The sequence below is a fragment of the Gorilla gorilla genome, chromosome 15 (genome assembly GCF_029281585.2).
Source record: "Gorilla gorilla gorilla isolate KB3781 chromosome 15, NHGRI_mGorGor1-v2.1_pri, whole genome shotgun sequence".
NCBI classification, from domain to species: Eukaryota; Metazoa; Chordata; class Mammalia; order Primates; family Hominidae; genus Gorilla; species Gorilla gorilla.
Window position 1 is genome coordinate 93,728,708 of NC_073239.2, and position 70,421 is coordinate 93,799,128.

A 70,421-nucleotide genomic window follows, 5' to 3' on the forward strand; every position below is an offset into this window, starting at 1 on the left:
GCAGGCAGGAGGACCCCAGCAGCAGCTGCAGCTTTCCCATGGAGGACGAGGCAGAGGTAGAGGGGCCTTGCAGGAGCAGGAGGGGCGTCAAGGTCAAAGATGGCTCAGAGGCGCTGGCCCAGCCTTCAAAGGTGGTCAGGCTGCAACCCAGAGAGACGGCACCCTGTGCTTGCTGTCCTTCCATACCCGACTCAATGCGGCTTCATGCACTCACTCCTAGCATCCTCACAGTTATTCTGCATAGTGAGCACTGTAGAATCCCTACTTTGCAACCAGGGAAACGAGGGCGGGGGTGTGGGGGCATGGAGAAGTTAAGCATTTTGCCCAAGGTGCCCCAGCCAGTAAGTAGCAACGCCAAGATCCAGGCCCTGGCAATACAACTGTGGCTCCCTGAGGGCTTAGCCACGATGCCTCCCCGCCCCTCTGCCAGGCTGGACTGGCTAACGGAAGGGAGCAAAGGCTGAGATGGTGCTCTGTGTGGCCAAATTCTCAAGGGCAAGTTGATGCACTCTCCCCACCAGCTGCATGGCTCAGAAATTGTGCTGGGAGCAGGTGGGAGAAGAGGAGTGTGGATATCTGTGTACTAGAACTATGAAGGGATTAAGCCTGCGAATTCTGGCATTAGACACTCCTGGGTTTGAATTCTGTTTGGCTTCACCAATTACCATCTCTGAGCAATTCATTTATCCTCTCTGAATCTCAGTTTGCTCACCTGTAAACAGGAATGTTAGTGGTACCACCTCCTCTATAGGGTGTGTCCTCTGTGGCTGGAGCAGATGGAAAGAAGGAAAGCATGGTGGAAGTGAGTTCAGAGGGAATGTGTTCAGGTCAGGTGGGGGCTTGAAGGCCATCGGAGAACATGGCTGTGAAGATTTAATGAAATCACACATATGAAACACCAAGCCCAAGGCCTGGCATACAGTAAGTGCCTAATATAAGCATGCCCTCCTTACAGTGGTGTTCCACTCCTAAGAGGGAGAGGTATGGGGAGCTGGAGGACCAGCAGAGCACAGGAGGGACCAAACTGAACAGCTATCTTTGAAACACCCAACTAATAGGTGTTGGAAATACCATGGGGGGTGTTCCAATCTCAGGCCATGGCTTCAGGCTGGCATAAAAACAGAAGAATTTGTCCATGGTCTTGGAGGGTGGGGTGGGAAGACCAGGGGCCAGCAGCACTAGGGGGTGTGGTGTGGGCAGCGCAGGATCATAGGCCTGAAAGAACAGGAGACAGAGAGACATCCGGCATTTTTTTTTTTGGCTTCCCACCTGGGCTGAAAAATGCCCCACCTTACAAGCCTTGGGGAAGGCAGCTGGGACATAGGATCATGCCTACCCAGATAGCCGCTCCAAATACAGGAGCTGGCACCAAAGAACCAAGGGCCACAGAGAATTCCCTGTGGTAGCTGCAACGTTGAAGCTCAGTGGAGTTCCCGGGGCAGCAGTGGTAACGGTGCAGGGTGTCATTCGTGGTCCCGGGCCTGCGGGTTCACGATGCAAACTGCAGCCTCTGGTGTCTGACTATGGTGGCAGCTGTGGTGTCCTCAGGCGACCAGGCCTGCCTTGCCAAGTGGGGGCTTGGGATTTGTTTTGTTTTGTTTTAAACAAAAGAACACAATGACTGGCAAGGCCAGCCTGTGCCCTAAACACGAACTCCTGCCCAGTGGCCTTGAACCATTCTTCAAGAAGCAGGTGTCCTGGAGGGAAGGGAACCCAAGGGCAGCTGGGGTGAGGCTGCCCGAGGCCCGGGAGCTCCTTTTATGGAAGGTCATCCAGGGAACCCTCAGAGGGCTTTGGCTTGTGTTGCCACCACCCTAGGTAGTCTGTGGATGAAACAGAGTGACTGGCTAAATGCTGTGGGGTCCAGGCTACCTGAGACATGACTTGTGCTTGTGTGGATGTGTTATTTGATGATAAAGAATATAATTGGTCTTCTTCCCGGTTCTTGGCACAGAGCTTCAAAACCCTTGTAATTTTCTGAGAGACGAAAATCTTTGTTATGCTAAAGAGGTGGCTCAGGGTGGACCCCTAGATCACTTTAGGCAGGTGCTAGTCACCAGAAAGACCACCCACAGGATTAGAGGTTGGTACTTTTGGCCAACAGACTTCCAGGAAGGAGAGAGGGGGGCTGGAGATTGAGTTTAGTCATGTGGCCAGTGTTCACTCAAGCAAGCCTAGGCAATGAAACCCCAGTAAATACTCTGCACACTGAGGCTCTGCAGAACTCCCTGGTTGGTGAACACATTGAGATGCCAGAGGCTGGCGATCCCTGATTCCATGGGAAGAGAACATGGAAGCTCTGTGCTCCCTCCCAGACCTTGCTGTCTGTCACTGTTTGTGTGCCTGTTCCCGAGCTGTATCTTTGTAATAAAGCTGTGATTTCATAAGCACAGTATCGTGCTTTCAGTGAGCTTTGAGTCATTCCAGCAAATTATCAAAACTGGGGAAGCAGTGGGGATGCTCAAATTTGCAGCTGGCTGGTCAGAAGTGCAGATGGTCTGGGTGCCCAACTTGCAGCTGGTACTGAAACAGAGGCAGTTTTGTGGAGGACTGAGCCGGAAAACTAAAGTCTGCTGCCAACCCTAGGGGGATTAGTGTCAGAACTGAATTGCAGTTACTCCTGTTGGTATTCCTCCAGGTGGGATGGAAATGGAGCACATGTACACAGCAGCATACTCGCATTTGAATTTCAGAGATGGGGTGTGTGTGCTCCAATGTGCCCATGCCCCAAAAGAGGGGCTTGTCTGTGAGCTAAGTCCAAGCCCCTCCTGCTTTCTGACCTGCGTCTAACAACCCTGATTCAGTGCAGCCACTCCCAGCTGTACCTCTGCTTTCCCAGCAGAGGGTGCTCCAACCTCACAAGTACCGCATCTCTGTAGCCTTTCCCAGCTCCCTAAGGCTCAGTTGAGATGCACAGAAGAAAATAGGACCCCCACACTGGCTCAGGGAAATCAAATTCTCATTAGGTGCCCTCAGAAAAGCAGCAATGCAGCCGGCTTCAGTGACATAGATTGCACCGGGGGAGCCTGGGCCATAGCCTTCAACCTCCCTGTGACGTCCAGGTTCTGTGGGAGCTGAGCTTATACAATTTAGGGGCCCTCTTTAAAAAAAAAAAAAAATACAGCCAGGTGCGGTGACTCACGCCTGTAATCCCAGCACTTTGGAAGGCAGAGGCGGGTGGATCACCTGAGGTCAGGAGTTCTAGACCAGCCTGGCCAACATGGTGAAACCCTGTCTCTACTAAAAATACAAAAATTAGCCAGGCATGGTGGCAGGCACCTGTAATCCCAGCTATTCAGGGCTGGGGGGCAGGGGGCACCGAGGCAGGAGAATCACTTGAACCCGGGAGGCAGAGGTTGCAGTGAGCTGAGATGGCACCATTGCACTCCAGCGTGGGGGACAAGAATGAGACTTTGTCTCAAAAAAAAAAAACACAACAAATTCACAAATACAATGTTAGGGATAGAAAGTGTATGTTTAGAATGAGGGGGAAGAATCACAACAAATGACACATTTTCTTAAAGCTGACAAGACCGTAAGCATCAAATCCCCCCAGGGCCTTGGAAGGGGCCTCACTGCAGTGCAGGTCCCTGCAGCTTGAGTTTTCTTAGCTTCTCAGCAACTCTGGCCCACATGCCACATCTAGTAGCTGCAGGAAGGGGAGTCCAGGCAAGCAACCAGACACCTTCTGAATACAACTACAACCTTGCGAGTAGCTTGTCTATTTCTCCACGCCTCTCTCTTCTTCCCCGTCCTTGGAGCAGCCAGCTGTGGTCACATAATAAACATGGGTGAGATGCTATCCCTTCCTTCCCTCTCTGTCAAACCTAGGAGGCTGCCACCCACCCCCTCTGATTTTGAGGAGTGTGAGGCAGTTCTTTGGGCTTCTCTCTCCTTGAGTCCTTGCCCCACAGTGGGTCTTCAGTCTACTAAGTGTTATTTCAAGACTGTAGGCCGGGCGCGGTGCCTCACGCTTAGTAATCCCAGCACTTTGGGAGGCCGACGCGGGCGGATCACGTCAGGAGATCGAGACCACGGTGAAACCTCGTCTCTACTAAAAATACAAAAAATTAGCCGGGCATGGTGGCGGGCGCCTGTAGTCCCAACTACTCGGAGAGGCTGAGGCAGGAGAATGGCGTGAACCTGGGAGGCAGAGCTTGCAGGGAGCCGAGATCGTGCCACTGCACTCCAGCCTGGGCGACAGAGCAAGACTCTGTCTCAAAAAAAAAAAAAGAAAAGAAAAGAAAAAAAAAGACTGTAAAACGCACAGCCCCAAAATGCCTTTCCCAAGTGCACTGTGTTGCAAGAAATAACCCCTTCTAGAAATTAGTAGGGAAAAAACAGAAGGCAAATTATCTGTGGTAAAGGGGGAGAATGCACATTTATTTATACCAAAGTGTAAATGACTTCACTGACATTCAGTAAATACTTATTAAGGGCTCTCTGTGTGTCCTGTGCTGTGTGGGTGTTTGGGATACATCAGTGAATAAAAAAAGACAAAACCTGTCTCTCATGTGAAGTTTGCATTCTAGCAAGAGAAGACTGACAAATAATGTAAGAAATAAGTGAATCATACAGTATATTAGAAGTGCTATGGGGAAAAATAGAGCCAGGAGGCTGGCAGGCTTGCAGGCCGTGTGGGAAGCCACGTGGCATCTGGGGGAAGTGCTTAAGAGGGCACAGCTGAAGAAAAGGCCCCATGCAGGAGCCCTTTGGTGTGTCCCTTGTGGCCAGAGCAGATGGAGGGAAGGAGAGCAAGCGTGGTACAAGCAAGTTCAGAGGGAACATGGCCAGGTTAGGTGGGGCCTTGAGGGCCATCAGGGAACGTGGGTGTCTAAAGGAGACGGCTCTGCAGGGTGAGGGCAGAGTCATAGCATACTCCAAGACCTTTTTAAAATGATAGTGTGCGTCAGGCACAGTGGCTCACACCTGTAATCCCAGCGCTTTGGGAGGCTGAGGCAGGTGGGTCACTTGAGGTCAGGAGTTCGAGGCCAGCCTGGCCAACATGGCGAAACCCCATCTCTACAAAAATACAAAAATTAGCTGGGTGTGGTGGCGGGCACCTGTAATCCCAGCTACTCAGGAGGCTGAAGGAGGAGAATTGCTTGAACCTGGGAGATGGAGGTTGCAGTGAGCTGAGATCACACCACTGCACTCCAGCCTGGGTGACAGAGCAAAACTCTGTCCTTTTTTTAAAAAAAAAAAAAAGGTTACTGTGGGCCAGACACAGTGGTTCATGCCTGTAATCCTAGCACTTTGGGAGGCCAAGGTGAGAAGACTGCTTGGGCCAAGACCAACCTGGCCAACATAGCAAGACCCCATCTCTGTTTTTTTTTTTTTTTTAAGAGAATACCGTGGCTGGTGTGTTGACAACCAACTTTAGGGATCCCAGGGAGAATCAGGAAAATCAACTGAGAAGCCATTGCAATAATGCAGGCAAGAGAAGAAGGTGGAGGCAGTGGAGGTGATGAAATGTGGGCAGAGCCTGGATATATTTTAAAGGTGAAGACAAGATTCCCTCACACATGGGATAGGGACTGTTGGAGAAACATGAGTCAAGAATGCCCCCGAGGCTTGGGGCCTGAGCAATGGGAAGGATGAAGTCTTCATCACCTGAGATGGAGAAGACACTGGTGGAATAGATTTGGGTGCTGGGAGGTATAGAGAAAGAAAATCAGGAATTACTTTGGGGAAGTCTACTAGGTATTGTGGAGAGGAGTCAGGTGGGCATTAGAAATACAAAAATGGGCCAGGTGTGGTGGCCTGTAATCCCAGCACTTTGGGAGACTGAAGTAGGATGATCGCTTGAGCCCAGGAGTTCAAGACCAGTCTGGGCAACAAAGTAAAATCCCGTATCTACAAAAAAATCAAAAAATTAGCTGGGCATGGTAGTGTGTTCCTGTGTTCCCAGCTACTCAGGAGGCTGAGGTGGGAGGATCGCTTAAGCCCAGGAGATCGAGGCTGCCGTAAGCTGAGATCACACCACTGCACTCCAGCCTGGGTGACAGAACAAGACCCTGTCTCAAAAATTAAAAAAAAAAAAAATCCAAAAGTGGGCTTTGGCTGGGGGTGTGAACTAGGGTGCATATTTGGGAGTGCTGTGTGTGTAGATGTTATTTAATGCCATGAAGCCAAATGAGGTCCCGAAGGGTCCGAGTGCAGACAGAGAAGAAAAGGGACCAAGGCCCGAGAAACACCAGCGTGACGAAGACTGCCAAGAGGGAAAGACCCAGCAAAGGGGATTGAGAGGAGAGCCCAGTGAGTGCACAGCCCAGAGTGTGGGGTTCTGGAAAGTGACCAAGCAAAAAGGTGGCCCTGCAAAGTCTTTCCCAAAAACAGTGGGGGTGGGTGGGCAGTGCGAGGACAGCACAGGTGGGCCCCAAGTGTCTGATTGACAACAAAGGAGGGGGGCAGGCACTAAACTCCGACTCTCCCAACAGGACCCCACTCTAGTCTTTGGTTGTCACTGTCACACCAGAACTCAAGGACTCTCTGTCTAGCTGGGAGGAAATCAGAGGTAGGAGACACTGGGCAGAAGTCATCAATCTCATGGTCTCCAAGACTAGGGCAGTTTCTCCTACAACCCCTCCTGCCCACTGGTGTGCCCACATCACCAGGAAAATGGCTCCAGCCGTAGCAGTGGGCATCGGTCATGTAGCAATTCCCTTATCAGTGCTGCCTCATAAGCGTCAGGTATAGTGGATGAAACACTGGGCTTAAAGACCTGGTTCCAGCCTGTGTTCCCCCTTCCCCAGCTCTACAACTCCACGCCCTTCACATCTGAGCTCAGTCAGTACCTCTTCCAGGGAAACCTTCCCTAACTTCTCAGTATGGCTTAGGGAAGACTCTTAGATCAGTGCTTCTCAGTGGAGGGTGGGCTGGGCACCTTGACTCACACCTGTAATCCTAGCACTTTGGGAGGCCATTGTAGGAGGATTGCTTGAGGCCAGGAGTTCAAGACCAACCTGATGAAGGTGATTTCACTTCCCTCCCCAGCAGGACATTTGGCAACGTCTGGAAGTGTTTTGGGCTGTCATAGCTTGGAGGAGAGGTGTAGGGGTGTATCCAGGGGCTAGAGGCCAAGGACGCTGCAAAACTTCCTGCCCTCACAGTAATTTTTTAGGCCAGAATGTTGATCATTCTGTGGTTGAGAGCACCTGTTCTAGATAAAGCAGGGGCAGATAACCTCTTTCCAGCTCCATGCCATTTCCTCTGTCCTGTTTTCTACTGATACAGAACTGAGAATGCAGGCTACTCCATTTCCCAGCCTCCCTTGTAGCTATCCATGCCCATGTGACCTAGCTGAGCCAATTAGATGTAACAGGATGTCTGATGGGAGCTTCTGGGAAAGCTTTTCCTTCTTGATAAAAGGAACAGGTACAGGAGAGCCTGCCCTTCCACTCTGGTTTTCAATAAGCAGATATAATGCTTGGTATTGTGGCATCACCAAAAGCATTGAGGATGGCTGAGCAGAAAGATGGGATGAGGCAGTCTCGCTAGGCAACACTGTCCCAATCCCCTCCCTGTCAAGTGAACCAATAAGCATCCTATGTCACCAAGCAAGGTGGCTCATGCCTGTAATCCCAGCATTTTGGGAGGCTGAAGCAGGAGGATTGCTTGAGCCCAGGAGTTTGAGACCAGCCTGGGCAACATGACAAAACTCCATCTCTACATGAAGTACAAAAATTGGCTGGGCATGGTGGTGAGCACCTGTAGTCCCAGCTACTCAGGAGGCTGAAACGGGAGGATTGCTTGAGCCCAGGAGATCAAAGCTGCAATGAGCCGAGATCACGCCACTGCACTCCAGCCTGGGCCAGAGTGAAACTCTGTCTCAAAAAAACAAACAAACAAACCCACAATCACATCCTATGTCTAGGATGAGTTGATTTCTCTGTTACTTGTAGCCAAAAGCCCCCTAGGACATTCGGGCCCCTCCATGTGTCCCTGCACACTAGCATCCCTCTGTGATTGTTGTCTGGTGGCATGTTTTCCTCCCCTACTGGCCTGGCAGCCCCTTGAGTCCAGGGCTGTGCTTCCCCTGGTGGATCTGCCTACTTAGCCTGGGACAGAGGAGAGGCTCAGAGAGGATTCTAATGAATACATTTAAAGGACAGTGAGACCGCTCTCAGCAGCCCAGCTGTGGGGTTTCCTGAACGCCTCTCTGGCAGACACACCGCCCCAGTAGGCTGGCAGTGCCTGGTGTAAATATGTCTGGGGTGAATGCCCTCAGATGCTTGAGACAACAGAAGTGTTGGCCTGGAGGCTGAGGTTCCAGCAAAACTGTGAAAGCAGATGATCCAGCTGCACCGTGAAAGCCAAGGACTGAATTGCTCCATGGAGCAAGATTGGAAGCACGCTACAAATGTAGATATTTCTTCCAGGAAAGGCCTCCGTATTGAAGCCCTCCCTGCTATCCAGCCCATGCAGGGCTAGACTCCTCCAGCTGCCCATGACCCCTGCCTTACGGGGCTGGGGAGGTAAGAAGCCACCCAGGAACCAGCTGGCCCAGTGAGGTCTTCCATGGAGGAGGGAACTTCCCAAAGCCTCAGGAGTGGGGACTCTTGATAGGGGGCGGAGAGGGGGAGACAGGGCGTCCTTCCCCCTTTCCCTAAGCTCCTTCCATGAAGTCAAGGCCAGTGCTATCTGCTTTCCAGCCTAGACTGGGTGCAGGGCTCTATCTGGGTCTGTTCCCAGGACCTTCACCAGCCTTCTGGAAGTCTGTCAAGAAAGACCTCGGGGCCGGGCGCGGTGGCTCACGCCTGTAATCCCAGCACTTTGGGAGGCCGAGGCGGGTGGATCACGAGGTCAGGAGATCGAGACCATCCTGGCTAACATGGTGAAACCCCGTCTCTACTAAAAATACAAAAAATTAGCCGGGCGTGGTGGCGGGTGCCTGTAGTCCCAGCTACTCGGGAGGCTGAGGCAGGAGAATGGCGTGAACCCGGGAGGCGGAGCTTGCAGTGAGCTGAGATTGCGCCACTGCACTCCAGCCTGGGCGACAGAGCCAGACTCCGTCTCAAAAAAAAAAAAAAAAAAAAGAAAGACCTCGGGTGACAGTGAGGTAGTGTGCACAGTGGTTTAGCGCACAGGCCCAGGATCAAGCTGACCTGTGTTGGGATCCTGACCCAATGGTCTCCTTTCTTCCCGTATTACCTACGGAGGTCCTATTATGTGCCAGGCACTGTGCGTAGCACCAGAGTCACAATGTTGAACATCGCATTGGCCAGACATAAATGCACATGGCAGCTCTGCTCAGTGACACAGAGCTTAGAGCCTTAATCAGGGAGGTGCACATTACACAAGTAGCCCCCAAACATTCCCACTGTGACGACCCCCACATGTGGGCCGACATAGTGGCTCTGTGGGCTGGAAGCAGTGGATCGATTATCTGAATCTCGTTATTATAATAAGAAGACCCACCTCCTTGGCTTTTGTGAGGATAGGTGCAGGAGGTGCCCCGAGACCACTTTGCCCCTCCCCAGGCCCTGACTAAGTGCTCCCTGGTGGGAGGGGTGGTGGGTCTTATGGTCCCTGAAGCTGGTGGCAGACCTGGAAGCCTGGACCATTGGCTGCATCCTGCGGGGCCTGCGAGGGCAGAGTGGTCATTCCACCTTCCCCAGGGCCTGGCCTTTCTCTGCTATTGGAGAGATCATTTCCAGACCCTGTGGACGGCCTGCCTGCTTCTGCTTCCCCTGACTTCAGCCCAGCTGGGGCTGCCAGAGTCAAGCAAATCCTGGATCCCAATCCAAAGCCCTGGCCTCTCCCTCGTTCAGGGAACTGAACCGCCCAAGGGTGGCCATCCTGCCTGGTTGCCGGCGGAGCCAGCTGCTATGCATCGGCTGCAAAGAACAAAGTGCCCCAGCTGTGGCTGCAGGGAGGCCTGGCCTGGAACTGGCAAAGTGCCCCCAAAATCCGCTGGCTCCCTCCCCTCAGGAACGCTGGCGCTAATGGGTAACAGAAGGCCAAGGCAGGGACTTCTCCCTGGCCTACCAGGAACACTGAGACTAACAGATCATGGGCAACACAGGGGAAGCCCTGGACTCAGCCACCACCATCAGCCCTCCCTTGGCCAACTGGGATGGGTGGGACTGCATGGGATCGGGAGGCCCCAGTCCTCCCCGTTGCCTCAGTTTCCCTGGGAAGAAGGTCGAGATGGAGCATTAGACACTTCCACTGAGGACACCGTGAGAAGCGAAGGAGAGGGTAGGGTGGAGGTGCGCTCAGACTTGCCTTCCGGCCAAGGTCTCCACCACATCCATGCTCCAGGAGAGAGATGGCGAGGCCGAGGAGGGCCTAGGGCTTTCCGGGGGCAGGGCCAGTTTTGTGGGTGTTCAACCTGTGTGGTCACACGAGGCTCCGCACATGGAAGGATCGGCCACTCGGCTTCACGCTCTGTTGTCTCCGTCTTGAAATTCTTAACGATTTTTTAACAAATGGCCCACACATTATGTAGCAGGCCCCATCTAGGGTGAGGACATTTATACACAAAGGGCCTTCCTGTCTGGGAAACAGAATCGGAGGGTGTTGGAACAGACAACCCATCCTTCTGCCCCGCCCCAACCCCCACCTCTCCACAGCTGGAAGGAGAAAGATGAAGAACCCGGCAGGGCCTCCTTTTGAGGTTGGCCAGGTGGCACGTGGGTTTCCGGAAGAGAGGAGAGAGAGGAAACAGCCCTGACCTCCACAGCCTGCAGGTGGGGTCAGGAAGAAAGAAGGGCAGGGGCCAGGGGAAGATAGGCCCCTCCCTGCCAAGGCCCTGCATGGGTGGTGGGCAAGCAGGTGAGCCACTTCGGCTAGAACTCGCTGTTGGAGGAGGCTGCAGGTCAGAGGTGGGCACAAGGGGAGTGTGGGGCGGAGGGTGGCGGTGGTGAGGCCTGGAGCCAGGATAAAGCTCTTCAGGGCCTCCGCCAGCAGGGCCAGCCCAGGCCCACTCTGACCTCTGGTCTTATTACAGAAAAGGGGTCCCGATGCAGACCCCAAGAGAGAGTTCTTGGATCTCGCGCAAGAAAGAATTCAGGGGGACTCCGCAGTGCAAAGCAAAAGCAAGTTTATTAAGAAAGTAAAGGAATAAAGAATGGCCACTCCATAGACAGAGCAGCCGTGAGGGCTGCTGATTGCCCATTTTTATGGTTATTTCTTGATACTATGCTAAACAGAAGGTGGATTATTCATGCCTCCCCTTTTTAGACCATATAGGGTAACTTTCTGACGTCGCCATGGCATTTGTACACTGTCATGGAGCTGGTGGGAGTGTAGCAGTGAGGACGATCAGAAGTCACTCTTGTCGCCATTTTAGTTTTGGTGGGTTTTGGCCGGCTTCTCTACTGCAAACTGTTTTATCAGCAAGGTCTTTATGACCTGTATCTTGTGCTGACCTCCTATCTCATCCTGTGACTTAGAATTCCTAACCGTCTGGGAATACAGCCTAGTAGGCCTCAGCCTCATTTTACCCAGCTCCTATTCAATATGGAGTTGCTCTGGTTCACACCCCTTTGACAGTCTCAGCCAGTAGGCAATTCAGAAACTCCCCCAGCAGGCAGCCGGCCGGGTGCCTTGCTCCTCCAGCATGGGCCCGGCTGACTCCTGCTTTCCACCTCCTGGATGCGGCCAGCTGCTCTTGTGGCTCTCCTGTCCCTCACAGTTGGGCCAGGGTCAAGCAGTGCTGGGACATAAGCTGGCAGGAGGGGAGTGGGCCCCGGGTCCCAGACCAGGGCTGGAGAGGATGCGGACTCCACAGAAGAGGGTGAGAAGGGAACCCCACCCTGTGTAGGAGGCAGGGAGAGTGGAAATGCAGCCCAGGGGATCTGCCTGAGGCCCAGCCCAGACACTGGCCCGACTCTCCCCGTCTGCCTTCCCTGGCAGAGCCGGACCAGGCTGGAGCCAGAGTGCCTGGGCAGGGCACACTCAACACCCGCACCCTGGTTCCCTGAGACTGAGGGCTGGGCCAGCCGGACGCCTTCCTTTGCACCTCCCAGGACCAAGGCTGCGAATCCCTTCCATTCAAATGCATATGTTCCCGGGAGGCCGGGAGAGGGTGGGCTCAGGTCAGAATTTCATTCCTCACACTCGTCAGAGGTTTGTGAACAGCCAGCCCAGAGGAAAGCCCAGAGGGCAGGGCGGGGGAGGAGACTGAAGGGACCGGCTGCGGGAGACAGGAAGGGTGGACCAACCCAGCACTTCCACACTGGGCCTGGGCAGGCCTTACCCCCAGCCCCACCTCTGCCCTCTCCTTCCCACTCCCAGCTCAGGCTCCTGGGCCCCTGGCACTTCCACAGCCCCTCCTGGTTTCCGGAGATTTGCCGAGGCTGCTGCTCTGTCGCTGCCGTCCTTCCACGTATCCTCTCATTTTCACAGACAGGGAAACTGAGGCCCGAAATGTCAGTTGAGGCCAACAGCTAAGTGACAGGGCAACAACCCAAATGCCCAAGCCTTCTGCTGCCAGCTTCCCAGAGCCCTCTGGGCTGGGTGGCAGCGGCACAGAGCGATGTGGAACTCTGGAGGCAGATCCCGGCTCTGCCACTCCCTGGCCTCAGGACCCCGGGCAACTCAGGACAGCTTTCTCGCCTGTAAAGGAGGAACTCACGGCCCCCTCCCAGGGTGACTGAGAACACAGGCTTCCGTAAGGATGAGGAGGGGCTGGGCACTCCTGGGTCATAGGAAGTGCTCAGCCAGTGGATACCACCCCTTCCACGGCAGAGACTGCCCATGCCTAACACATTTCCACTGCCATTGGCAATCCCAGGCTCGTTTCTCAGACTCGGGTATTTTCAGGCTAGAAAGGACCTGGAAACGTGTCCTTGGAAGAGCTCTGGACCGGTGTTTTTCCCTAAGCAGCTGGCCCAGCCACCGCAGACACAGATGACAGGTGTGCTGACTCAGTAGGACCCAATTCCAATTGCCTTCCATTGTTGAAAGAATCTAAAAGAACCTTGACTCCCCTCCAGGTCTACCCAATCTACAAACACTGCAGAGCACAAATGAATGAAGATTCATTGTCTCCTTTAAGAACCAGAGGGGTCCCCCTTCCCGTGCAGCAGGAAAAGCTCACATAGAATGAAAGCTATTAGGTTGGTAAATTTCTCCTTCCTCCTGGGGGTGAATTCAATTTCAGACCTGCCTAGGGATGGGGGATGGTGTCTTTCTTGTCCACCCACTCCACCTCCCCACCCATCTTGGGGAGAGAGGACGTGCCACTACTGAGCCCAGGCGTGATGTGTGGACTCTCCAGGGTGACAGGGATTTTTTTTTTTTTTAAAGAGAAAATGCTCTTTTTTTTTTTAGTTCCCAAGTTTTATTCAAGAACTCATACAAAATATTCCAGATAAATGAAATTTAATCCTCTTCTTCATCCTGGTTAATCTAGAAGTAACGTAATTCGTAACTCTCTTTGCTGTTAGCAAGTATGCGCAACCAGTCACATAGATTATTTTTCTTCAAATATTTTTTGGTGAGATATTTCAGATACCTTTTGGAGAAAGTCACCTTGGATGTCACAGTGATCTTGCTCTTGCTCCTTTCGTTGGTCACCACCCCTCCACCAAGGTTCCCAGCTTTTCCATTCACTTTGATCCTTTCTTGCAAAAACTGCTCAAAATTGGCAGCATCCATGATTCCATCTTCTACAGGGTGGGTGCAATCAAGAGTGAACTTCAGAACCTGCTTCATTTTTTTGTCCCCCTTCGCCACAAGCTTTTTCACAGGAGCTATGGTGGCAGCGGAGTTAGAAAGGGAGCGAGAAAATGCTCTTTTTGTCCTTCCATTGAGAAGGCACCTCCCATACTGGTGTATCCAGGGAGTGGAGACCATGACCCTTCAACAGAAGCAATGAACTTTAGTGAACATCATGTTTACATGTGTTTTATGCAAAGCACCATGTTTGGTGGTACCATGGGGAACAAAGAGATAGCTAAGATAAAGTCCTTGCCCTTAAGGGTCTCTTAATATATTTTAGGTCACAGACACTTTTGAGAATCTGAGGAAAGCTATGAACTTGCCCCAGAAAAATGCAACGCACACACACACACACACACACACTCAGTTCTGTATCCATTTCAGAAGGTTTGCTGGCCCTCTGCAGCCAATCTGCAGACCTTCATAGACCCAGGATTAGGAAACCTTCCTTAAAGACGCGCACAATTATCTCTAGAACAACCGATAGGCAATTTCAACAGAACACAGAAATGAAGCCAGGCTATGACAATGAGCCACCAACTGCTCTGGGATTGCAGCAGATGACATCAAGAATCGACATTGTGAATCTCCATCACGATCAGGGAGCCACAACCAGCTGGCCCTGGAGGACCGGCACTGTGAAGGGAAAGGGCCCAGAGCCTGAAGGCAGCACAGTCGAGCATCTGGGATCCACTCCAAGCCGAGAGAAGCAGGAAGTAACAGATCCCGAAGGCTCTAACAGAATTCTAAAGAATTCCAAATTATAGCTGCAAAGAAAGATACTTCTATCTGGATGTCCCTAGGAAGAAGACTGGAAAGCTCATTAGAACACAGGTTAATGTGTTAACTTTAACACAACCTCCTTTTCCTGAAATTCTTTTGCACACTAAAGTTTATGTGCATAAACTGAGACCCATAGAAGACAATGTATCCAAGGTTACACCGCCTGTTGGTGATAGGACTCGAACCCACAACCCCTAATTTCCCCCCAAATGGTCTTTCCTCAACACTGAGGCAATGGGTCTCCCAGAGGTGATATTCACAAATTAATGCACACTAACGTTTATGTGCATGAGAATATCAGGGAAAGGAGGGAGTGTTCAAAGTGCAGACATATGCCCTTCCCCTCTCACTCTAGGGACACAAGAATCTGCCTTTTATAGCATCCCATGTAACGCAGCTAATCCACAGACCACATGTATGTGGCCTTTGAGTGAGGGGGAGCTCTCATGTTCAAGAAGATTCATCTTTGGGGGCTTCCTTTCTGGGTGAAAATCACAGAGCTACTAGCCTGATAGAGCACAGATATAATCATGCCACCTCTCCCTGGAAGACAGCACATCATCTCTAAGCCTGCAGGACTTGGGGCTCCTGATGGGAAGGTGAGGGCAGGAGGACTGAGCTTGCCCTTCACTCAGGGAGCAGGGTAGAAGGCAGAAGTTCCCTCTCTGCCAGCACCCTAGAAGACCCTACTCATTCCCCAGCGCTGGGGGAGGGGCTGCTTCCTACCCCTCAAACCTTTTCCCCGCTAGCTGCGACAGATGCCAGCTCCACCATGTTGGTCATGCCCACTCCGGCCCCACCCTCATCTACGCTTGGACTTTGGGAACATCTAGTACCTGTGCTCACTGGGGGCCTCCCAAGCTGGGGACTGGCAGGGCTGAACCTGGGACTGGGGTTGGGAAGAGGAAGGTAGACAAGGAGGAGCAGGGAGCAGTTCAGAGCCAGAAGCAGTTCTGCACAGCTCTGCACAGCTCGGCGGGAAGAGCTGGCTCGAACAGGGCTCTGGCTAGGTAGACAGAGGGTCTGAGTCTATGCAGCTGTGAACAGTCCAGGGTTGAAGGGGGAAGGGACACAGAAGGGATGAGAGCACAAGCTCCAGGCCCCATGGCTCAGAGACTATCAGGCATTTGCCCTGGGCCAGCCTGAAGGTGTAGGGGACAGCAGGTTTTGTTGCACTTGGAAACGAAGCTCAGTAGCAAGGAAACATGGGAATATACACATGTACGCACATAGGTACACACACAGGTACACACCTGTTTGGAGGATGAGGACAGAATCACAGGATTCTGTCAAAAACTTCAGAGCTCACCTGGCCCAGTGCCCTCATTCTATAGGTAAAGAAACTGAGACCCATAAAGGACAATGTATCCAATGTTACACTGCCTGTTGGTGATAGGACTCGAACCCAGAGCCCCTAATTGCCTCCAAAATGGTCTTTCCTCAACACTGAGGCAGTGGGTCTGGCCAGAGGTGATATTCACAAATTTTAACAACCTGCACAGCAACACAGCCCCAGCAATCAGAATGGACATTCCAACTGCGTTAGGATCCCGGAGGCCCACTGAGATGCTCTTTTGCTTGCTGGATTCAGAAGAAGTCTTGGGGTCCCAAGGAAAGCAGGCTAGGACGATGAAAGAGTATTCAAGGGGCTCAGGGATGGCTGTTTGCTAACTAGAATGAAAGTATTTCAATACATTAACAACACTGTATTGGTTGGCTGTCAGCCCTAGAGCCAGGAATCTCCTCGCCAGGGGAGCCAAAGGAAAGAGACCCATCCTTCTCCTTTATCATTATTATTATTATTATTATTATTATTATTTTGAGACGGAATCTCTCTCTGTCACCCAGGCTGCAGTGGCACAATCTTGGCTCACTGCAAGCTCTGCCTCCTGGGTTCACGCCATTCTCTTGCCCTGTGTGCTAAGCAAAAGAGTTAGGACTTAATCTTCAAAGTCATGGGTAGCCACAGAAGGATTATAGAAGGAAAATTATTTGATCAGGTTTTCATTTTCTCTTTTTCTTTCGTTCTCTCTCTCTCTCTTTCTCTCTCTCTCTCTCTCTCTCTTTCTTTAGCTCACTGTAACCCAGAATTCCTGGGCTCAATTGATCCTCCCACCTCAGCCTCCTGAGTAGCTGGGACCACAGGCACCTTGCTAACAGATTTTTATTTTAGAAAGATTACTTTGGCCAGGCACGGTGGCTCATGCCTGTAATCCCGGGACTTTGGGAGGCCGAGGTGGGCGGATCACCTAAGGTCAGGAGTTTGAGACCAGCCTGACCGACATTGAGAAACCCTGTCTCTACTAAAAATACAAAAAATTAGCCAGGGGTGGTGGCATGTGCCTGTAATCCCAGCTACTCGGGAGGCTGAGGCAGGATAATCGCTTGAACCCAGGAGGTGGAGGTGCAGTGAGCCGAGATTGTGCCACTGCACTCCAGCTTGGGTGACAGAGTGAGACTTTGTCTCAAAAAAAAAAAAAAAGAAAGAAAAGAAAAAGAAAAAGAAAGATTACTTTGGCAGTGATATGAAGGGTAATTTGGAAAGTGGTATATTAGTTATCTATTGCTACATAGCGTATTATCTCAAAGCTTAGCAGCTTAAAACAATGAATATTTACTATTTCACATGGTTTCTGAGAGTCAGGAATCTGGCAGCAGCTTGGTTGTCATTCAGGGCTTCCTACGAGGTTGCAGACAAGCTGTTTAAAGGCTTGACTGGGCTAGAGGATGTGCTTCTAAAATGGCCCACTTCGATCCGGCTATGATATCTGTCACCCCATTGATTGCCAGGGTTGATTCAGCTGATCTGGATGGTGCAGCAGGTGTCCCCTTCCTCTCTCACTGCTCCACATATGTCCTTCCCGAAGCTGTGCGGCAGGTCTCCCCTTCCTCTCTCACTGCTCCACATATGTCCTTCCCGAAGCTGTGCGCTAGGTTGAAGAGGACGACCTTCCCCGATAGAGGGCTGTTCTTTGGTCAAGGGTATATGAGTGGCTGTGCTCCCCTGCTAGAACCTCCAAACAACTTCCCAAAATGGCCCACTCATCTGCCATTCACAGAAGGCCTCAGTTCCTCACCCCATGGGCCTCTCCATGGTGCTGCTTGCAACATGGCAGCCAACATTGGAGCCAGTGATACAAGAGGGAACATGGGGGAAGTCACAGTGCTATATGACCCAATCACATACCATCACTTCTGCCATATTCGATCTGTTAGAAGTGAGTCAGTAAGTCTAGCCTCCACTCAAGGAAAGAGGAATGAGCCTCCATCTTTGGGAGGGAAACCTGTTGAAGTTCTGCAGATATATTTTAAAACTGCAGGCCAGGTGTGGGGCTCATGCCTGTAATCCCAGCACTTTGGGAGGCCGAGGTGGGTGGATCACCTGAGGTGAGGAGTTTGAGACCAGTCTGACTAACATGGTGAAACCCTGTCTCTACTAAAAATACAAAAATTAGCTGGGCATGGTGGCACATGCCTGTAATCCCAGCTACTTGGGAGGCTGAGGCAGAAGAATCACTTGAACCCAGGAAGTGGAGTTTGCAGTGAGCCGAGATCACGCCATTGCACTCCACCCTGGGCAACAAGAGCAAAACTGTCTCAAACAAACAAACAAACAAACAACAAAAAAAAACCCTGCAAGGTGGTTAACTAGCCTATAGGCAGAGAGACCAGTTAGATTACAGGAGTGTACCAGGAGAGAAATGTAATGGTCTGAACCAAGACAGGAGCACTGGAATGGAGAGGAGGGGCATCTTGAAAAGTTGTTACTAGAGAGATGGCTTATGGGGTGCAGGGAACTGTGATAGGCCAGGGCCAATTGGCAGGAGCAGCCTTTGGAGCACACGCCCTTGGAGGCAATACCCCAGACATCCAAGGTCAGTCTGAACTGCCTCCACCTGCAGACAGAAGGGTGGTGGGCAATGCTTGACCAACAGGCCCCCGAAAGTCTTGGATTATGGTAGGTTTCTGCAGCAGCTTGGGGGTGGAGCCAGCACTAACCAGACTGGAACTTCCTGGACCCCAGTGGTGAGAGCCTCTAGAATAAGATTAGGATGAAAACAGCTCCCCCCTAAACCGCACAGAACACAGGAACTGCTGGTAGACAATCATAATGGCAAAGCAACACATTCTGAGTCAATATGTCAATGACAATAGCTTCACCAAACATTCTGGATGTGGCAAGTATCCGTGTTCACTCACTCAGCAAAGATTTGCTGAATGTCACCATGTCCCAGGCATTCTGCCAAGCCCTGAAGAGAAAACCTAAGATTTTTTTCTAATTTTATTTTTAAGTTATTTTTATTTTTATTTTAATGGAGACAGGGATCTTGCTAATGTTGACCACTCTGGTCTCAAACTCTTGGCCTCAAGCAATCCTCCTACCTCAGACTCCTAAGGTGCTAGGATTATAGGCATCACAGTGCCAGGCAAAACTCGGATTTTTTTTTTTTTTTTTGAGACAGAGTCTTGCTCTGTGCCCAGGCTGGAGTGCAATGGCGTGATCTTAGCTCGCTGTAACCTCTGCCTCCTGGGTTCAAGCAATTCTCCTGCCTCAGCCTCCCCAGTAGCTGGGATTACAGGAATGCACCACCACGCCGAGCTAATTTTGTTTTTTTAACGGACTTTTGCTCTTCTTGCCCAGGCTGGAGTGCAATGGTGCAATTTCAGCTCACTGCAACCTCCGCCTCCCAGGTTCAAGCGTTTCTCCTGCCTCAGCTTCCCGAGTAGCTGGGATTACGGGTGCAAGCCACCACATCCAGCTAATTTTGTATTTTTAGTAGAGATGGGGTTTTACCATGTTGGCCAGGTTGGTCTTGAACTCCTGACCTCCAGTAATCCACCCCCCTCAGCCTCCCAAAGTGCTGGGATTATAGGCGTAATTTTTGTATTTTTAACACAGATGGGGTTTCGCCATGTTGGCCAGGCTGGTCTCGAACTCATGACCTCAGGTGATCCACCCACCTCGGCCTCCCAAAGTGCTGGGATTACAGGCATGAGCCACTGCGCCCGGCCCAAAACTAGGATTTAAAATAAAATCAGACTGCTCAACAGTGATGCTGGAAGCTAGAAGACAATGGAACAATACTTTGAAAGTTCTGAAAGAAAATTATGTCTAACCTGCAATTTTATATCCAGCCAAACTATCAATCAGCATGTGAGGAGAGTAAAAACATGCAAGGCTTCAAAATTTTTACTTCTAATGCACCCTTCCCCAGGAAGATATGAAAGACTTGTTCCACCAAAGAGAGAGAGAAAGAATTCTCAGGGTAATGGGAAAGAAACAACTCTAAGATGCCAGCCAAGTCAACAAGTTCAATTTGAAGCAAGAAAGTCTTCAGGAGGGAGCTCTTTAAGAAAGAGAACAAAAACTCTTGTGCCAGGTGCAGTGGCTTACACCCGTAATCCCAGCAGTTTGGGAGGCCAAGGCAGGTGGATCACCTGAGGTCAGAAGTTTGAGATCAGCCCGGCCAACATGGTGAAACCTCGTCTCTACTAAAAATACAAAAAAAAAAAAAAATTGAGGTCTCACTCAAAAGAAAAAAAAATACTGTTGCATTACGAGGTCAAAATTGTTTTTCTCTTTTTTAGATGGAGTCTCTCTCTGTCACACAGGTTGGAGTGCAGTGGTGCAGTCTTGCTTACTGCAACCTCCACCTCCCGGGTTCAAGCGATTCTCCCACCTCAGCCTCCCAAGTAGCTGAGACTACAGGGGCCTGCCACCATGCCTGGCTAATTTCTTTGTATTTTTAGTAGAGATGAGGTTTCACTATATTAGCTAGGCTGGTCTCAAACTCCTGACCTCAGGTGATCCACCCACCTCGGCCTCCCAAAGTGCTGGGATTACAGGCTTGAGCCACCGTGCCATAGAGATAAATTAGTAAGATAAATTGTGTAAGAGAGGAGATACAATCACAGTACACAATAGGTCAGCTGTGAACAGTTTTACATATGCACACAATGCAAACACTAAATAATGGTTTAACTAAAGCTGTCATAGGAGGATGGGTATCAAGGAAGTGTGTTGAGCTTGGAAACAGGTTGTGTGGTCAGGTCTCCCAGCTTAGGAGAGCTGGGATTCCACTATAGAAAGTCTATTGAAAATATCTAAATTTTATAAATAAAATAGAGGTAAAAGCATGTTATTTAGAAATCTGGAGGTAAATTGCATAAGAAAAAACTTAAAAGGTTAAACATGGTTTTTTCAATTTCAGGAGGAGAAATTGAGGTAGGGAAGTTTCATTATAAGTCGTATCATATATTTAATTTTATAAAATACATATGCCTATTACTTTGATTAAAACAAATTTTTAAAATATTTTAAAGAATGGCTAGAGTTAAAGGAGTAGGACTAACATATGTAGACAACACTGTCCTTTTCCACAAAGAGAAGAGAGAGGTTGTGGTCTCCATACCCAGTGAGCAGGTTTTAAGTGGAAAACAGAGTCAGAAGTCTTCTTTGCTGAGTCACAAAAGACCCAGGTGTAAAAAGGTCTAGCTCCTGTACTTGGGGGAAACTACATCACTGCCCTCCATGTAGTGGTAGGTGAAGAACTAAGAGCCAAGGAAGTCAGCTAAGGTTTCTGCAAAGCAGTATCTGAGCCCGAGCTGAATTTTTTATCCATGTCATAAGGTTTACTTAATAAGTCACACTGGGTTTATGTTTCCTAAAGAGTCTGTGATTGGTTCCCCTTTTCTCCTTTAGATTTAGAACAGTCTTGGAAAGACCCAGATAGTCTTGATCATGTAAACGGGCACCAAGGTGAGGTGCTAAGCCTTCAGTCAGTGTGGGAAAAGGAGAGCAGCACCCCAAGGTAGAATCCAGTCTGTCGTTTTAGCCTGCCCAGCGTCTAATTCCTCTTTCTGATAGGACTCCATCCCCCCAGCATTCTCATGACCCCTCTGCCAAACTTCATCAAGGAGCACCCAGGCCTAGCCAATGAAAGCACTGTGTATCCTTGACTATCATGATTGGTCAGAAGTGGGCATGTGACCTGGGCTGGACCAATGACAGCCCTCTCCAGGGTTTTTGCTGAACCTATTAGAGGAAAGGTGCTAGCTCACTGCTGGGGTTGCTATGAGCCCCCGATGCAAGTATGAAGTTGCTGATACTCATCTGGCTGCCACCTAGTAAAAAACTACCTGAGAATGAAGGCTACTCAGGGAAAAGCAGCCCAGAGAAATGTAAGGAAAGAGGTTCCTGATGACATCATCTGCGAACCTGGATCCAGCCATGCCGGAAAACAGGAAACCTCTCAATGTTTTAGTTACTTGAGTCAACAAATTCCCTTCTGGGGATTTTATGCCACTTATAACTGAGATTCTTGAGTGATACACCTTCCTGGAGACAACGTGGTAAAAGTGGGAGATCCCAAGGAAAAGGCAAAACACAAAGTCAGAATAACCAGGTTATCTAATCACCCATGATCTCCCAACTTCTGTGTTCTTCCGCGACTAACCTGATGCTGGGACCTTTTTTTTTTTTAATCAAGGTAGCTTATTGCCTCACAGGTACATACAGGAAAAGGCCTACTGCACAATCCTGCAAATATTCCTAATTAGGAGGGTCATGTGATGATATACCTGAGCGGCTCTCGTCCTCAGATATGTAAATGGCATCGAGTTCAGTCCTTAACTGATGCAAACATAGTCTCTTAATCTGGCCCCACGTAGAGCCATCGAGTCTCTGCCCAAACTCTCCCATGGGTGAGGACGGCCCCTGACTCATTGTCAATTCTTCCACTGAGCCAAGAAACAAGAGCACAGCTAGAAAGTTCTTCTTCTGTCTGACTGAGACAGTTTCTGTTTCTCTGCACCTTCCACGCTCCCTAGATCTGCTCTCCAGGGCAACATAGGAAAAGCGCAAACCCACTTCCAAAGACAGTCCTTCAAGTATTTAAGAAGCGCCGTCATGTTCCTTTTTACTAGTAAGGAGCATGTTTGGCCACATGAAGCAGAAACCATACGACCATGGCTTAACCAAAGACAGAGATAGATATTTCTCACCTTACAATAAGGCTGGGGCTGGGCAGGCTGGAGCTGGTGTGACAGCTCTATGAGGTCCTGAGTGTCTTCATTTATTTTTCTCTTTCTGCTCTACCATCTTTTATTTTTAAGTCACTTTTTAAATTTATATTTATTTATTTAATTTTGAGACTGAGTCTTGCCCTGTCGCCCAGGCTGGAGTGTAGTGGCACGATCTTGGCTCACTGCAACCTCTGCCTCTCAGGTTCAAGCAATTCTCCAGCCTCTGCCTCCCAAGTAGCTGGGATTACAAGCACACGATAACGCATCCAGCTAATTTTTGTATTTTTAGTAGAGACTAGGTTTCATCATGTTGGCCAGGCTGGTCTCGAACTCCTGACCTCAGTGATCTGCCTGCCTCAGCCTCCCAAAGTGCTGGGATTACAGGTATGAACCACCATGCCCGGCCTACCATCCTTAATAGGTAGCTTTCATCCTCATGGTTGCCCTGCAGTTATGGAGTGGGTACTCCACCTTCAAACTCCAATCCACATCCCAAGCAGGAAGGAAAAAAGCGAAAGCAACAGGAAATAAAAGATTCCCAGAAATACCCAGCAGACTTCTGCTCATGTCATATAGGCCAGAAGTGTCACCCGTGGTCTCTCCAAGTTGCAAAGGAGTACATCTTTTGTTTATTTGTTTAAATCTGGACACATCTCAAATAAAATGATGATGCTATTGATAAAGAAGAAAGGGAAAATGGGCATTGGGTAAGCAACTAACAGTTGCTTCAGAAGCTTCTTCAGACAAAATTCATTTATGGAGAGGCAGCATTGGAGGAAGGCTGAAGCCTTCACTTGGGGAAGGGGGTTTCAGACCCCCGACTTCAAGTCCAGGCTCACCACTTCCTTATCTGTGTGACTTTAGGAGATATTCTTGAGTTATTTGAGCTCCTGTCTGCTCATCTGTTTAATGAAGATAAATGCACTTTTCTCCAGGGCTTCTGGGATGATTAGAGCACCTCTGCGCAAAATGCCTTAACACTTTAGACAGGCAACAAATGAATTAACATTTAAATTCTTCTCTTACTTCCTGTAATTGCTCATCATGTGACATGTTTCTAGTCCTTTCCTCCTGGACATGCTCCCAGGTTCTGTTCTAATGTCTCTTTCTGGGTTTTGTTTGTTTGTTTGTTTTGAGACAGTCTCACTCTGTCACCCAGGCTGGAGTGCAGTGGCGCAATCTCGGCTCACTGCAACCTCTGCCTCCCGGGTTCAAGTGATTCTCCTGCCTCAGCCTCCCGAGTAGCTGGGACTACAGGTGCACGACACCACACCTGGCTAATTTTTGTATTTTTAGTAGAGACAGGGTTTCACTATGTTGGCCAGGCTGGTCTCAAACTCCTGACCTTGTGATCTGCCCACCTCGGCCTCCCAAAGTGCTGGGATTACAGACGTGAGCCACTGCGCCCGGCCTCTTTCTGGTTTTTTTAATTTTTATTTTTATTTTTCTTGAGACAGAGTTTCGCTCTTGTTGCCCAGGCTAGAGTGCAGTGGCACGATCTCGGCTCCCTGCAACCTCCGCCTCCCGGGTTCAAGCAATTCTCCTGCCTCAGCCTCCCAAGTAGCTGGGACTACAGGCGTCCACCACTACGCCTGGCTAATTTTTGTATTTTTAGTAGAGACACTGTTTCTCCATGTTGGTCAGGCTGGTCTCGAACTTCTGACCTCAGGTAATACACCTACCTCAGCCTCCCAAAGTGCTGGGATTACAGGCATGAGCCACCTCGCCCAGCCTGTTTTTTGTTGTTGTTGTTGTTGTTGTTTGTTTTGAGATGGAGTTTTGCTCTTGTTGCCCAGGCTGGAGTGCAGTGGTGAGATGTTGGCTCACTGCAACCTCTGCCTCCCGCATTCAAGCGATTCTTTTCCTGTCTCAGCCTCCTGAAGAGCTGGGATTACAGGCACGCGCCACCATGCCCAGCTAATTTTTTGTATTTTTATTTTTATTTTTATTTTTTTTAATTTTTTTTATTTTTTATTTTTTTAGTATTTATTGATCATTCTTGGGTGTTTCTCGGAGAGAGGGATTTGGCAGGGTCATAGGACAATAGTGGAGGGAAGGTCAGCAGATAAACATGTGAACAAGGGTCTCTGGTTTTCCTAGACAGAGGACCCTGCGGCCTTCCGCAGTGTTTGTGTCCCGGGGAACCTGAGATTAGGGAGTGGTGATGACTCTTAACGAGCATGCTGCCTTCAAGCATCTGTTTAACAAAGCACATCTTGCACCGCCCTTAATCCATTCAACCCTGAGTGGACACAGCACAGGTTTCAGAGAGCACAGGGTTGGGGGTAAGGTTATAGATTAACACCATCCCAAGGCAGAAGAATTTTTCTTAGTACAGAACAAAATGGAGTCTCCCATGTCTACTTCTTTCTACACAGGCACAGTAACAATCTGATCTCTCTTTCTTTTCCCCACATTTCCCCCTTTCTATTCGACAAAACCGCCATCGTCATCATGGCCTGTTCTCAATGAGCTGTTGGGTACACCTCCCAGACGGGGTGGCGGCCGGGCAGAGGGGCTACTCACTTCCCAGACGGGGCGGCCGGGCAGAGGCGCCCCCCACCTCCCAGACATGGCAGTGGCCGGGCGGAGGCGCCCCCCACCTCCTTCCCGGACGGGGCGGCTCGCAGGGCAGGGGCCGACCCCCCACCTCCCTCCCGGAAGGGGCGGCTGGTGGGGCGGGGGCTGCCCCACACCTCCCGGACGGGGCGGCTGCCGGGCGGAGGGGCTCCTCACTTCGCAGACGGGGCAGCCGGGCAGAGACGCTCCTCACCTCCCAGATGGGGTGGCGGTCGGGCAGAGACACTCCTCAGTTCCCAGACAGGGTCGCGACAGGGCAGAGGCGCTCCTCACATGCCAGACGGGGCGGCGGGGCAGAGACGCTCCCCACATCTCAGACGATGGGCGGCCGGGCAGAGACACACCTCACTTCCTAGACGGAACGGCGGCCGGGAAGAGGCGCTCCTCACTTCCCACACTGGGCAGCCGGGCAGAGGGGCTCCTCACATCCCAGACGATGGGCGGCCCGGCAGAGACGCTCCTCACTTCCCAGATGGGGTGGCGGCCGGGCAGAGGCTGCAATCTCCGCACTTTGGGAGGCCAAGGCAGGTGGCTGGGAGGTGGAGGTTGTAGCGAGCCGAGATCACGCCACTGCACTCCAGCCTGGGCAACATTGAGCACTGAGTGAGCGAGACTCCGTCTGCAATCCCGGCACCTCGGGAGGCCGAGGCAGGCAGATCACTCGCGGTCAGGAGCTGGAGACCAGCCTGGCCAACACCGCGAAACCCCGTCTCCACCAAAAAATGCAAAAACCAGTCAGGTGTGGCGGCGCGCTCCTGCAATCCCAGGCACTCTGCAGGCTGAGACAGGAGAATGAGGCAGGGAGGTTGCAGTGAGCCGAGATGGCGGCAGTACAGTCCAGCCTCGGCTTTCACAACTTTGGTGGCATCAGAGGGAGACCGGGGACAGGGACAGGGAGAGGGAGAGGGGGAGGGGAGGGGGAGAGAGAGGGAGCTGTATTTTTAATAAAGACAGGATTTCATCAGGTTGGCCAGGCTGGTCTCGAACTCCTGACCTCAGGTGATCCACCTGCCTCGGCCTCCCAAAGTTCAGGGATTATAGGCATGAGCCACCGAGTCCGGCCTCTAATGTCACTTTCTAAATGCAGCCCCAGGATGGAACACAAAACTCCCTTGTGTTTTGCAGAGTGGAGGACAATGGGCTATTTACTGTCCTTATTCCGGGCACTGTACTTCCCATTCACACTGCCTAGATAGCTGCCTTTGATAGCCTTGTGAGCCCAGATTGTGGCAGGTAAAGGGAACCCCACACTCACTTCTCCTCCCCTCTGGGCTCTTGGCCTGTTGAAAACAGACAGAAGGAGCTAAGTAGGGACCTGCACAGAAAGTCAGGCTTTATTACTGCAGAGCTGAATGCAGAATTGGCAGGGTCTCCGACTGCCTTCCTCAAATCTAGTCCTTGCACAACTCTGACAAATCTTCCAATTGCAGCTAAAGAACTTAGAACCCAGAGAGCAAGGACCCACCTGAACCTGCTGGCAGGAGAAGGCCTGCTCTGTCTGCTTAATCCAGGACAGCTGGAAGTAGAGCCCCAGCTGTACATCCTGCCTCCACCAGCACAGGTGAGCTGTGCCCCCTGCCACGCCCTGCAGGAGTGCTGTGTGCTCCCCAGGCTATCCCATCAGATGGGTGGCTTTGCCTGCAGCTAGAACAAGAGTGAGGAGGGTGGTGAAGGAGGCTATGGTAGGCCAAACAATGCCTGCCACCCAGAAGAAATCTACACCCTTATCCCCGGCACCTGTGAATCCATTACCCTATGAGGCGAAAGGACTTTGCTGTTGCAATTAAGTCAAGGACCTTGAGCTGGGAAGATTCTCCCCCATCATCCAGGTGAGCTCAATGTAATCACAAGGGCCTTTATAAGAGGAAGGCTGGGCGGTGGCTCACGCCTGTAATCCCAGCACTTTGGGAGGCTGAGACAGGCAGTTCACCTGAGGTAGGGAGTTCAAGACCAGCCTGACCAGCATAGAGAAACCTCGTCTCTACTAAAAATACAAAATTAACAGGGTGTGGTGGCACATGCCTGTAATCCCAGCTACTCGGGAGGCTGAGGCAGGAGAATTACTTGAACCCGGGAGGCAGAGGTTGCAGTGAGCTGAGATCGTGCCATTGCACTCTAGCCTGGGCAACAAGAGTGAAACTGGAGACTAGAAGGTCAAAAGTAGAAGGAGATGGGACAATGGAAGCAGAGGTGGAGTAATGAGCTTTGAAGATGGAAGTAGGGGCCACAAGCCAAGGAATGCAGGCGGCCTCTAGAAGCTGGAAAAGGCAAGGAAACAGATTATCCCCTGGCTAAACAGACTCTCCCCTTTGATTTTAGCCCCATAAGACTCATTTTGGACGTCTAACCTTCAGAACTATAAGATAATAAGTTTGTCTTGTTTTAGCCACTAAGTTTGTGATGACATGGTAGGAAACCAAAACGGGGCTGAAAAGAGAAAGGACCATGAGAAAAGTGGAAAGAAGAAATCCTCCCAACGATGTTGCATTTGCAGTCGCCAAAGACCCAGGAGGCTTCCCGGGAGCTCCAGGTATGTCCTTCCCACTCGCTTTGCCGCCCAGCTGTTTTTTCCATCCTCAGAGGCTCAGCTCAAATGTCACCCCCCTCGTGTTGCCCTTCCTGGGCTAACCTGACCTGGCAGAGTTCCCCACCCCTTGCCCTGGTGCACAGGGCACTGTCTGTGACACTATTCTGGACAGCCCACCTTGGTACTGTAGTTTTTTGTCTGTCTTAGTCCCTTATTAGAGGGGGAGCTCCTTGGGGGTTGGAGCTATAGTCATTTCTCCTAAAAGTGTGTTAGATTGAGCGGAATTAAGCCAAGCCCTCCACATCTTAGACTTGCACTACTGAGTGTCTGATTTCATTTCAACGCCGCCCAGCCTTTCAAAGCTCATTACCCAAAACAGAAGCTTTCCCTCTCTTTTAGTGTCCTCTCTTGGCCATCAGTGTAAATGTCACCATGGATACCTAGTATTTTGTTTGCCCACCAGCCATAGAAATCTTTCCCCCCAGAAATTTTCAGTCAGGACCGAGAGTTTCCAGCCCAGGCTGACGGCTCCCCTGAATGGAAGACATGTAAGCCCAGCCACTGTTATTTTCACTGGATATTTTCTACCCCAAGTTCCGAGCATCCCAGAAAGCACATGTGGGGAAGAAGCAAGAGGCAGAGGGCAGAAAGGAGAGGGAGGGCTTTCTGTGCTCCCACAGTGCCCTGTTCCTGATTTTAGTCAATCCCTGAGGCCCAGTGGCATCTCTGCCCTGGAATTGCTGAGATGCCTCTGGGGTCTTTCCAAAAGATTCCTGTTTTGCTTAGCCCAGCCAGAGTTGATTTCCATCACTTGCAACCAAAGAAGTCCTATAAAACTTGGAATGAGCTAGCCCGAGCCAAGAACAGAGTGCTGGCACATTACATACATGATGTGTTCCCAAACCAAATATGGTAAAGCCATACCCAGAGGCCACGAGTGTGGCCACCCTGTTTATGCGGAACACTGTAGAAAATCCAGAAGGAGGAAAGGGGGCCTATTGTTCCATCTGTCTGGCTGTAGGGCAGGGGCCAGGAGGAGGCAGGAGGGCAAGATGGAACATGGAAACCAAATCATGGGGTGGCACAAAGCATGGGGTATGGCCAGGAATTGAGACAGTGAGGAGCAGAAGCCAAAGATGCCAGGATTCAATGCCCAGATAGAAAAGGCACAAACCACAGGAGTGGGCCATGGTCCAACCAAGGGAGGAAGCTGCCCTTTGGGTACCAGAGAGTTCTGATTAATGCCCTAGGGCAGGATCTGTTCTTTGTGCGTGAACACCTCTCTTGAAGGCCCAGAATCCCTGCCACTGACACCACCCACCTTGGTAGACCCACTGAGTCATGAGTCTAGTTCCTAAGCCCCAGTCAAACCTCAGTCAGGATCACAAAGCTCATGCATTTGACTCATGGGGTACTCTATGGTGCTGGATTCTGTACCTCTTTATTCTTCTTTTAGAAGCAGTCTTAGCAAGCTTAAGTAACTAGTTTCCCAGGCCATGATGGATTGGATTCGTGCATTAGAAATGGGGAGAGATGGCTGGGCGAGGTGGCTCACACCTGTAATCCCAGCACTTTGGGAGGCCAACGCGGGCAGATCACCTGAGGTCAGGAGTTCGAGACCAGCCTGGCTAACTTGGCGAAACTCCATCTCTACTAAAAATACAAAAATTAGCCGGGCGTGGTGGCAGGCACCTGTAGTCCCAGCTACTCAGGAGCCTGAGGCAGGACAATCGCTTGAACCCAGGAGGCGGAGGCTGCAGTGAGCCAAGATCATACCACTGCACTCCAGCCTGGGCAACAGAGTGGAACTCCATTTCAAAAAAATAAAATAAAATAAAGAAATGGGGAGAGATGGCTGGGCACAGTGGCTCACGCCTATAATCCCAGCACTTTGGGAGGCTGAGGTGGGTGGATTACCTGAGGTCAGGAGTTCAAGACCAGCCTGGCCAACATGGTGAAACCCTGTCTCTACTAAAAATGCAAAAATTAGCTGGCGTGGCAGCAGGCGCCTGTAATCGCAGCTACTCAGGAGGCTGAGGCAGGAGAATTGCTTGAACCCAGGAGGCAGACGTCGCCTTTTTGAAACTCTGTCCCGCCGCCTCCAAAAAAAAAAAGAAAGAAAGAAATGGTGAGAGATGCTATTAAGGAATCACCATCACAGCAACCAGAACTAATATGCTACAGCAGTGCTTCTTGGCCCCAGCCCTGATGACACTTGGGGCCAGCTCCCTCTTCACTGTGGGGGCTGTCCTTTGCCTTGCAGGGGGGTTACCAGTAGCACCTCCTCTATTTATGTCAACCAAAAATGTCTCAGATATTGCCACATGTCCTTGAAGGACAAAATCTCCCAGATTGTGAACCACTGTGCTGTAGGAAGAGAGTAAGCAGCAGTTACAAGTCCTCCAACTCCTGACAGCTCTCTTGCACTTCTGCCACGCAGACCAATAGTCCCCAAGAAGCTGCAGGACGGTGCTGACCAGCCCATCTGCGAAGACCCTGTCTCAGAAAGCGTGGGAAGTGTATGCCCAAAGGGTGACAGCGCTTCCCTGGGGAAGGTTCGAAGAAGGAATGTTTTTCTTCTCTTGGCATCTTTTGACAGTGCCTGGCACATGTTAGACCTTCAGTAAATATTTGAATATTTGTTAAGTTAAATTAGATTATAAAGGTTTCTAGGCTGATTCTGTACTGGTTTTGGACTTAGAAAGGGATGTATTGTTAAGCCTTTTTTTTTTTCAGACAAAGTCTTGTGCTGTCACCCAGGCTAAAGTGTCTTGGCACAATCACAGCTCACTGCAGCCTCTACTTCCTGGGCTCAAGTGATCCTCCCCTCCCAACCTCTCAAGTAGCTGAGACTGTAGGTGTGGGCCACCACGCCCACATAATTTTTTTTAATTTTTTGTAGACAGGGAGTCTCACCATGTTGCCCAGGCTGGTCTCAAACTCCTGGCCTCAAGCAATATTCCCACCTTGGCCTCCCAAAGTGTTAGGATAACAGGTGTGAGCCATCGCACCCGGCCTCTTCTGATGAGATTTTCTCAATCCTTCCAGCCCCATCTCCATTTCTGCTTCCTTCCCAAAGCCAGTCCTGAGTCTTCTCTCTCATGACCCCTCTCCATCTCCCTCCAGCACTCTGACCTACTATATGCTTATCTTGTAGGTCAAGAGGAAGTAAGAATCTCTGTATCCCACTCAAGAGTGTGCACCAGGTGCAATCAGATAACCAGGGTGTCACAGGGTAGAGGTCTCTGTCTCATGTGTTTTTTTTTTTTTTTAAGTTTTTTTTTTTAGAGACAAGGTCTCACTATGTTGTCCAGACTGGACTCAAACTCCTGGCCTCAAGCAATCCTCCAGCCTCGGCCTCCTGAGTATTCGGGACTGCAGGTGCACACCACTGCACCAGGCTTCTGTCTCATTTCTGGTTTGTGGTGTGTGCCCCTTTCTCTTTCACTGCTCAAGGGGTAAAGAAAATTGAGATCTGACTTATGGGGCCAAAATTAGGGTGGGGGGGAAAAAAAGCACTGCTGTCTGGCAGCTGGGGTCTCTCCAAACATATTCTCTTTTTTCTCAGAACAGCATGACGAAAAACATAAGCTGAGCCAGAGTAACTGCTGTCTGGCACAGCACAGGGTAGTTGCGTGCGTGCATACATGTGTGTGAATGTGTGAGCGGATAAGGACGGGCATGCTGGAGAGCGAGTGAGAGCGTGTGGGAGGGTACGTGAGGAAATGCGTGTGTGTGTACTTGAGCACACAAGCTCTATACACGCGTTTTCTACTTGGGGTTATTCAGGGTCTGCATTCCAGTTGTTGGAAGCAGATCCTCAGCTGAGTGGCCTCTTCTGTAACCAGGGGCGTAGGTCTGAGCATTTCTTTTTGCAGTAGAAATGGGCTCTGTGATGAGTCACACCAGTGGCTGGACAGAAGGGAGACTTGGCTGAAGAAGCAAGTCTTCCTGAGCTGGTCTAGGGCAGCCACGGCCAGACCCTCACACAGAGACAGCCCCAGAAAGAGTGGCCCGTGGCAGGTGTGGGAGGCTGCTGGAGCATACCCACCATCTGGGAGGGTTACATCTCTGGACATCAAGGTGGGAGCACACAGCTTAGCATGCACCCAGGGGCCTGGGCAGACCTTCACACTCACCTTGGAAGAGATGAGCGAGCAGCCATTCCCGCTGGCCCAGGACATTCACACCATGGGAATTCCCAAGGGCTCTGTCCTAAGAGATCTGATCTGAAATCCAAGCTCAGCCTGAAAAGAAATTGGCCCAAGTCATCCTAGTCCAGTCCCCACTAGGTGCTAGTTCCCAGCCCAGAGTCCAGGACAAGCACTCATTCCTACACTCCTGCTGGGAACCAGGAGAGAGACTTACACACCAGGAGAGAGAATGAGTTATGCGAAGTCCCAGGGGCGGCCTTTCAGGGTGGTCAGGATGAACCAGGAACTCGCAAACAAGCTGAAGAAGGCACAGCACAGAAGCCGATGAAGACTCACACTGAGAAAACACTTAGGGGGATGTGTCACCGGCACCGTGCCAAGCGCTGCATCATCCACCAACTCAGATCTTCGAAGCAATGCCTAAGGGCACTGGGGCATTAGGCTGCTCAGCGGGCAGATGAGCAAACGGAGGCTCAGAAAGCCGAAGTGACTTTCCTGTTAGCACACAGCTATTAAGTGCAGAGCTGAGATTCAAAGTCAAGAATGAGGTACAAAATGTCTAGCAATCAGTAGGCTGGTTAAATAAACACTGATTTATTTATGGAATACTGGGCAGCCATTGACATTTCTTGGTAGAAGGATAGTTAATGGCCTGGAAAGATGTTCAAGATATGTAATTGAGCAGAAAAAAAAAAAAAAGCAAGGTACAAAACAGCATGTGCAGAGAGATTATTAAAACATAAAATACAGGCCGAGCACAGTGGCTCCTGCCTGTAATCCCAGTACTTTGGGAGGCCGAGGTGGGTGGATCACCTGAGGTCAGGAGTTCGAGAGCAGCCTGGCCAACACGGTGAAACACCATCTCTACTAAAAATACAAAAATTAGCAGAGCATGGTATGCACGCCTGTAATCCCAGCTACTTGGGACGCTGAAGACAGGAGAATCTCTTGAACTGGAGAAGTGGAGGTTGCAGTCAAAATCGCACCACTGCACTCCAGCCTGGGCAACAGAGTGAGACTCCATCTCAAATAATAATAATAATAATAAAAAAACACACAAAATACAGAGGTATGATTTCCGAGAAAAAACTCAGAATATCAGCAGGGGCTTTCTCTGGATAATAGGAGTAGGTGTGAGTTCTACTCTACGGGTTTGTTCCTTTTTCTTACAATGATCATTTTGTAACAATGACAAACCTGACTTGGAAGAGTCCAGGCTGTGTTTCAGTTGTGTGGGGAGTGGGGGTGGGGAGGCGGTGTTTTGGTAGGGGGTGATGAGGGGGTGATTCGGTAGGGGGTGATGAGGGGATGATGGCTGGCACTGTGAGGTGATGGCTGAGCAGGTAGGAGGGTGTGGTGAGAAGCAATGCCTTTCCTAGGAACATATCCATCTTTCTTTTTCTTTTCTTTTCTTTTTTTTTTTTCTTTCTGAGATGGGGTTTCGCCCTTGTTGCCCAGGCTGGAGTGCAATGGCACGTGATCTCAGCTCACTGCAACCTCTGCCTCCCGGGTTCAAGTGATTCTCCTGCCTCAGCCTCCGAAATAGCTGGGACTACAGCTACACCCAGCTAATTTTTTATTTTTAGTAGAGACAAGGTTTCACCATGTTGGTCAGGCTGGTCTCGAACTCCTGAAATCAAGTGATCCGTCTACCTTAGCCTCCCAAAGTGCTGGGATTACAGGCGTGAGCCACCGCACGTGGCACACATCCATCTTTTTTCCTTTTTCATGTGTATCTTTTTTTTTTTTTTTTTTTTTTTTTGAGACAGAATCTCCCTCTGTCGCCCAGGCTGGAGTGCAGTGGTACCATCTCAGCTCACTGCAACCTCTGCCACCCAGGTTCAAGCAATTCTACTGCCTCAGCCTCCCAAGTAGCTGGGATTACAGGCGCCTGCCACCGTGCCTGGCTAATTTTTGTAGTTTTAGTAGAGACAGAGTTTCACCATGTTGGCCAGGCTGGTCTTGAACTCCTAACCTCGTGATCCACCCATCTCAGCCTCCCAAAGTGCTGGGAATACAGGAGTGAGCCACTGCGCCAGGCCTTTTTTTTTTTTTTCTTTTTTTGAAACAGAATCTCACTCTGTCACCCAAGCTAGAGTGCAGTGGTGCAGTCACGGCTCACTGTAGTCTTGACCTCCTGGGCTCAAGCAATCCTCCTGCCTCAGCCTGCCAAAGTACTGGGATTATAGGCATGAGCCACCACACTTGATCATCTTTTTCCTAGACCTGACAGCCGGCAGGAGAGGCTGGGTACCCTGGCTGGTTCTCTGCGTACACACGTGATTGAGTTCCACCGGTCTGGGCCTGTCCTTGCAATGCTGGGGGCACCAGCCTGCTGGGGGCAGGTGAGAGTAGGGAGGGGACAGAATTGGACCAGATGTGTCCTAGATGTGCACAGAGAAGGTGCAGGTAGCTGGTGACAGGGACTTAAATGTGTGTGTGTGTGTGTGTGAGTGTGCCAAGTTCAGAGGGGAAGGTGCCCTGCTTAAAAATAAGAGTGGGCCGGTTGCAGTGGCTCACACCTGTAATCCCAGCACTTTGGGAGGCCGAGGCAGGCGGATCACTTGAGGCCAGGAGTTCGAAACCATCCTGGCCAATATGGCAAAACCCCATCTCTACTAAAAAAAAAAAAAAAAAATTAGCCAGGCATGATGGTGTGTGCCTGAAGTCCCAGCTACTCGGGTGGCTGAGGCACAAGAATCACTTGAACCCAGGAAGTGGAGGTTGCGGTGTGCCAAGACTGCACCGCTGCACTCTAGCCTGGGTGACGGAGTGAGATTTGGTCTCAAAATAGATAAATAAATAAAATAAAAAGAGTGGCAATATAAGTCCAGCCATCTAGAACTGTGGGTCTCAACCCCTTGAGACCCAATGACATTCCCTTTAAAATTGATTTTTAAATATTTTGTAACAGCAACCTGAAAGTAAATGTGTTAATATAACCTACCTACTGACATAATATTTTTAATCGGCCAGGCACGGTGGCTCACGCCTATAATCCCAGCACTTTGGGAGGCCGAGGCAGGTGGATCACCTAAGTTCAGGAGTTCGAGACCAGCCTAGCCAACATGGTGAAACCCCATCTCTACTAAAAATACAAAAAATTAACCAGATGTGGTGGTGGGCACCTGTAATCCCAGCTACTCGGGAGGCTGAGGAAGGAGAATCACTTGAACCCATGAAGTGGAGGTTGCAGTGAGCTGAGGTGGCCCCATTGTACTCCAGCCTGGGCAACAAGAGTGAAACTCCATCTAAAAAAAAATACATATATATATATATATATATATATAATCATTATTATTATAACTATATCATAAAGGAAAAATATTAAAATGAAACAACAGGTATTTCAATATGTAGATGGTCACGAATGACTGCATTCCGTATGTAAATGTTTAGGCACGACTGCATGAGAAGGCAACATTTCCACCACCACCAACACTCATGCGGGCACACACATTTCCAAAATTCTTCCTAGGGGAGATTCAACCCTGAGGACCACTGATTTAAATAATAGCAGGCTGTGGCTTACGCCTGGAATCCCAGCACTTTGGGAGGCTGAGGCGGGCGGATCACGAGGTCAGGAGATCGAGACCATCTTGGCTAACACAGTGAAACCCTGTCTCTACTAAAAATACAAAAAAAAAAAAAAAAAAAAAATTAGCCGGGTGTGGTGGCGGGTGCCTGTAGTCCCAGCTACTTGGGAGGCTGAGGCAGGAGAATGGTGTGAATCCGGGAGGCAGAGGTTGCAGTGAGCCGAGATGGCACCACTGCACTCCAGCCTGGGCAACAAAGCGAGACTCTGTCTCAAAAATAAAAAAATAAATAAATAACAATAGCTGGCCTATAATGGGTGCTTTCTTTTTTTTTTTTTTTTTTTTTTTTGATATGGAGTCTCGCTCTGTCGCCCAGGCTGGAGTGCAGTGGCGCGATCTCAGCTCACTGCAAGCTCCGCCTCCCGGGTTCATGTCATTCTCCTGCCTCAGCCTCCCAAGTAGCTGGGCCTACAGGCACCCGCCACCATGCCCGGCTAATTTTTTGTATTTTTAGTAGAAACGGGGTTTCACCGGGTTAGCCAGGATGTTCTCGATCTCCTGACCTCATGATCCACCCACCTCGGCCTCCCAAAGTGCTGGGATTACAGGCGTGAGCCACCGTGCCCAACCATAATGGATGCTTTCTATGGGCCAGTGTTCCAGTGGCAAGGGCACATGAATGGCATGGGTGTAGCAGGAGGCAGGTGGCTTGTGTGGAGAGCATGTGAGGTGGGCCAGGGTGGCCATGCACACATGAAAAGAGAGAAGCTGTGGTCCTGTGGTGAGAAGGAGGAAGCAGCTGCCTTCCCTCTGGGCTCCTCTCTTGACATCACATCCTGCCTTGGAGGAGGAGCCCAATGAAGACAGCATCTAGAGATGATTTGGGTTGAGGATCCCATGTTGATCAGAATTCACCAGGCCTTTCAATGCTCACTTCCTCCCCAGGAGGTGAGCTCGACCTTCAGACCCTCAGATGAATCACACAGACCACCCATGGAGACCCATCTCCCTGTTTTGTAATCTCCATGCATTCGTAGCCAATCTCCCAGCCACACCTTCTCAAGTCCTGATAGCCATTCGCAGTCTCCCCAGCCTCCACTAGCAGAGGAGAGATGAGAGGGCTCCCAGCCCATGGCCCTGAGGAGGGTGAGGACTGGGGCAGATACCTTGGGCTACTCGATAAGGAGCCTCTTGAAATACCCTCCTCACCTCCTGGCTGTGTGCTGAGCCACTCTAGGGGAAGAGGGATTCTCAGACAACCCTTGGGTCAGGCACTTAGATCTTGACTGGAATAATTAGACACAGAGCCAACAATGATGTCATGCCTCTGCAGGAGAAAGAAGGATGACTTTGAGCAAGGCGCTTACCTTGGCCTCAGTCCTCTTGTTTGTCAAGTGAGCTGGGGTGGACCTGACAAGTTTTAACATTCCTGTGCTGCCATTCCAATGTGAAGACAGAAGTTCTCTTGGGCAGCTGGTCACAATGGCTCACACCTGTAATCCCAGCACTTTTGGGAGGCTGAGGCAGGAGGATCGTTTGAGCCCAGGAGGTTGAGGCTGCAGTGAGCTGTGATGGTGCCACTGCACTCCATCCTGGGCAAGAACAAGACCCTGTCTCAAAAAAAAGAAGTCCCCCTGGGACTTGAAGTCCCTCTAAGAAGAATATGGCAGTGATGGCTTTGCATAGCCAACTTGCTTCCCCATCCAACTCCCTTTAGTTTCCATTGGGAACTTCTCTCCCTCTGCAGGGGGCCCTACCTGCTTCCAAGAATGTAAGGGTAGGCAGGTGACCTTGGCTGCCCAGTCAGAGGTTCCTCCCTATGTTGATTGATCCTTTAGTGGACATGGCCTCTAAAGGTCCAGTTAAGAGTCTTCCCTGGCCAGGCACGGTGGCTCATGCCTGTAATCCCAGCACTTTGGGAAGCCGAGGCGGGCGGATCACGAGGTCAGGAGATCGAGACCATCCTGGCTAACACGGTGAAACCCCGTCTCTCCTAAAAATACAAAAAATTAGCCGGGTGTGGTGGTGGGCCTCTGCAGGCCCAGCTACTCGGGAGGCTGAGGCAGGAGAATGGCTTGAACCCGGGAGGCAGAGCTTGCAGTGAGCCGAGATCACACCACTGCACTCCAGCCTGGGCGACAGAGCAAGACTCCATCTCAAAAAAAAAAAAAAAGAGTCTTCCGTAATATATGAAAGACAGAAATTATGTTTCTGGGAATTGATTAGAAGGAAAGATGTGAATTTAAGGCTACTAGCTGTCATCTTTCTGACACAAGAGAAAGCACATGTGCAGAGTGAAGCCAGTACATAGAAGGAGACAAAGCTGAGAGACTAAGGAGATAAAACCCTTATGACACTGTTTGAACCCCTGGATCAAACTGTGCCTGAAGGTGGTACCCAGTTGAGGGTTAATAAACTCTCTTTTTGCTTAAGCTAGTTGGATTTGGGTTTCTGTAACTTGAAACTGAAACCGTCCTAAGTAATGTAATCTTTCAGCAGCATCTCTCCAAGTTGGGCTGTGAGAGAGGTATTGAGCACATGGAGAGGTAGAATCTGCCAGTTTATACCTATAGTCTAAGCCAAAGAAACCCATAGCCCCAGCATATCTCTTCTGCCATGTGCTTTGACAATCTCGTAGCTCAGCCTTATAGAGGGGACCTCACCTGGCCGGGTGTGGTGGCTCACGCCTGTAATCCCAGCACACTGGGAGTCTGAGGCAGATGGATCACGAGATCAGGAGTTCAAGACCAGCCTAGCCAAGATGGTGAAACACCATCTCCACTAAAACTACAAAAATTGGCCAGGCGCGGTGGCTCACGCCTGTAAACCCAGCACTTTGGGAGGCCGAGGCGGGTGGATCACGAGGTCAGGAGATCGAGACCATCCTGGCTAACATGGTGAAACCCTGTCTCTACTAAAAAATACAAAAAATTAGCCCAGCGTGGTGGCAGGCACCTGTAGTCCCAGCTACTCGGGAGGCTGAGGCAGGAGAATGGCGTAAACCCAGGAGGCGGAGCTTGCAGTGAAGCGAGATCGCGCCACTGCACTCCAGCCTGGGTGACAGAGCGAGACTCCATCTCAAAAAAAAACTACAAAAATTAGCCAGGCACAGTGGCAGGCACCTATAATCCCAGCTACTCAGGAGGCTGAGGCAGGAGAATCCCTTGAACCCCGGGTGGCAGAGGTTGCACTGAGCCGAGATCGTGCCACTACGCTCTAGCCTGGGTGACAGAGTGAGACTCCGTCTCAAAAAAAAAAAGAAAAAAGAAAGAAAGAAAGGACCTCACCTAACCCAACCCATGGCCCATGCCACCATGCACATTTTTCAAGCTCAAATTTGACAGCCTTGAAAAAGAATGTCTTTGTGCCCAGCCACGTATTACCCCAGGAAATAGCATTGACTCTGCATTCAATACTTGCCTCCGTGATGGGAGGTCTGCATCCCCTGGCACTTGGATTACAGGGACCTGGGGCTTAGAATAGCCCATCTGCCCTGTTGATCCTTCTACTACCTCAAGCTGCTGACAGGAGAAACCAGCCCCAGCCACAGGGCCAAGGAGGACTTGGGTCTTAGTGTCACTGGTTGCTATACATGCAGTACCTGAGTTCTTCAATCAGTGTTCCACTCTGCTATGAACTGAATTGTGTCCTCCCAAAATATTTGTATGTTGAAACCTTTAACCCCAATGTGACTATATTTGGAGATAGGGCCTTTGGGAGGTAATTAAGGTTAAATGAAGTCATAAGGGTGAGGCCCTAATCCAAAAGGATCGGTAGCCTTATAAGAAGGGGAAAAGATACTCTGCTCTCGACATGCACAGAGGAAACAGTGTGGGCAGACAGTGAGGAGGCGGCCATCCACAAGCTAGGAAGGGAGCCCTCACCAGGACCCAATCCTGCTGGCCCCCTGCTCTTGGACTTCCATCCTTTGGAACTGTGAGAAAATAAGTTTCTGTTGTTTAAGCCATGCAGTCTATGATGTTTTTTTATGGTAGCCCAAGCTAAGACACACTCCCCGCATATACTCCCTTCTGAGGGGGTGGGGAAATAATTCTTATCAATGATTCTCAGCAGTGACCATGCGCCTGGCATTCTCCTAAGCACTTTCCATACCTTAGCTCATGGAATCCTCATAACAACCCTGTGAAGTAGGTAGCATTACAATCTTTATACAGGTGAGGAAACTGAGGCACAGAGAGGTTATGGAACCAAGGCCACACTGTAATACTGTAAAACTAGATTCAAACCCCAGCAGTCCTCAATACTGAGGAACTGAGAGAGCGATAATGAAAAGACCACCCCCCATCACCCAAAAGAATCAGCAGGAAGGAACGATGTGACTGTTCCACCCTGCATTTAGACACCTGGCAATGCTCTACTGTGAAATGGACTCAGGTTACTACAGTCCACAAGGAAGTGATCTGTCCCCATGTCCCCTCCAGGGAGATGCCCCTTGCATTGTAACTGTGTGACCCTGCCTAAGTCACACCATGAAAAATAGGTGGATGACATGCCAGCTCAAACTCTTCCCATTACTCCTGTAGTTCTAAAAACACATAGGCAATGGCTGGCCACAGTGACTCATGCCTGTAATCCCAGCACCTTGGGAGACCGAGGTGGGCAGATCACTTGAGGTCAGGAGTTCAAGACCAGCCTGGCCAACATGGTGAAACCCCATCTCCACTAAAAATACAAAAAATTAGCCAGGCGACCGCAGCCTGTAATCCCAGTTACTCAGGAGGCTGAGGACGAGAATCGCTTGAACCCAGGAGGCAGAGGTTGCAGTGAGCCGAGATCGAGCCACTGCACACCAGCCTGGGTGACAGAGCAAGACTCCATCTCAAAAAAAAAAAAAAAAAAGACTACCCTGGTCAACATGGTGAAACCCTGTCTCTACTAAATATATGAAAATTAGCTGGGCATGGTGGTGCATGCCTGTAGTCCCAGCTACTCAGGAGGCTGAGGCAGGAGACTCATTTGAACCCAGGAGGCAGAGGTTGCAGTGAGCAGAGATTGCGCCATTGCACTCCAGCCTGGGTGACAGAGCGAGACTCCATCTCAAAAACCAAACAAAAAGCACACAGGCAAGCTCCCGGGTGAGAGCAGTGCTGTCAGGAGTAGTGTGTGGAATCAGTTCATGCAGCGTGTCCCCGGGGTGGGGGAGTGGGGGTGTAGTCCAGGCTCAGGGCCTGGTACAGATTCCAATTTGGCCCTGAGGAGGGCAGCAGAATCTGCTTTGTGCCCACACATCCCCAGGAGCTGACCCAGGGCTCACCCCCAGGCCCAGTCCCTTCCAGACCTTTCCGGTAGCTTCATCCAACCCTAGTGGCCAAATACCTTGACTTTATGACCTGGACTGGCTCCCCAAAGTCCTTGTCTGATGGGACATTGACTCCTTCCAAGACTCAGCTCCTTGTTTCCAGCAGTCCCCAGTACCTGGGACTCTGGGCTCAGAGGGAAATGGTGGGTTTTAGCCCCCTGGGGGGATGGACTGAGATTGAGTGAGGCTCAGAGGTTAGAACCGAGGGCTCAGCCAGTGTGGGGCTTCTGGGGTCTCCTTGTGATGGCGCCCGTGAGCCACCAGGTGTCGCTGCGCAGCCGGCGGGATGAGGGGTGGTGGCAGGAGGACCTTCTCCAGCACCCACCCTAGGGACTGGGGAAGTAAAGGCGGGAGGCTGGGGTGGAGCAGAGCAGTGGTCCTATCCCCCTAGCCTCAAGGCCAGCAGAAGCACCCCCGAGAAGGTGCATGTCCTGGTCTATAAGCCTGAGGACAGAGGCGGCCTCCATCAAAGGCCTAAAATGAGTGGAGGGTGATGTGGAAGGACAGATCACACCTTCTCATCCCAGCAAGCCACTGGGTGGGACAGCAGGCACCCCCACCCTCACCACCCACCCCGACACCCCTGTCCAGGAGCTCAGCCCAGCTTCCTGGGATCCTGCCTGGGGGCCACTCCTTAGCCCCCACCCATAGAAGGTATTAGTGGGCCAGGTAGACTACACGGCCACCAGGGAGTCTTTGGTGTCTCATTAGCTCCAGATCAGGCAAACCTAGTTCAAAGTCAGGCAGCACTGGGAGCTTCCAACTGGCCATTTCCAGCCTAATCTAAAGGTTTGTCACTCAGAAACCAGCAGACCCCACGCCCAACACTGGCTTCCTTCCCATCTCCTCGGGCTGGGAAGGGAGCATGGAAAAAGCGCTTGTTTTTGTCCTCATTGGTTCCAGGCTCTGAATCCTGAAGCCTCGATGCAGGAGAACGTAGACACTGCAGGACCTGGCTGGGCGCGGTGGCTCACACCTGTAATCCCAGCATTTTGGGAGGCCAAGACAGATGGATCACCTGAGGTCAGGAGCTTGAGACCAGCCTGACCAACATGGTGAAACCCCGTTTCTACTAAAAATACAAAAAATTAGCCAGGCGTGGTGGCGGGCGCCTGTAATCCCAACTACTCAGGAGGCTGAGGCAGGAGAATCGCTTGAACCCAGGAGTTGGAGGTTGCAGTGAGCCAAGATTGCACCATTGCACTCCAGCCTGGGCAACAGAGTGAGACTCCAGACTCCGTCTCAAAACAAACAAAACACAAAGACACTGCAGGACTTTCCTCTGGCTTGCTAGGCTTGCTTGCCACTCGCCCAGGCCCCACCCACCTGGGGACTCACCACAGGCTCACCCTGCAGATCCCAGAGGTGGAGTTACAGTTCTGGCATTTCTGGTTCCCCAGGTGGGCCTCAGGGAGGAAAGGTCTGAAAGAGGAGAGGCAAGGAGAGAAGCCAGGGTGGAGCCTGCCCTCCTCCACCTGACACCCCCAACCAGGCCTGGGGTTCGGTGCCTCCAGCTCCAAGTCCTCCCCTCTCCAACAGCCACTTAAAGGCCTCCCTCTGGCTCTTCTCAGAGAAGAAAATCAAAAGAAGGAGAGAGGGAGGAAAGGCAGTAGTTCAGGGCATGGATTCAAATCTCCATGTAGGAGATGGAAAAGCAAGGTAGGAGATGGGCAGAGACACAGAAAGAGCAGGAGATGTAGGGTGTGGCCTTAGCACTTGCTGGGAGGTAGGGGTGGGACAAGTGAGTGAGGAGCTGGCTTAGAGAGCAGACTGTGGGGTTTAGTCCTGATGGTGGTTTCTGAAAGTGTCATGGGGTTGGTGGATGCATGTAACCAAACAATTCTGTTAGCCTAACTCACCTGCTCTCCACTAGCCACCAATGCACAAATACAATTGATCACCTATTAGGGGCTGCACTGTGCCAGGCAATATGAGGGACATGCTACAAAACATCCTGGTGGGCTGGGCGCGGTGGCTTACCTGTAATCACCGCACTTTGGGAGGCCAAGGCAGGCGAATCATTTGAGATCAGGAGTTCAAGACCAGCCTGGCCAGCATGGCGAAACCCCGTCTCTACTAAAAATACAAAAATTAGCCAGGCATGGTGGTGCACGCCTGTTGTCCCAGCTACTTGGGAGGCTGAGGCAAGAGAATCGCTTGAACCCGGGAGGCGGAGGTTGCAGTGAGCCGAGATCATGCCATTGCACTCCAGCCTGGGCGACAGAGTCAGACTCCATTTTAAAAAAAGAATCCTGGCCAGGCACGGTGGCTCACGCCTGTAATCCCAGCACTTTGGGAGGCCATTGCGGGCAGATCACGAGGTCAGGAGATCAAGACCACGGTGAAACCCCGTCTCTACTAAAAATACAAAAAATTAGCAGGACGCGGTGGCGGGCACCTGTAATCCCAGCTACTCGGGAGGCTGAGGCAGGAGAATGGCGTGAACATGGGAGGCGGAGCTTGCAGTGAGCCAAGATCGTGTCACTGCACTCCAGCCTGGGCAACAGAGGGAGACTCCGTCTCAAAAAAAAAAAAAAACAAAAACAATAAAAATGCAAGTCTGTTGGAAGCCCTGCCCAGTTCCATAGTGCATCTGTGTGACTCTGTTCAGGATTTTGCACCCACAGGTGCAGAATCTCACGTGTGTGCTCATGTGCTGGTGACCAGGCAAATCGGTTGCATCTGTAATGTGCTTGGGAGTCCTGGAAGAGAGCCGTTTCTTAGGATTGTTGCATGTCAGAAAAGGAAAGGAACCGAAGAAAGCTGTTTCTTAAGATTGTTGCATGTCAGAAAAGCAAAGGAACTGAGGGGCCCCACAGGCCTCTTATTGTACAGAAAGGGAGAAGATAAGGTCCAAGGGGTTGAATCACATGCGCTGGTCACTCAGTGAGAGAACACCTTAATAAAATTTGCCACGAGGCTTGTCTTGGCTGATATGTGAGTTCCCAGAGGTCACAGGCAGAAGCGCCGTGGAAATGGCATATCGGCACGGGAACTTAGGTTTCTCCTCCGCCTGTGGCAGCGCTGGAGAAGATGGTGGCACCTGGTGCCATGACTGCGTGCTTGACGATCAGCAGGGAGCAATGATGGAAAGTGTCTAAGGGTTAGGCTCTGGAGACAAATTTCTTTTTCTTTTTCTTTTTTTTTTTCTGAGATGGAGTCTCGCACTGTCGCCCGAGCTGGTGTGCAGTGGCACAATCTCAACTCACTGCAACCTCCGCCTCCCGGCTTCAAGCGATTCTCCTGCCTCAGCCTCCCAAGCAGCTGGGATTACAGGCACCTGCCACCACGCCCAGCTAATTTTTTGTATTTTTAGTAGAGACAGGGTTCCACTGTATTGGCCAGGCTGGTCTCAAACTCCTTACCTCGTGATCCTCCCGCCTCGGCCTCCCAAAGTGCTGGGATTACAGGCATGAGCCACCGCGCCCAGCCTGGAGACAAATTTCTACTGACCAGCTCCTTCTTAACATCGCTGCACCTCAGTTTTCCCACGTGGAAAATACAGGTCATGGTACTTCCTCCTTCAGAGGGTGGTTGTGAGGATCTAATGGATGGATACATGCAACAACTTAGCAAGGTGCCTGGCACGCACTAAAAGCTCAACAAAGATGCGTCCTTATGATCATTCTCTGCTTGCATCCTCACCAGTGGATCCCAGCAAGCCCACTTCAGCTCAGAGACCTCTGCTAGGGCCCAGAGCCCATCCTTTGGAGATTCCCATCTCACAGGCTTTGTGGTTACTGACTGACTTTGTAATTCCCAAACCTGACCAGCAGGCAGTTCATATGGAAGTTCTTGCCACCTCCTGGTGAAAACAAGGACTGCGGGCAAATTGCTTGGTGTCCTGCTTTGTCCTGAGGCTGGAGCAAGGGGCATGGGTGGGCTGGGAGCCTTGGGCAAGAGGCTGATGCGTCCTGAGTGGTGAGGCTGGTGTCCGTGGGACACAGTGCTGTGTACTCTCCCGCCTTGAGACTGTTTACGATTTGCCAGACTCTTGTGGTGCTATCCAAAATAATGCATCCAGTAGAGCGTTCCTGCCTTGGGGAGCTTGCATTAGGCTGCTGACATTCCCACAAAGAGCTATTTTTTTGTGCCACTTACTTTTATTTTTGTCATTTGCTTTACTCTCTTAATTTCCACTCCACCTCCCAACCCCCAACCCCTGCTCCCACCCATATCATTGCCTGTTAAAAGCAGCAGGAATTCTGAAGCCAGCCTTGTCCTCATTTAGGATGAGGACCTGAGCACAGAGGGATATTTTTCTTGTGGCTGCTGTGAGCTTTGCCAACCCCACTGAATTCAGGCTGGCCACAGCTCATCCCATGAGGCCAGGTACAGAGCCTTTCCTAGCAACAGTTGCAGAATCACAGCAGAGAGCGCTCCTGGGATCTGGCCCCCAGGGTGGGTCCATTTAAAGAAGCCACACTTGAGCCTGAGCCTAGCAGAGCTAGTGAGAGAAGAGTGTTGGCTCCATGCTGGCACAGGGCCTGCCTGTCCCTCCACCCCTTCAAGAACCCGTGACAAACAACCTTGCCTGGTGCCCAAGTGCCTGCCAAGCCCTGTCATATTAAAACCCTGGAAGACTCAGCAAGGAGTCCAATTTCAGCCCAGCAGGTGGGGAAACCAAGGCAGTAAGAGCCCAATGTGACCAAGGTCACACACAGCTCTGGCTACAAGGCCCTGGAGGCCGGGCATCCAGGGCTGCAGGCTAAGCACCGAGCACCCTCACCCTCACCCCGGCCAAGGCTCAGCCAGGCACAGAGGAGGAACAAACATCTCCCACGTCATTCAACAGCAGAGCCCGGAGAAAGGCCCAGCACTTCCCCTCCATGAATGCTATTGCTGGTCCCCTCCCTCCCCTGGGGGGAGGGGGGATACAGAGGCACTGAGACTCCCTGGAGCCTCTTTGGCAAGTCATTTCCAAGCCAGGCAGCCTGATCTCAAGCAGCTCCCAGTTGAGTGCCTGAAACACCAGACATCAAAAACCTGGCAGGCCTGGGGAGAAGGGAAGATTAGATCATTACAGCAGAATGAAGCAAACCAAAAACCCAGAGAAGGCAGGAGGGACAGAGGCCAAGAATGTTTCGAGGCAACCTGAAACTCCTTCAGATGAGAGCGGCCCGTACAGTGGCAGCTTCCCCTACTGCCAGGAAAGCCTGGCATGTCTCAGCCCCTTTTTGGGTGGAGTAGGGAGTGTACTGGTCCATACATGTGCGCTCGGAGGTGATGGGAACAGGAAGCATGTTCTGGTCTTCCATGTGCACACACATTTGGACACATAAACGTGCATGCACAGGTGTCCAGGCCAGGCGTGTAAGCCCCCAGGAGTGCATGTGTGTGTTTGCGTGCAGTCTACAAACATGTTTTCACAAAGCTCAAGGAGAAGCAATCAGTCATCTCCAAGGAATCTTAGCAACAGCCATCCCCAGAAAAGGCTCCTGCCAGCTGGGGCAGCGATGAGTCAGCAGAGGCGTCGTGGGGGAGGCGGGAGGCGAGGCAGCCTCAGCCCTGGAGCCTGAGCTGGCCTCTCCCTTCTCCTGGGAAGGCCTCCAGACCCGGCCTGGCCGCCACGCCTGGGTCACTGCTTTGGCACTGATGTCCGAGAACACATTCCTGGAACTGGCCAGCACAGGCGGCTGGAGGGTTTTTCCCTCCTCCTCTCTCTCCCTCTCACCCTCCTGTCCGGGCCCCACACCCGCCCTTTTATTTTTCCTTCTTGCTGCAAAACCAAAACACCACGTTCACGAGTTCAGGCGCTGTAGCCAAGTGGCAGGAGCTGGCAGAGGAATTGGGAAACAGGAGCTGCCTGGCCCAAGCAGGCCAGGGGATGAGGACACCTCTGGCCAGCCACAGAGAGGGCCCTGCTAGGGCTTGCTGAGCCCTGGTTAAGTCCTGCAGGGCAAAAATGTCATCGCCTGGGGCCCCAGGGAACCGGAGTTCAAGGTGGCAGCTCCCAGAGAAATGGCCTGTGTCTCTCTGCCCCAGTAGCAGAGCCCGAGGTCACTAGCGGAGGATGGCGGCTGGAAGGTGACCAAAGGAGCAGAGAGCCACAATTATTAATCATGAATCCATTGCCTGAGTGCATACACAGTCTTCAGAGCCACCTCAGGGTAGAATTATGTCCTTATACAGACAGGGAGGTGAAGGTGTGGGCAGGTGAAGGAATTTGGCACAAGGTCATGCAGCTAGCTATTAGCCACGGAGCTTGATGGAATTAACCCAGCTTCGAGCTGACTTGGGGGCTTTAACTGATGGGCCACACTGGCTTTTCTTCCTGGGCTGCAGCTACAGAGTATGCCAGGATCGCAGCACTTACAAAAAATAAAATAAAAACAACAAAAAAAGAGCGAGTGCTGTCTCCTATCTCTCTCCCACCCGCATGCAAACAGATCTAGGGGAAGAGCCATCTGCAACCTCAGCAGCGGAGGTGGTGGCAGCGGCATGGCAGGCGGCGGTGTCAGGGGCAGTAACAGCCCAGCCTGAATCCCTGGCCTCTTTACTGGAGGCAGGAAATGAATAAAAGCTAAATGAGTTTGAAAATGCCAGGAGGCAGTGTTTATCCCCTTCCCCCACCCCCTCCCCCTGGCAAGGACCGCGTATAGTTACAGTTTAATCTTGGAAATGCCAGACAGCTGTTCCCCGTTGCTAAGAGACTGGCCCACATTATGCAGATGTCAGGGGCCTCAAATGTCTGCCGGAAATTACAGATCATGTTGGAAGAGCAGAGGGGCCTTCTCTTGACTGGGGAAGCGCAGCGGGAGACTCCTTGGGTGGATGGCAGAAATAAGGGGCCCACCCTTTCCGGGTCTCTTCCGAGGCTCTGAGGCTCCAGCCTGTCCCTCCTCCCAGCTCCCCGATGCCTTGGCTCCCACCCCAGGTTCCGGCCTCCATCCTTTGGCAACTGTGCCAATGGCCATGTCCACCCCCCACCTCCAGTGCTCCTTCTGGGACATCTTTCTTCAGTCCAGTGTCCCTGTCTGTCTTCCAGTCTTCCCAGCTGCTGCGATGCCACTGAGCTGGCTGGGTCCCAGCTGGGAGGAGGAGCAGACCCCACTCGAGGAGGGTAGGATTCCACTCCATAAGCTCTCCTCACCTGGAGCGGAAAATGGGACACACTCACCACACTCACACCCTCCCTGTCATCCCCCACCCCATGGAAAGCCAAAGGAGGGCTATCACCATGGCAACTGCAGGCTACGCGAGCTGCTGCATCACTGGTCCCTGGGGAAGGGGAGCTGCCATCTGGGCAGGGGGGTGGGGGAGGAGGAGGGGGAAGTCCTTTTCCAAACTGGAGCTCTAACATGAACCCTGATGGAAGGTGACGGGGGAATTCACCAGGGCTCTGGGCTGGGAGGGAAGCAGCTCAGGCTGGAGAGGGGCATGGGCAGGCTGCAGGGTGGTGCCCGGGGAGGCCATGGCATGCATACGGTCTTCAGGATGACCCCCAAGTACTGTGGGGGAGGGGGAGGGTAGGCTGCGGCCCCGTGTGGAGTGGGTGCTATGTGCCTACTGATTCCCTGAGAGCTCACAAGGTGCTTTGAGGACAGAAACTGTCACTACCCATGCGTCTGGGTGGTATCTGCTCTCCCTGTTGCTAACTATGTGACCTTGGCCTTCTCCAGCTGAGGAGCCCAGCCATATAAAATGAAGTCAGGTGGACTTTACATGCATGGGAAGTGGCTTTAACGATAAGAATGGCGTGTGTGTGTGTGTCTGTGCATGTGTGTATGTGTGTGTATGTGTGCATGTGTGTCTGTGCGTGTGTATGTGTGCGTGTGTATGTGTTTACCCATATATGAAAGTGCTTTGGAGAAAGGTTCTTGGAAGCCCCATGAAAACGGGGCCTTATTACCATCCATCTGGTCTTCCCAGAAGATGCTGATAAGGCTGCTGGCAGGGGAACACCATTTCAGAGCTTTCTTCCCAGGTACCTGGGGCCTTCCCCCCTGCAAAAAGACACCACCCTCAAACACTGCCTTACTGACCTTGTGTCCTGACTCCTTGGGTCACCTCTCCCTCCCACCATTCCTAAAGCAACTGAGATGCTGGATGGGGAAATTAAGGTACAGAGACTTCCAAGACTTGCCCAAGCCATCATAAGCCATTAGCTAATCCCATACTCTCCTGCCTCAGCCCTTGCCTTGGGTTCAAACCCCAGGAGGACCATGACCTCTGGCCCTGGGAGATGAGAGCTAGACACCAGCATTCCTCCTCCTATTAGCTATGTTAGCTTGGGCAAATAACCAAACCTCCTTAACTCTCATTTATGCTTCTGGAAACTGGAATGCCATGACCTATTAGGGTTGCTGTGAAGGATTAAATGAGATACAACATAAAACTTGCTTAGCTCCTGCTAAGCTCTCAATACATTTGAGTTCTTTTATTAAGGAAAAGCTGGTTCCTGGGCACTACCTCCTTAGAAAGGTGACAGGCTTCAGCAGCTGGGGTACAAGGAGATTGTTCAGGCTGCATGCACACCCACTCCTCGCTCCTCCAGCACAGCGACCAGTTTCTGCCTCTTTGGAAGGTTCCAGAAGGGTTGTCCAGGACAGTGCAACTGGAAGAACTCAGGGCAGGTACCAGCCACAAAGTCCTGGGAGGTGGGGATGGGGCTTTTATCAGGGCCTCAGGGAAGACTCCCTCCCAGGAAAGGAGTGGACAGTAGAGGATGGTGGAGGATGGATGGCAGAGGGCGGTGGAAGACGGACGGTGGAGGACAGTGGAGGATGAAGGGTGGAGGATGGTGGAGGAGGGAGGGTGGAGCATGGTGGAGGATGGAGGGTGGAGCATGGTGGAGGATGGAGGGTGGAGGATGGTGGAGGATGGAGGGTGGAGGACAGTGGAGGATGAAGGGTGGAGGAGGGAGGGTGGAGCATGGTGGAGGATGGAGGGTGGAGGATGGTGGAGGATGGAGGGTGGAGGACGGTGGAGGATGGAGGGTGGAGGATGGTGGAGGATGGAGGATGGAGGATGAAGGGTGGAAGGTGGAGGGTGGAGGATGGAGAGTGGAGGAGGGTGGAGGATGGTGGAGGGTGGAGGGTGGAGTGTGGAGGATGGAGAGTGGAGGACGGTGGAGGATGGAGAGTGGAGGAGGGTGGAGGATGGTGGAGGGTGGAGGGTGGAGTGTGGAGGATGGAGAGTGGAGGACGGTGGAGGATGGAGGGTGGAGGATGGTAGAGGATGGACAGTGGAGGACGATGGAGGACAGCGGAGGATGGACAGTGGAGGATGGTACCCCCCACTCGATAGAGTAGAAACTGCTGAGCCAGAAAGGATTTGTCTGTGGGGCAGGAGAGCCCCAAGGCTGAGTCATGACTGGCTCCAGGTTCATTCAGCCCCTCAGAGCCCACTGAGGCCTCTGCGTGTGGCGGGAGAAAGCAGCGCTCAATCTCTGCCTTTGTTCTCCTCTCTCTCCCCAGGCCTCTCCCCACCCTCTCATCTCCCTTCCCCCAGCTCGCTCTCCTTCCCTCGCTCTCTTTCTCTCGCCCTCCTCCTCTTTCTCGCACTCTCCCACCAACCTCGGCTCCCTCCCCCTTCGTCCTTCCCTTGAAGCTGATTTCTTGCTTTCTCATCCTTTCTTCTGCCTCGGAGCTCGCAACCACACAGGGCTGGCTTCCCTCCCCTCCTCCCTGTCCTCCCCTCTCCATCCGGCTGTCTTTCCCTCCCCTTCTCCATTTCCTCCCTCCTCCTTCTTCCCTCCTATTTCTCCTTTCTCCCCCAACCTTCTCACTCTCTCTCCCTCAATCTCTCTCTTCTTCCTTAAAGGAGACAGTTCAAGCCCCCCAAAAAGCAAAACCAGGTCAAGATCATCCATCAAGCCCTCACCAGGCCTGGTCTGGGAAGTTGTGGTCTAGAGACCAAGGCCAGAGCTAAGCAGAAAATCAGAGTGGGCTTGGGGAGAGTTTGTTGGAGTCCAGCCCACCTCGTCCAACCCACCTCAACCAGCACTTGGAACCCTTTCCCCACCTGGGTCACCTGCTTCTCACAAACACCCGAGCTTGGCTTCCAGCTCCCTGCTGCATAAGCTTCCAGTAAGCCAGGAGATGTCTGAGTTCCTGACCCTCCCTGAGCATTCGGCTTACCTCCTTACTCTTTGCCCTGGTGCAGGGAATCAAGGCAAAAAGAAGGCAAGAAAGAAATCAGAAGCAATGATGACCTGCTTTGAACTGGAAGGAAAATGGCTGGGGGAGGATTTGTACCATCTATGAGGTGCACATCATGGTAGAAAAAACACAGCTTTGAAACCAGACAGGCTGAGTTTGAATCTTGAACCTGCTTCTTACTAGCCAACGACCTTGAGCAAGACGCTTGCTGCGCCGCCGTGTCCACCTCTGTAAAATGGGGATAATGAAAACAGCACCGCCCTCCTAGGGCTGTTGTGAGGACGCAGTAAGAAAACGCATCGAAGCTCTTGGCACACAGCAGCTGCGCCTGAGCCCTAGTTCCTCCCTCAGAGAAAGGAAGGCTTCTTGCAGGAGATGGGGTTTGTTCTGAGTGTTGAAGGATGGATAATAATAGTAATCATACTTCTATTTTTGTTGACACCAGGCGCTATGCTAAGCACTTTGAATACATTGTTTCATTTAATCCCCCAGCAACTCTATGAGGCAGGTTTTTTTTTCCTTGTCCCTGTTTCACGGAATAAGCTGGTGAAGTTCAGAAAGGCTAGGCAATTTACCCCAAGTCACACAGCCAAATGGAGGAGAAAATTCAGAACTCTTCTGCTATCACTTGGACTGGGGGTGGGAGTGGGAGTGGAGGACACAGCAAAAGTGACAGCAGGCAAGACCAAGAGCAGGGCCTAAACCAGGCGTGAGCCAGGAACAGCAAGGGACTGGGTGGGGGCCACAGGGAAATTCTGAGGCCATGGCAAGCCCATCTCTCCTTAGACTCAGCCTTCCTGCTTCCTGCGAGCCCTCGGACTATGGCCGGCCTTGCTGTTAAACCTCGGTGGGGAGGGGGAGAAGGGGGATTCATGTGTTCATCTCTGCAGCACTGGGACCCCCAGTGCTGCCCACCCCCTTCCCATACAGGTGCCCTGTAATCCAGATAATCCCTGCAGCTCCGTCCTGTCCCTTGTATGGCAAAAATGACCTCCTTGGTTTCTTGCCACCTAGTGTTATGGCTTCTTCTCTGGGGTGGAGGGTAGTCAGGACAGCGCTTAGGGATTCTTGCCTGAGATTACAAACGGGGTTAGGGAAAGTGGGTGGTTGGCGGTGGGACTGTGGGAGGCGAGTATCTTGTGGGAAAGAAGGTGGCCTGGCCCCCAAACAGTTTTTGGTGGAAAGAGATGAGCTGGGAGGACTTTAGCCAAACAGGTATAGATGCCCCGCCTGCCTATCACACCCCCCATCACCCACCAACAAGCCATCTCACATTACACCGTGTATTGCTTTCAAATAGAACTCCACAGTTTCCATGGCAACTCACCCACATGGTCGCTGCCTTAGAGGCTGGGGGTTGGGGGGAGGGAAGGGCAGCTGACAAGAGGCACCAGCCTCCCAGAGGTGAGGGCAGAGTCAAGCTGGAGCCCGCCCTCTCTGCTGCCCCCCCCCCCCCCCCGTTGCCCTGGCACAGTCCCACCCGCCCAGCTCCCTGTGGCTGCCGCCCTCCCTTCACCCTCATCTCCAGGGCTCTCAGCTGAGGCTGCACAAAGCCCTAGGGAAAGAGTAGGTGGAGCTCCAGGACAAAGAGGCTGCCAGATCACTGCCCCCAGATGTGCCCTTGACCTGGGCCGGTCTGTGTCACTGTCGTGGGGCAGGGTCTCCTTGCAGCTCTGGGCTCTTCTCGGAGAGGCCAGGGACGATCCTGCCTGCCCGGGAAGCACACCTTTGGGCGTGTCTAGTCTCCCCCACCTGTGAAATGGGGTCGGCACCTGGAACTGGGGTTGGGATTCTTGTTCTGGCTGATTGGGAGCTCTGTGACCTCGGACATGGAACTTAACCTTTCTGAGGCTGTGTCTTCATCCTCACAAAAGGGATGGGCTCATCTCCTCTCATGGGTGATGAGAGAAGCAAATGAGATGACATTCAGGAAAGTGCTTTATGAAAGGGAAAAAAAAGCATATAAAAGAGATAAAAGCAGAGACTCTTCTAGTGAAATCGGAGGACACTTGGATGGCGTCCACCCTTGGCCTCCCCTGTCTGGTCCAGGCCCAGCTCTACTGCATAGAACCCCGCAGTTCAGAAAGCCTTGTGATTAAAAAAAAGAAATGGGGGCGGGCACGGTGGCTCACGCCTGTAATCCCACCACTTTGAGAGGACAAGGCGGGTGGATCATAAGGTTAGGAGTTCGAAACCAGCCTGGCCAGCATGGTAGAACCCTGTCTCTACTAAAAATACAAAAATTAGCTGGGCATGGTGGTGCACGCCTGCAGTCCCAATCTGCTCAGGAGGCTGAGGGGAGAATCACTTGAACCTGGGAAGCGGAGGTTGTGGTGAGCCAAGATCACGCCACTGCACTCCAGCCTTTGCAACAGAGCGAGACTCCTTCAAAAAAAAAAAAAAAAAGAATTGTTAAGGCCCCCACCTTCCTGTCCTGTGTATTTCCTGATCTTTCCTGACTTGACTCCTACCAAGAGCATCTCCTTATGGCCAAATATCTAGTCAAGGACCAGTGCGCCAGGAGCACTTCTTGCTGTCCCATCCCCACCAAACTGAGTTTGAGGCCTGCCCAACTGGTGGGGGCTCACCCAGCTTTGTCCCCAGGGAGGCAGCCAGAACATTGCAGGCTGAGCTTAGCAGAAGGGTGGGGCAAAGGGAGAGGAAGAAAGAGGCCAAGACATTTGCAGGACCGCCTGTCCCAGCTAAAGGGGCTTGCACCTGCCCGCCTGCCTCTCTCTCCCTCCTGGCTCCACACACCAGCTCATGAAAAGCACAGCCCCCAGGCCAGGCGCAGTGGTTCACGCCCGTAATCCCAGCGCTTTGGGAGGCTGAGGTGGGTGTATCACGAGGTCAGGAGATCGAGACCATCCTGGCCAACATGGTGAAACCCTGTCTCTAATAAAAATACAAAAATTAGCCAGGCATGGTGGCGGGTGTCTGAAGTCCCAGCTACTCGGGAGGCTGAGGCAGGAGAATCGCTTGAACCCGGGAGGCAGAGGTTGCAGTGAGCCGAGATCCCGCCACTGTACTTCAGCCTGGTGACAGAGTGAGAGACTCCGCCTCAAAAAAAAGAAAAAAGAAAAGAAAAGCCCCACAGAACCAGCGTGACCCTGCCTTTCTCCCAGGGGCCTTGGGTTTCCCTGTGCTGATTTTTCCTGCCCTGGGACCTCCAGGGGCCGCCAGCCTCCCTCCCCAGCACCCACTCTCATCCATCAAGGGGGGTGGTCTCTGAGGCCCCCTTTGGCTCTAAAACACTGACTCGGCAATTCTCTGCAGCAGCAGAAGCCGCAGCATCCTCTGCAAAGCCCAGCCCCTTCCTCTCTGTCACCTCACTCTGCAGTGCCCCCGAATCCCAGAGAGTGTGGCTTTCATTATTTTTTCTTTATTTTTATCAAAGGATATATATATATATATATATATTTTTTTTTTTTTGGTCAAAAATTGTGTCTCCCCTGAGACAGTGCAGCCTGTGAGCAGGCTCCCCTTGTTTCCATGGTGACAGCAGCTGGCTCACATGTGTGGTTGCTTTGGAAACGAGTCTGGTTCTCCTCCCTCCTCTCCCTTCCTTCCTCAGCTGCCTCAGCACCCCCTCCTCCTCCTTCACACTACCTGGGGTGCAAAGAAAGGGCCATGAGAGGTCCCAAGCCTCATGGGAACAAACCGGGTCCTGGCTCCTGTGACCTGGCCAGGTAACCAGACCCTTCTCTGGGCCTGACTTCTGCAGAGGCTCTCCTTCCACCCACCAGAGTGAGGCTTTACTGACATGAGGCAGGGGCACTAACAGCCTTGAGCACTCTAGACAAGGACCCAAATGAATCTCGCTTCTGCCAAGGGCGGGGCTGCTTCTCCCCTGCCCAGGGGCACAGTCCCAGCATGCAGCCCACCCAGGCCTGGGCCCTGGCACCCTCCCATGGCATACTAAGCCCTTTTCTGCGAAAGCATAGATGTGTAGAAGAAAAGGAAGGATTCTTGGGGAGGAAATCAATGGCAATAGAGACGGAGAGAGAGGAGAAGGGACTTCCGTAGAGAGCCCTGTCTTGTTTGTCTGTAGATGTTATATAGATTCATGTACAATTTTTCCCACTGACATGTAGGCACCAGAAAGGGAGGAACCCTGCCTGTCTTGTCATGGAGGAGTCCTCAGTGTCTGCCAGAGGAATGAATGGGGAGAGAGAAAAAAAATAATACATTCCAAAATGTGAACAGTGATTGTTTTCTAGGTGGTGACTCTTGTTACAGCCTTTTTGCTTCTTTTCTTTCTGGGACGGAGTCTCACTCTGTCGCCCAGGCTGGAGTGCAGTGGTGCGATCTCAGCTCACTGCAGCCTCAACCTCCTGGGTTCAGGTGACCCTCCCACCTCAGCCTCCCGAGTAGCTGGGACTACAGGCGTGTGCCACCACACCTGGCTAATTTTTGTATTTTTATTAGAGACAGAGTTTCACCATGTTGGCCAGGCTGGTCTGGAACTCCTGGCCTCAAGGGATCCACCCGCCTCCACCCCCTAAAGTGCTGGGATTACAGGTGTACGCCACCACACCTGGCCCTTGCTACTTTTCTTTCATGAGCATATATTAAATGTATAAAAATAATAACAACATGTTTATTTATTTGATCTTAGAGAGAAAAATGAGGGGAACTTGGAAGAGGCCAGAATGGATGGAAGTATAGGCTCTTCTCCTTCCACGCTGGGGAGGCATATGACTATCCATTCCGATCTTCTGTCACTCAATGGGGCCCAGAAAGGTGCAGTGATTCTCCAGCTGTCACACAGGGAGTTGTAGTATTTGGAATCCGTCCAGCGAAAGAGGAGCCGGAGATCTGAAGTCGGAACCCGAGAGAAACGCTATCAACCCAGCACACTGCATATGCTGTTTATTGAGATGACAATGGTGTTGGTGGCCTAAGGACACATACCAGTAGCCCAGGCAGGCTTCAGCCTAATTCTCCCAGCCAAAGGTAGATGCTGGTGTCCCCTTCCCCACTCCCCTCCTCCACCCTGTCTCCCAGGACTCAGATTGAGCATTTGACTCACTCATGAGAAAATACAGCAGTCCCCTAGAGAACTTGAAAGCTGCACTTGGCTGACAGAGCCAAACAGGAAAGTTCCAGCTCCTCTCCTGCTCTGCAGGGCAAGCAAAAGGCATTCTCAAGGTCAAAGAAAACATCATGCAGATTCTTGTCCTCAGCCAAGGGCACACTTCTCTGTTTTCTTCCCCAACCTGCAGCCAACACACAAGGAGTAGACCCAGCCTCCTGGGGAAACCTGAGTGGAGGAGAGCCAGGTCTGGCATGGCTGGGAGGAGTGTGCATCCTGCACTGTGGGAGCAAAGGGGCTCTCGAGATCCTCCTAATGATCCCACCATCCTCCTCTTTGATGGACAGACAGACAACAGGGGTGGCAAGGGCTTGCCCTGGCTCATCCCCAGCCAGTTCATCCTGCCAGCTATAGAGGCAGAGGGAAAAATGGAGAACAAAGAGGGGAGACACAGGAGGGAAGGAAAGGAGAAAGGAGGGAACCGCTCCCGACTCCCCCTGCCACCAGGAAGAGGGGCTTGCCTTGCTCCTCTGTGCTCCTCAGCCACAAGGCCACTGCGAATAGGCAGGGATGGGCAGAAGGTCAAGGATGGAGGGAGACCAAAGATGGGACGGTGGGCATGGAATGGGGAGGGTTGGGTGATTTGTTGATGCCGTGTTGCCTTCAGTGCTTGGTAACAAAAACAAAGCTGAAAACTTAAGTTAGTACTTTTACCATCACAAAACCTTCACAGCAAGAAAACCATCATATTCACAGGGTTATGATTTCCCTGGTACTACCTAGTCTGAGCCGTGGCCCTGTGGCAAGACTGTCTTTTTGCTGCCTCCTCACCAATGCAGAGCAGGCATAGCTCTAGGCAACCACCCCACTTGTCTTCCCTATGTTGGAGCATAACTAAGGGTCAGATGGCCTGACAATGAGCAAGGAGTTGTGTCCACTCTAAAATCTCAGAGGACTTTCTTCTACAACACCTCTGATTAAAGGCTCATCCAGTCTCTGCTTGAATACCTCCTATGACAGGGATCTCACCATCTTACAAGTATCTCATTAAAACCCAATCAGGGCCAGGCTCGGTGGCTCACGCCTGTAATCCCAGCACTTTAGGAGGCCGAGGTGGGCGGATCATGAGGTCAGGAGATCCAGACCATCCTGGCTAACACGGTGAAACCCCCTCTCTACTAAAAATTCAAAAAATTAGCCGGGTGTGGTGGCTCATGCCTGTAATCCCAGCTACTCAGGAGGCTGAGGCAGGAGAATCGCTTGAACCCAGGAGGCGGAGGTTGCAGTGAGCCGAGATTGCGCCACTGCACTCCAGCCTGGGAGACAGAGCAAGACTCCGTCTCAAAAACAAACAAAACAAAACAAAACAATAAAAAGCAATTGGGTTTGAATTTCCTTCTGCTAATATTTCTGCTACCCTTTTCATGAAAAAAAAGTGTGCCCCCCATTATCTTTATAGAGAAGATCAATGACAAATAGCATCTGGGTATATCTGTCATTCTTGAGTGCCAAATTAGCCCTTACTCCCCCAAGCAGGTCTTCCTGTTTCTAGAAAACTTTTCAAGCTCCCTACTTGCCCTTCCCCCCACCTTCAAAAAAATTGTTTTGCGGTTGGCCCTTTCTGCAAGCCTCAGCTCCATGCAGGCTGCAGCGTGCCGGGTTCTATTCTTGCTGTCTCTGCTGCTCCTTTATTCCTGCCCTTGGTTCTGTGCCCTTCCTCCAGCTTTGAATGTGTCCTTCCCCAGTCTGAGCTCATCTGCCAGCCTGCGATGATCCACTTTGTCTCTCAGGCTCCTCCCTCTCTCCTTTGCATCAAGACCTTTCATGATTACACTGTCAGAAGCTCATTTTCAAGGGCCTCCCAGGTCGGCTCCACTCCTTCTTTCAAGCCTCACCTGTAGGATCTGCCTGCCCTTTCCCTCCGTGTTTTTTTGTTTGTTTGTTTGTTTACGTTGTTGTTGTTGTTTTTGAGACAGAGTCTTGCTCTGTCACCCAGGCTGGAGTGCAATGGTGTGATCTCGGCTCACTGCAACCTCCACCTCCTGGGTTCAAGTGATTCTCCTGCCTCAGCCTCCCTAGTAGCTGGGATTACAGGCGCCTGCCACCATGCCGGGCTAATTTTTGTATTTTTATTAGAGACGGGGTTTTGCCATGTTGGCCAGGCTGGTCTTGAACTCCTGACCTCAGGTGATCCGCCTGCCTCAGCCACCCAAAGTGCTGGGATTACACGCGTGAGCCACTGCGGCTGGCACCTCCGTGTTTTGAATGTTACCTGACTCAGGTGGATGTGCTACCATCCTCCTTGCAGAGGCCTGGTTTCTTTGAAGATGGGGAGAGTGTATTGGTTTCCTGGGCTGCCATAACAAATGACCACAAACCGGGTGTCTTAAAACAACAGACATTTATTCTCTCACAGTTCTGGAAGCCAGAAGTCTGAAATCAAGGTGTTGGCAGAGCCCTCTCTCTCTGAAGGCTCTGGGGAAAAATCCTTCCTTGCCTCTCCTAGCTTCTGCTGTTTGCTGGCAATCTTGGGTGTTCCATCACCCCACCTCTGCCTCCATCTTCACAAAGCCTTCACCATGTATTTGTGTCCAAGTTTCCTTCCGCTTATAAGGATACCAGCCTTGGCTGGGCACGGTGGCTCACGGCTATAATCCCAGCACTTTGGGAGGCCAAGGTGGGGGCAGATCACCTGAGGTCAGAAGTCTGAGACCAACCTGGGCAACATAGTGAAACCCCATTTCTACTAAAAATACAAAAAATGTAGGTGGGTATGGTGGCACGCACCTGTAGTCTCAGCTACTCAGGAGGCTGAGGTGGGAGAATCACTTAAAACTGGGAAGGGGAGGTTACAGTGAGCCAAGATCATGCCACTACACTCCAGCCTGGACAGTGGAGTGAGACTGCATTTCAAAGAAACAAAAAAAAAGGACACCAGTCTTTGGATTTAGGGCCCACCTTAGTCAAGTATGCCCTCATCTTTACTTGATTACATCTGCAAAGACCCTATTTCCAAATAAGGTCACATTCATGGGTTCCAACTGGACATAAATTTGGCGGGGGAGCTATTTGACCCAGGATGCTCCCTTACCCTCATCTTTGATTTTTCCCTCTCTCTTATCCCCACCACTCCCAAGAAGCTTTCAGGTCAGCCTGACTGCTCCTCCTTGACATCTGCCTGTCTGTCTCCTCTTCACCATGCTGACAGCCAGGGCCTTCCCATTTAGCACAGACTCTAGGGCTTTTCTTTCTTTCTTTCTTTCTTTCTTTCTTTCTTTTCTTTTCTTTTCTTTCTTTCTTTCTTTCTTTCTTTCTTTCTTTCTTCTTTCTTTCTTTCTTTGTCTGTCTGTCTTTCTTTCTTTCCCCCCTCTCTCTCTCTCTTTTTTTTTTTTTTGCTACAGAGTTTCGCTCTTGTTGCCCAGGCTGGAGTGCAATGAGGTGTGAACCACTGAGCCTGGCCAACTCTGGGGCTTTAATAAGGAAACTTGAACATGTTGCTTCATTTCTCTGGGCCTGAGTTTCCTGACCTGCAAAGTGGACATAATAGTAGTACGGTGCCTACTTTACAGTACTATTGTGATGATCAAGTGAACTACTCTGTAAAGAGGCAGAGAACAATGCCTGGCATGGAAGCATGGCTGTTATTAGTGTCTTGTCAGGCCTCCATCATGTCTAGCATGAAATACTGCAAAGGCTTCCTAACCAGCTGCCCTCTAGCTTCAGTCTTCCAGCACACCACACTGTCTTCAAAACACAAATCTTACCTTGTCACTCTCTGTCATCTGAATGTGCTCCACTGCATCCAAGTATTCGCAGCAGAGCACACAGGGCATTTGGCAAGGCAAATGCTTTATACCTGCCTAGACAGCCTTGTCTCACTTCTTGCTATTTTGTGCATTTCGATACACACGCTTGTACACACCGCAGCTCTAGCAAGCCCTCTGGCTCTCTCCTGCCTCTCCACCTTTGCATGGCTGCTCTGCTCCCTGGGTCTCCCCGACCCCTTCTCTACTTGGATGTCTGCCACTTCTCCCTCTGGATACATTCAGCTGGGTCCTACCGTCTCCAGGTCACCAACCACTACTCCTGCACCTTCCAGCCTGTGCCAGGGGTCCATATTCTGGGGTCCTGCCCTGTCTCTGCCCTTCACAGCTGTGAACTACTCCAGGAACAGGACTGTATCCCTTCTCTGCATTTAAGACCAGCCCCTGGAACACAGTAGGTACAGGGAGGAGTGAACTGTGACGGAGGAAATGATACTTAGTCTTCTAGACCCTGCCGGGGCCCCTTTGATCTGCATCCCTCTACTTCCCATTCCACTTGACACCAGTCTACCTTTGCCAGGTCATTGGGACCCTCTGTCTCCCGGCAGCCCCCAGAGCCTCCTCTTCTCCACCTCCTCACTGTTCTTTAGCCTCCTCCTGCCTCTGGGCCTCTCCAAAGAGCCCCCCTCCCCCTACCTGCAATCTCAGCTTGTTTCCTTTCGTCCCTAGCTTGGGCCACTCACCGGCTATTCTTCTCTCTGGACTGCTATTTGCTTCTGTAACTGGGTGATTTGCATGCACTTGTCGTTTGGGGATGCATTTGTGGACACCCTCTTGGTGGAACAGTTGTGCCGAGCTGGGTGTCAGCAGGAGAGTGGTCCCCAGAGGGCTGGGAGGCAGCTGTGGAGAGCAGTAAACGCTCACCCCCAGGGGATTTTCACCAGCCTGAGAGCCTGTGCTCCCTCTCCACCCAAAAGCAACACCTCAGGGTGCCCCCTTGGGATTTGCAAGGGAAGGGGATACCTCAGCCCCTGAGACTTGTTGCTGCCAGAGGACAAAGTGGCATGAGGAGGAAGCCTCTCTCCTGGGGAGTCCTGCCATGGGAAAGACTCCTCTTGAGGCTGCTTGAAGCCCAGCTGCAGGCAGAAAGAAGAAAGGCCTGGGATGCCTTGGCCTTCAGAGGGCTGGGGAGCAAAAGCAGAGAGGGTCTGCTCCAGGCAGCACTGGGTGACAGAATTACCCGTAGCCCCAGGGCCCAGCTGGAGGGACTTTAATAGAATCTGTATTCCTCACCTAGCCCCTTTTCTCCTATGGGCTGTGGGGAGGCGAGCCCAGAACCAGCAAAGGCCTGTCTGTACCTACAGTGCCCATGTTAGCAGCAAGGCCCAGCCTCAAACTCCTGGCCCTATTTCCACCTGCCATCTGGTTGTCACCCAGGAATCTCAAACTCAGCATCTTCCCCACTATCCTCCTGCACCAAAGCTTCCAGGGCCTCTCTTCTGGATTGGAGGCACCCTATCTGCCTGGTACCCAGTAGCCACACCCACACCAGAAACTCGGGAGTCTCCTTTGATGCCTCTTTCTCTGTTGGTGACCACCCACTCAGAACATCACCAACAGTGATTGTTTCTACCTTCTGAACAGCTCTCCTGCCTCCCACCCATACCCAGGCCCTCTGGTCACCCAGCCTCTTGCACCTGCACTACTCTGCCAGTCCCCCAACTCGTCCCCTTAACTCACCCCGTGTCCCCTCCTTCCCAAATCACATGGTGACCAACAAGCTTTAGAAGCAGAGACATCCATCAAGTGGGAACAGTACTTAAAAAAAAAAAAAAAAAGTACGGGCCAGACACAGTGGCTCACACCTGTAATCCCAGCACTTTGGGAGGCTGAGGTGGGCGGATCATGAAGTCAGGAGTTCAAGACCAGCCTGGCCAACATGGTGAAACCCCATCTCTACTAAAAACAAATACAAAAATTAGCTGGGTGTGGTGGTGGGTGCTTGTAATCCCAGCTACTCGGGAGGCTGAGGCAGGGGAATCATTTGAACCCAGGAGGCGGAGGTTGCAGTGAGCTGAGATCATGCCATTGCACTCCAGTCTGGGCGACAGGGCGAAACTCCGTCTCAAAAAAAAAAAGAGAGAGATAGAAAAATAAATTAGCTAGGCGTAGTGGTGGCACATGCCTGTACTCTCAGCTACTCGGGAGGCTGAGGCAGGAGAATCGCTTGAACCAGGGAAGCAGAGGTTGCAGTGAGCCAAGATCACACCACTGCACTCCAGCCTGGGCAACAGAGCCGAGACTACGTCAAAAAAAAAAAAAAGGAGGCAAATACATAATAAATGGTTTGTTGATCTCCCATGACAATACAATAAAACTATCTATGATTTGCTCACACTTAAATCCGATCTTGTCTCTCTCCTGTAAAATCCTTCCACGGATTCTCATGGAACTCAGGAAAAAAAGTGCAGCTGTATAACTTTCAGGCCTTTTGTAACCAGGCATTCTCTTGCCCGCCGGGGACAAGGCAGTGAGGACAGGCGGTACCTTTTCCACTCATACCTACTCCAAATCCATCCTTATAGATTTACTGATTCACTTTCTTCTCCTTCTTCTTCTTCTTTTTTTTTTTTTTTTTTTTTTTTGAGACAGAGTCTTGCTTTGTCACCCAGGCTGGAATGCAGTGGCACGATCTCGGCTCACTGCAACCTAAGCCTCTCGGGTTCAAGCAATTCTCCTGCCTCAGCCTCCCGAGTAGCTGGGACTACAGGCATGTGCCACCACGCCCAGCTAATTTCTTTGTATTTTTTAGTAGAGATGGGTTTTCTCCATGTTGGCCAGGCTGGTCTCAAACTCCTGACCTCAGGTTATCCGCCTGCCTCGGCCTCCCAAAATGTACCTTCTTTTGACTCTTAAATGATACTCCTTGACCCCTAAGTTTTCCCCAATTCTCAAACTTCCAAGCAGCTGGAAGTGCCCCACCCATCCTGATAAGACATCTCTGGAAGCTCCCTCAGTTTCCCGCCAAACCTCCCTTCTACCTTGCTTGCCACTGCCAGCAACTCTGTGAAGATATGATGGGTGGCCATTGCCTCCCGTCGCCCTAACAGAAGGCCAGGGCAGGGCCCTGGGCAGGGCCCAACCCTTCTGCCCAGTCTGCAAGCCCTGGGCTGCTACCGATGCCACAGAGAGGCCAGAGCCAGGAGCTGGGCTCAGCACAAGAATGGCGAGTCCCTCAGCCCAGTGGCCCAAGGGCAGCAGCAAGCCCTCGCCTCCACTCCAGCCCCTGTCTCCCCTCTGTTTTGCATTCCAGGCCCATTCCCCACTTTGATGAAACAGTAACCATTCTCTAGCTGCCCCATGCTCTTCTTTGCATTATTCATGGGCTCCAGTCTCTTTGCTACCAGCAGGCACAGGCTGCTCTCCTGCTGCATTAAGGGAGTAAAAAGGTACAGGCCCTGGTGAAACAGCACCCCCTCCCTTCCCCTCCCACTTGCCCTTTTCTTCTCTGCCATTTTCCTAAGTCAGGAGGGTGAAGAAGAGGGTCTGTGATGGGCCCGCACACCCCTCGGGGTCACTGAGGGCCCATGGTTATTTGCTGCTTCTCATCTGGACCAAGTGCCTGCTCCATGGGCCTGGCTCTGGAGAGGTTTCAGGAGAGCCAGCAGATGAGCTTGGGAACAGCCCTTCCTGCAGAGTAGATTCAGGTTTCTCCCGCCCAGCTCTGCCAGCCCCCAGCCCACAGCCCTGAGCTTGCGTCACTCATCTCTTAAGTGAAAAAAGGTCACATGGGGACCACCAGATCTGAGCAGACCAGAAGGACATGTCCTCTTGGTCCTGTTCCTGCTCCCTTGGCCTTGCTGTCTTTTTTTTGAGATGGAGTTTCGCTCTTGTTGCCCAGGCTGGAGAGCAGTGGTGTGATCTTGGCTCACCACAACCTCTGCCTCCCGGGTTCAAGTGATTCTCCTGCCTCAGCCTCCCGAGTAGCTGGGATTACAAGCACCCGCCACCATGCCTGGCTAATTTTGTATTTTTAGTAGAGACAGGGTTTCTCCGTGTTGGCCAGGCTGGTCTCAAACTCCCAACCTCAGGTGATCTGCCCGCCTTGGCCTCCCAAAGTGTCGGTATTACAGGTGTGAGCCACTGCGCCCAGCCCAGTCTTGCTGTCTTCTTTACTCAACCAGGGCAGGTGACAGGGACCTTAGACAGCTCACGATGCTGGGCTTCCTTGCCTCCTTCCCTAGTCTTCCACCTGCAATCCGGCAACTTCTCCCTTTGCCAGGAAAGGATGCTGAACGGGAACATTCGCCATTGGTTGGACACAAAGCTGGCTTTCCTTTCATCACCTAAGATGCCATCAGCGGCCTGCTGTCTGGCCTAGTCTTCCCCAACCCATCCCCAGGCTGGCCCTTCAACCCCAGCTAAGTTCTGAGGGCCCCAGGTTGGGTCATAGCCTCCATCCCTAGAGGGAGGAAGCAGGCTCGAGGCCACCTCCTCTGAGGCTCCCCAGCTGCCTGCTTCAGTGACCCCGCACGGCTTCCCTGTGGGATGCAGACCAAAGGTTCTGGATGGGGCCCAACGGTGCTGGGTAGGCTGTCAGGATTACTGAGCTGTAGTGCTCTGTTGTGCAGTCACTTACTCATCATATTTATTCTTTTTTTTTTTTCTTCTGAGGCAGAGTCTGGCTCTTTCGCCCAGACTGTAGTGCAACAGCACAATCTCGGCTCACTGCAACCTCCACCTCCCGGTTCCAGCGATTCTTGTACCTCAGCCTCCTGAATAGCTGGGATTACAGGTATGTGCCACCACGCCCAGCTAATTTTTGTATTTTTAGTAGAGACGGGGTTTTGCCATGTTGGCCAGGATGGTCCCAAACTCCTGACTTCAAGTGATCCACCAGCCTTGGCCTCTTAAAGTGCTGGGATTACAGGCGTGAGCCACCGTGCCCAGCCCACATTTATTCTTTCAACAGCTCTTCGAGGCAGGGGATATTTATCCCCTCTTCACAGATAAAGAAACAAAAGCTCAGAGAGGTTAGCACGAGCAAGGTCGCACAGCCAGCAAATGGCAGGGCTCAGATTCTGTAACAACTCCGGCACAAGGGGTCTCTTCCATCAGCGCTCCCCACCTGACCCCCAGTCCTCCCTGCCACCTTTCCCAGGGCCGGTGCAGGGGGCTGAGGGTGCCACGCCCAGCTGGCTGGAGATGCAGCAGCTCTGCCTGCCCCTGAAGGACCCAACTGCGAATCAGCAGCCTGGTATCCAGGCAACCAGTCTCCCTGGCTTCAGATAAGCAGAAACAGCTGGGAGCTGCTGAGGCTGGAACACCATCAGGGAAGGGAGGAGGAGCCCACCAGCCAGTCAGCGTGTTATTTTAACACGTTGTTATTCTTACCCTCTCAGACCTTGGCTTGGCTGGGCCCTTTCCCCCAAGCTTATCCTTGCCACTGCCACAGGGGAGGGGTCTCCAGGGGTTCCACCTAGCCCTGAGCCTGGCACAACTGAGGTGACGTAAGGGGAGAAATGTTGGCAGTCCCTCTTTCCGTGAGCAAGGGAGAAAAGGAAAGTTGGCCAAAGGCTGCCAAGATTAAGAGGCTCTGGGATGACTTGATAAGCAGAAGTAGTTGAGTTTCACCTTTTGGAGCCTCCAGGCCTCAATGAGAGGTTTTCCACCCCCCTATACCAGGCTAGCTGAGTACAGGTTCAGCTGGATAACCCCATCCAACACCCATGATGGCAGCAGCAACTGGGCTGGGGGTGAAGGAAGCCATGTGGACACGTGGACTGTCAGACAAGCGAGGTCTGGCTCAGCCCCAACTCTGCTGATGACAAGTTTGGCCACGCCTCTCTGAGCCTCAGTTTCCTCATCCGTAAAATGGAGACAATCATGCATACCCTGCTGGCTGGAGGTGGAAAGTAAGTGAGGAAGGCCTGTGAAATGCCGGGCATCATGTCTGACACAGTGGGTACTAACATGGTTCTCCTCCCCTCCTCATGTTGGGGCCTGCCCTGCCTGGCCTGGCCACCTCTCTCACACAGGATTCTGAACTCTCCAGGGCTATTTCTGTCTCCTGTTCTAAAGGTCAGTGACTTTCCTGGGATATGGCAGCTGCTGCCTCTTTTCCACCTCTAAGTGGCATTAATCCCATGCCAGGGGGACAGTGGTTGCCCCAGATGGCTTTCCCCATCCCCTGCCTTTATCCTGAACTGGCCCAGGCATGTCCACCCTCTCTTCTACACATGGACCCCCAAGGCTACCGCCAGGCCTGGAGCTTGGCCATTTTTGACTGACTCATGACCAGAATATTCCACCGTTCCTTCAGCACTGGGCCTACCAAGGCTCTTCATTGACTGCCTTGGCCTCTCTCCCTAGCGCCAGCTCCAGGTGATGCCCGGCCCTCCCTAAGGGCTGATGGACTTTTCCCACAAGGAGGCTTGGAGAACAGGACAGGAAGAGAAAGCGTGCCCGCCCTGCTGGGGAGCCTCAGAGGCATACTCCCCTCCTCTCCTCCAGGGACTGGCAGGAGGGGATTACCTTGCCTCAAAGTGTCCCTTATCCCAGAATTACTGCCCACTTGCACCCCTGTGCTGGGGGGAGCAGGGAGAGCTGCCAGTGAGTGACATTCACCTGTAACAAGAGCCCAGAGCAGGCTGGGTGCGGTGGCTCACGCCTGTAATCCCAGCACTTTGGGAGGCCGAGGTGGGCAGATCACCTGAGGTCGGGAGTTTGAGACCAACCTGACCAACATGGAGAAACCCCGTCTCTACTATAAATACAAAAAATTAGCAGGGCGTGGTGGCACATGCCTGTAATCCCAGCACTCGGGAGGCTGAGGTAGGAGAATCGCTTGAACCCAGGAGGCGGAGGTTTCGGTGAGCTGAGATCACACCATTGCACTCCAGCCTGGGCAACAAGAGGAAAAACTGTCTCAAAAAACAAAAAGAAAAAAAGAAAAAAAAAGAAAAAAAAAAAAGAAAAACACCAAGAGCCCAGAGCAGAGCACTCTGCAACCTGACAGCAACTAAAGTAGGCTGGGGAGTGGCCTTCAGGAGGCTCAGGCCCCATCAGTACCCAAAAGCACACCCGCCTTGGGATTGGCCCATCCTGCCAGCACTGGCGACATTGATGGAGTGGTTTCCACGTGTAAATGGTGCCATCTATTCACCAGCTCATGCCCCAGCAGATCCCTCATAGAGAGGGAACTGTTGTCATTCCCATTTTACAGAGGATGCAACTGAAGCTCAGGGAGTGCTGAAAAAACCTCCAGCATTCATACCAATTCTTTTCTAACTGCTCCTGTTCATTCTGTTCATTTTCTCTTTTTTTTCTTTCTTTTCTTTCTTTTTTTTTTTTGAGACAGGGTCTCACTGTGTTGCCCAGGCTGGAGTGCAGTGGCACAGTCACAGCTCACTGCAGCCTCGACCTCCCGAGTTTAAGCAATCCTCCCACCTCAGCCTCCCAGGGCACATGCTAACATGCCCAACTAATTTTTTTAATTTTTGGTAGAGATGAGGTGTCACTATGTTGCCCAGACTGATCTCGAACTCCTGGGATCAAGTGATCCACCCGCCTCGGACTTCCAAAGTGCTGGGATCATAGACGTGAGCCACCACACCTGGCCCTTCTTTCATTTTCACACAGGAACTCCTTCCAGGGACCCCCAGTGTGTCCTGATGCACAGTTACGGGTTCCAAGGCAAACCCTTCCTGACCACCCCAACCCTCCCCTGAGCTCCCTGAAGGAAAAGTGAGAGGATGGGCAGCCAAGGCCTGGGCTGGGGACAATGGAGGTCTTATCCGGGTGGTTGAGAAGAAGGAAGGATAACTTGGTGACAGCTGAGTGTTCTCTGAGCCAGGTTTTTTCCATTTTCCAGCCAAAATGGAGAAAGGAGGAAAAGGCAGCCTCTGGGCTGCGGTGGGGAGAAGGAGGAGAGCAGCTTCCTCCTCTTCCTCAGCCCCAGCCAGTGTGTCCCATTCTTCCTGGCACCCTTAATCCCCTCTGCCTCCCCTCATGTGGAATTTTTGGGAAAGAACCAAGACTCCAAAGCAAGATAAATAGAAGTGAAGGGGGCTTGGGAGGAGCATTCCAGGGCTAAAAATAACAGGGTCAGCTGGCTGGAAGAGCAAATGGCCCCTAGCCCCTCCCCATCTCCCCCAGGGCCGGCTCCCAGCCAGCCCCCCTCCTCTCTCAACTGGGCTCCCAACCTGGGAAGTCTGGAATACCAGTCTCCTATCACCATGCCCATGATCCCCTTTCCAGATCCCTCCCCAGCTGTGGGGCCACAGTCAGGGGAGGTGGGGAGCCCACCCCACCTAGGACCTCCCCTTCCACAGCACCCACTGGAAAGCGTGGGCAGCTACAGTGGGCCCACAGCTTGGCAGCTACGCTTCTCGCCTGCCTTCTCTATCATTTATTTATGTTAACAAAATACAAGTTTGGGCCGCGTGCAGTGGCTCATGCCTGCAATCCCAACACTTTGGGAAGCCAAGACAGGACTGCTTGAGCCCAGGAGTTTGAGACCAGCCTAGGCAACATAGCAAGACCCTGGCTCTACCAAAAATAAAAATCAAAATGATGAGTTAGCAATGTGTGGTGGCGCACCCCTGTGGTCCCAGCTACTTGGGAAGCTGAGGTGAGAGGATCACCTGGGCCCAGGAGATCGAGGCTGCAGTGAGCTATGATTGCACCACTGCACTCCAGCCTGGGTGACAAAGTGAGACCCCTGTCTCTAAAAAACAAACAAAAAAACAGCCGGGCCTGGTGGCTCACGCCTGTAATTCCAGCACTTTGGGAGGCTGAGGTGGGCAGATCACTTGAGGTCAGGAGTTCAAGACCAGCCTGGCCAACATGGTGAAACCCCATCTCTACTAAACACACACACACACACACACACACACACACACACAATTAGCTGGGTGTGGTGGCGGGCGCCTGCAATCCCAGCTACTCTAGAGGCTGAGGTGGGAGAATTGCTTGAACCCAGGAGGCAGAGGTTGCGGTGAGCCACTGCACTCCAGCCTGGGTGACAGAGTGAGACTCTGTCTCAATTTAAAAAAAAAAAAAAAAAGCAAAAAGCAATACAGGCTTGTAATCTTGTCAGCAAAGGCAGGGATATTTCAGAACCAGAAGGATCTCATTCTCCCTACAAAAGCATCCCCACCACTGGTAAGCAATTCCACTTCTACAGATGGTAACAGAGGGGAGAGTATGGAGAAAAAAGAAAATTCTAGGAGAAAACTCATCCAGCACCTACGGTGTGCCAGAACTGTGCTAGGCTTGTCTTGTCCATCGTTTCACTCCATTCTCACAGAACGTAGATATTGTTCTATCCCCATTTTCCAGATATGAAAACTTAGACTCAGAAATGCAAAGAAAGAACCAAAATCATCAGAGGTAGCCTAGATAGGAGTGGTGCTGCCATGCCCCAGGGCTACCTCCCAAAGGGGCCAGCTTCTCCCCACGATTGGTGCTGGATGCCATCTCTCTTCCCTCCAGCTGCTCCCAGGGATCCATGATAGCAGCTGGGACCAGCCCTGGAGCAAAGCAATCAGGCCTGCCAGAGTTCAGGGTCTTCTGGAAGTGTTAGCCCCTCCCCTCACCCGCAGCTGGGACCAAGTGGCTTGTGTCACCGCCTATGCAAGGCCCCTTTCCCCAAGGACACCAGAGGTGGGGTCCTTCCTATCTAGTGGCAGCTGCTACTGTTCTGGGGAGTGCAGCTGGGATGAGGGGAGGGGGGTGTCCAGAAGGCTTGACCAGGAAAGCCCCCGTCTCACACCCATGACACCCTTGGTTGTCCCTGCAGGAGTCTGACCTGTGGGCAGAGGAGTTTCAGGGAACCATGCCTGGCTTTGGTAGTCCCGCAGACATGAGGACACCCTTTCCTGAAAAGCCAGGAGGCCTTGGACAGGCCTGCACAGCATCAACCCGGCCCCCACTGCTCCGCCTACGCTGGGGTTTGTTCTTCTCTTGGCCATGGGCGAGCGGGTGGGTGGGGGGAAACACTGAGATTGTTAAACGCAGAACAAGCAGGGCAGGCTTAGATGTGACTTAGCTGCTGTCCTTAGCCAGCAGAGGGGTTTTAGTGCAGGGGATAGGAGGCAGCTGTTATCCTCCTGAGATGCAGGGAAGCAAGATGAAAAGGGTGTTCACAACCACAGAATTGAGTCTCCTGGTTGACTGGCTGCCAGGTTGGAGACACCCCAGCATCCTGTCAACCTCTGCTTGAGTACACCTACCGATGGGAGGCTCATCCCATGAGAAAGCTCTCATTATTCAAGCCCTTCCTGTTGGTGCTGAGCTGCAGTCTCTACCCCCATGCCTCTCACTGTCTGATTCTGCCCTCTGGGGCCACAAAGCTGCTCCCCTTTCTGCGGGAAGGCCTTTCAAAGGTAAAGCGCTCTCTCAGTCAACCAGCTTTCAAATGTTAGAATTGGGGACAGTCACAGAAAGAATGAGATGATTCAAAACCATGCTGAATGGTTGATGATCACTGCTGCCCAAGCTCTGCTCCTGTGACACTGTGCCTCAAAGACACCTACGGTTAGGGCGCGATTCACACGGGGCTCTTTATTTAGCAGGAGTGGAAGCTTTTATTTCCCAATCTATAAGACTCGCAGGAAAGTTCTCACAGGCCCAACAAACATCGGGTCTTCTTTGACAGCAGCTGGACATTGCATTGTTTACCAGGTTTGCTGGGCTTCTCCAGCCAGAAACCCAGAAGTCCTGGAGACTCATCCTCTTCCCTCCCCAGCTCCAACCCACCCCCACCTCCATGCAGGTCTCGTTTCTACCCACTTTTCTCCACCCTTATGGCCACCATCCTAACCTGTCTAAACCTCCCCTCCCTCCCACCTTCCAACTGCTCTGTACTTCCAGAGATGTATCCTGCTTCCCACCCCATCCCCAATCCACCCAGTACTGGCT

At 51.8% G+C, this 70,421-nt stretch overlaps 1 protein-coding gene and 1 long non-coding RNA gene across 3 annotated transcripts; both read right to left on the reverse strand.

Annotated features, from left to right (window-relative positions):
• Nucleotides 1–13,268: 13,268 nt before the first annotated feature.
• Nucleotides 13,269–31,789, reverse strand: LOC101144665 (large ribosomal subunit protein eL22-like). 2 transcript variants are annotated; one of them, XM_063698348.1, is made up of 2 exons: nt 31,726–31,789; nt 13,269–13,810 (listed from the first exon to the last, which is right to left on the reverse strand). In XM_063698348.1, exons 1-2 carry the CDS (start codon nt 31,749–31,751, stop codon nt 13,360–13,362), a joined length of 477 nt encoding a protein of 158 aa, XP_063554418.1. In that variant the 5' UTR covers nt 31,752–31,789; the 3' UTR covers nt 13,269–13,359. The 2 variants fall into 2 exon arrangements, with proteins under 2 accessions (XP_063554418.1, XP_055217032.2); XM_055361057.2 differs by lacking the exon at nt 31,726–31,789 and adding an exon at nt 25,253–25,410.
• A 23,490-nt stretch (nt 31,790–55,279) lies between these two features.
• On the reverse strand, nt 55,280–55,808 carry LOC129526534 (uncharacterized). The gene is made up of 2 exons (XR_008671209.2): nt 55,732–55,808; nt 55,280–55,517 (listed from the first exon to the last, which is right to left on the reverse strand). It is a non-coding gene; the product is annotated as an uncharacterized lncRNA (long non-coding RNA).
• Nucleotides 55,809–70,421: the final 14,613 nt, after the last annotated feature.

Coding starts and splice junctions, on each gene's coding strand:
- LOC101144665 (XM_055361057.2), bottom strand. CDS start 25,371: ATGTGGGGAGCGTCTCTGCCCCGCCGCCCCGTCTGGCATGTGAGGAGC. Junction 13,811..25,252: donor ACCGCCACCCCATCTGGGAG/GTGAGGAGCGTC, acceptor CTTCTGTTGAAG/GGTCATGGTCTCCACTCCCT.